The 62,766-nt window shown below is 35.2% G+C and overlaps 2 protein-coding genes and 2 long non-coding RNA genes across 5 annotated transcripts in view; all 4 read right to left on the bottom strand.

The window, feature by feature from the left end:
• Positions 1-15,335: 15,335 nt before the first annotated feature.
• On the bottom strand, positions 15,336-27,628 carry LOC120778841. Its single transcript, XR_005705584.1, has 3 exons — positions 27,226-27,628; positions 17,406-17,768; positions 15,336-15,965 (listed from the first exon to the last, which is right to left on the bottom strand). It is a non-coding gene; the product is annotated as an uncharacterized LOC120778841 (long non-coding RNA).
• Positions 21,810-25,462, bottom strand: LOC120778842. Its single transcript, XR_005705585.1, has 2 exons — positions 25,186-25,462; positions 21,810-22,396 (listed from the first exon to the last, which is right to left on the bottom strand). It is a non-coding gene; the product is annotated as an uncharacterized LOC120778842 (long non-coding RNA).
• A 6,670-nt stretch (positions 27,629-34,298) lies between the features above and the next one.
• LOC120777143 (influenza virus NS1A-binding protein homolog A-like) lies at positions 34,299-36,123 on the bottom strand. The gene is made up of 5 exons (XM_040108289.1): positions 36,049-36,123; positions 35,677-35,975; positions 35,129-35,333; positions 34,586-34,669; positions 34,299-34,511 (listed from the first exon to the last, which is right to left on the bottom strand). Exons 1-5 carry the CDS (start codon positions 36,121-36,123, stop codon positions 34,299-34,301), a joined length of 876 nt encoding a protein of 291 aa, XP_039964223.1.
• A 21,466-nt stretch (positions 36,124-57,589) lies between these two features.
• The window catches only part of LOC120779111 (kelch-like protein 17), a 7,924-nt gene continuing 2,747 nt past the window's right edge, over positions 57,590-62,766 (bottom strand). Inside the window, exons 2-9 of one of the 2 annotated variants that reach the window (XM_040111291.1) lie at positions 60,315-60,417; positions 60,018-60,191; positions 59,595-59,952; positions 59,149-59,520; positions 58,768-59,075; positions 58,235-58,442; positions 57,750-57,833; positions 57,590-57,690 (exon numbers count right to left, since the gene is read on the bottom strand). In XM_040111291.1, the coding sequence (XP_039967225.1) occupies positions 57,643-57,690; positions 57,750-57,833; positions 58,235-58,442; positions 58,768-59,075; positions 59,149-59,520; positions 59,595-59,952; positions 60,018-60,169 (1,530 nt within the window). In that variant the 5' untranslated portion in view covers positions 60,170-60,191; positions 60,315-60,417 and the 3' untranslated portion in view covers positions 57,590-57,642. Of the gene's footprint in view, positions 57,691-57,749; positions 57,834-58,234; positions 58,443-58,767; positions 59,076-59,148; positions 59,521-59,594; positions 59,953-60,017; positions 60,192-60,314; positions 60,569-62,766 lie in introns of those variants that run through there. The other variant, XM_040111290.1, reaches the window with a different exon arrangement.

Raw genomic sequence — 62,766 nt, 5'->3', positions numbered from 1 at the left:
TTAGAGATCGGTGAAGACATGCCTCATTCTGGACGACCTTCGACTTCTTCAACTGATGAAAATATTAAAAGGTGAAGGATAGTGTGCTTGAAAATCATCAGGCAAATGACAGAGAGATGGCAAGAGAGTTCCACATCTCTCGCGAGCCCGCTTGAATAATTTTAGTGGATATTTTGGGTATGAAACGCATTCTTGCTCAACTCGTTCCGACCAAGCTGAATTTTTTTCAAAAAGAGTATCGTAAACGTGTAAAACCATACCGAAAGCGCTCAAAAATCAGGGTGATGTTCATTGTTTCTTTCGACATTCGTGGCTTGCAGCATCAATAAGAAGTTATATTGGCCGTATTGAGGTATCCGTCGAATATGGCCAGAACTGTGCAAAAACAATGCATGGGTTTTACACGATAATAATGGACCATCGCATCGAGCCACAATTCTGACCGAATTGAAAGCGAAAACGGCAATCCATACTATCGATCAACCATCAGTTCTAGCTCCGTGAGATTTATTCTTGTTCCCCAAACCGAAATTGCCGCTCCGTGGAACAAACCAAAATTAACGAATAATTAAATACTTTGCGTTTTACGTAAAATTACATTTTTGTCAAAAGAAAACTTCGGTGGCATTATAAAATATTTATTACGCGCGCAACTAAGTTCTCGTTGTGTTGATTGTGATGATCGCTTTGATAAGTTCAAAACCTTGAATTTACTTATACAGTAGAAAAATGAACTGTGTTTCCACATTACTGGCTTCGTTTATGTGTCATATGCGTTTGGTTGTGTGAATATGCCAATTGTCCTCGTGAAGGAAGGCCAAGAAGCTGCTCATTTGTCGAAACCACTATAGCGTATTGCTGTCATAAAATCTGAACGATCAAAATCAATTTCTTGTATTGAAACTTCTTTATTCGTGAAGGATATTATTTCTTGTTTTATATTTTACAGTAAATTTAATTTTTATTATTCTAAAAAAACTCCCACATATACAAATGACTCAATCACAGCATTTGTCGCCGTTGTGATTTACGAACGCATCCTTATCCGCCACGTTCCATCTTTCACGTTTCAATGAGATTCTGCCGCTCTAATAAAATGTTTGTTTCTCAGTTTTTTGCTTTGAGTTTTGGCGTCACTATTCTTAACACAGGCGCACAAAATGTTGGCACACAGTAGAAATAAACATATCTTAAAGAGTATATGAACATAGTACGAATTTATATTACCAGCATAGATAATATAATATTTTTGTTCGTCAGTTTCTTTGATACAAATTTTAGAAAGGGACCCGCACGTCTCGGCTTTTCTGCATAGACAAGCGACTACACATAACCCCACAAAAATAGTCCAGCGATATTAGATCACACAAGCTGAGTTATAGGACGGCCCACCCTCTATAAATTGACTGGTTGTGTGGCATGTAGGGCGGTCTTATTAAAACCGAAGGTCGAGCACATCAACATCCTCCAATTGAGACACGAAAAAGTGGTTAATCATAGCTCTGTAAATATATGAACCAATTATCCTTTCTTCTCATACAGCACATCAGACAGTTGCTGTTTGGAGATCCAACGGTATCTCAACCATGACTTGTGGATAATGATAACTCCATATGCGACAATACTCTTGTATCGAGATCGTTGGCCAATTTGTATTGTGTTCATTAAATGAATGTGCGACGCGCTTGATGTTTGTTCGTGGCGTCTTCCGCCATTCACTAGAGTAAAGATGGTCTGAAATCGATCCACCGATCGAATTAGCGACTCTATTGGGCGATTGATCGCGATCCATTGACTGGACCATTGTATGAATGGCGAAACAATCTTCATAGTATGTGCCACAGGCCAGTTTTTCAGAGAAATCTCTTCCGTCATCAAACAATTATAATTTTATATTTTGTCACCCGGGTATTTACCATCTCAACACCAATTATTGCCCTGGAACATTTGCACTAAGTTTAATTTAGATACATACATACATCAATTTGTACTCAAAATATCGCATGCGCAAACGAACGGTGGACCGGCAGACCGCTCATTTTAGTATAACATACATAACTCAATATCTATATTAATTAGTTTAGGGCATTTCAAACAACCATTATGTTGTATTACCATAAAAAATGTCATTGTTTAAAAAAATAATACCAAAAATTAGTGCCCTTGTTGTTTTAGATGAGTGTCAAAATGAAAACCAACAAATATTGGGTAAACGAAAAATTCAAAATAAACAGTTTGTGTTCCTTAAATTTTGACAAAAAAAAATTTTCGCGTTGGTGCCGATGCTGTCCTAGTATTTCGCCCTCGTCCCCCTCGTAATAACTTCATTAGCATTAACAACTTTGTCAATTTGATTAATCACTGTCTAATGAACGTCAAAAATCATTAAATTTTATTACACAAATTAAAGCCACAGCTTTTTTCCGAGACTTTGTCACCCAATTCCACACATTTATGAACTTCTGCTTCTTCGTAGAATGTACTCCTGTGTCCTCCTTTCGTCATAGCTACGTCCTTATATTTGAGCTTGCATAATGTATTAATTTATTTACCTACAATTTCTCCGAAGTGACACTTCGGCAAACTGTTTGACACTTACGTAGTCAATTTGGCCGAGCGGAATGCCCGATAAATATTTACGAATCTGTTGAGCTAAGTTATGTACTACATAATAAGAGCTCAAGTGTACACCGACATATACATATGTATTTCAAGATTTATAGCAATTCATGCTTTGTGTGCTGAGAAGGGGATTTAGTTGTTGTTAATATCTACCCCTGCAGTCTTGCTAGGTCAATTTGCAGGCTATGCTGGAACATCTTCATTCAAAGCAACATTGGGGTTCAGTTATTTATCATTAGTCAGCACAATTATGTCGCCAGTATGTCCACTCGAATTTCAAATGTGTTTTAGATGAGCTTAAATGGCCAAAGCTGTGCTGCGGTTAGCTCCTGATTCCTGATGGGAAAGGCAGGCTGACTAACTATATGTAACGTGTGATTCAAGTAGAGGTACTTTCAGGTACCTTTTTTTTTTGATAGATCACGCGTAAGTAGAGTCAAGCTGTCATATTATTTTTGTTCAGTACTGTTTGGCATTTCATCATGGAAATACTTAAGCCTCAACAACGGACACAAATTGTTCAACTTTATTACAAAAATTCACGTTCTGTAAAGAGCATTGACGTTTTATACCTTAAGGTATTTCCTTGGCTTTGATTCTGGCACGTTGAAATAGTATAAAGTGTTAGGTTGAAACCGATATTTTTAATTTTGTCAAAAACTTATTTTCGTTAATTCTATCAATAACCTTTTGCATATTCTTATTACTTATGTCCAAATATTTTCCCTTAAAAAAGCGCTCAAAGATATTCACAAATCTCCAGCAAAATGTACTTTAATAATTATTATTATTCGTGTCACATTTCACAGTTTTTCATTTATGGTTGCAAAAGCTTTGCTACTTCATGTCTGATTCTGGCATTTTATAATTTTCTTTATTTCTTGTATCAAGCACTTCTAATTGAATGCCGCAACTTCGAGTTGGGAGACTTCGCACAAACCCTTCTTTTCGTTCGTCAATAAAATCGTGTTTTGAGCGCTCTATTAGCGAGTTTTCACGTTCTCGAGTAAATATATGTTTAAAGTTGGCTTCAAGCGAAAATCCAGTATTTCTAAAAAGCTACCTTGATCCCCCTGCAGAAATATTTGTAAATTCCGCATTTGTATATATGTATCTCGGCATCGGTTTTTTTTTGCTGTTTTTAGTAGTTTTGGTTGCTGTAAGGATATGGCGCTAGTCCGACGTCTCTGCGGCTGCATATCTAACATTTGTCTGTGCGTTTGCAGCATTTTCAATTGCTTGGCGGCAGCGTCAGTTTGGTTTACCGTCTCCCTTTTGTTACTTGGTAGTTTTATCGCAATTCGCAAAATTCGACAATGGCGTACTCATATAATATGTTGCATGAGAAACTTGCATTTGCAACCGCTTAAATAGCACAAGTATGCTGGTGGTTTGGCAATTTAGGGCATGTGCGAGCTCGAGCTGTATTAAAATATAGAATAGAAGGCAAAGTTGAATTATTTTCAATATATAAATTTAGTTATAGAAATTAATTAACTTGTATTTAAGTTATTTAGTTTTAACATATAATACAATCATTATTATCTATTATCTTTGAGGAAAATAGGGTGAGCCAGAGAATAAATTTTGACATTTTTAGTTAAAATGTGTTCTATATCCTAGCTTAGTTATCGCACTTTATATGCATTTGATTAGTGGCATTGGTTCAATAACGTTCATCTTTGAATTTTTCCTTAATTATTTTCCTACTTGTCGGAGCACATTTTCCAATTTTATTCCATTATCTCAGTTTTTACTCAAGTTGCAGCTTGCACAGACATATGGACGATGGTTGATATCTTAAGAATATTGGTTTGACATTTATGAATAAAATCTCGACTTTGAACTAGCGCACCAACATGTGGTAAAATCGCTCAAAAATAGTGCTATAGTATGTGTGAAGACGCGCCCGAATATATGGAGGAACACTGCTTGGGTGAAAATATTAGTATAAATAACCACTTAAGTCTAGTAGGCGCCAATTATGTGAATCAACCGAACAAAAGCCCTTTGTCTAGCAAATATTAAAAGTGTCTAAATATTCAGTTAAACTCGGTATTCGCAGCGTCAATTAACGCACATTTTTACTAGTAAAAATGTACGAATTTAATACAATGCTTGTGTAAATTCAAAGTAATTGCTTCTAAATGGAAAGCGCAAAATAGATCCAACGTTGAAGCTTAATTTTTTCGTGCTTCAGTTATGCTTTTTGATTTAATGTCGAAGTTTCGATAGACAAACAAATATCAAATGGCGCCTTTGCTGGCCAAAGAGTCAACAGATATGATTTCTAGGTCACCATAAGTGTACTTATAAAAATTTTTAAATGTTTATGTGTGAGTGTCCCTGTGTATGAAAAAGTACCAAGCAGGAAAGAAAAAACAAATAAAAGCTATTGCCATCGTCAATATAAACCGAGCAATACTGAACTAATAAGTACAGAACTGTTTAAGGTTAACGCATAACAAGTTAATAGATCACAGATAGAATTCGCCTCGAAGCAGCCAAACAATACAAAATAAAAATTATAACCTAGTCATTAGCATGACGAGTTGAATCTCCCTGAGTCTCTTTAAGATATTGATTTGAAAGTTTGCATAGTACCTTTTCTCCCCAAGCAACTCCCCATATATCTCTCATACAAACTGAACGATCAGAGACAAGTTCTTGTATTCAACTTTATTATTTAAAGAAAAGGTTTCACTAAATTTAACATGAATGATTGTCTAAGGTAACGACTAAGTCTCCGAAGAAATTATTTAGACCAGAGCACTACTGAGTTCAGGATAGAACGATCTTAGTTTTTGCACTAAAAGATGTTATCCAGCTTAGCAAGCTTTTTATTTACAATGTGGTTAAAAACCGTGTCTGAATAATGTTTCTTTTCCCATTTATACAATTTGGGATTTTTTGATATTTTGCATTAAAATTTCTTTAAAAAATCGATTTTTTATATTACATATGTTGGTAAATTGGCTTTTCGATCCGTGAATTAGTTCCGTCGCAACACGACTTTGAACGGACCTATGTCCTGAGCATTGCCACGCGTTTCCTCGAAACAAGATTTTTCGAATCTGCGGGGCATTCTCGATTTTGAACCATTCAACCAATTATCTTCGCGTTTTGCCCGCCCAAAACAAGACAACATTCTCCGACGCTGTAACCTACAAAATCGCAATATTTTGATCATGAACGATTTTTACAACAGGTAAAGTGGAAAAATCATGCGAAAAAGCGATACTTTATTTTCAAGTGACCGCCATTTTGTTTCTATAACGAATTTTTTCATATTTTTTAGGTTGGGGCGTCTCTACGGAATGTTATCATTAGGATTCATTTGATTTTCTGCTTGTAGGCAATGAATTGCGACCTGTGTCGTGCCCGCAGTTGAGGTCGGTTTTCAAAACACCTTTTGCTGGAGATGAAACCTGAATAAACATATTGCATATTGGTCTGAATGATCTTCTTTGAAAAATTCCTTTAAAATTTATAGGCTGTTAAAATAATACACGTATAATGTTACAAATTGATTCTCAAAATAAGTGTTCCCCATACGACATGGGTGCACTATATGTGTACAGCACAAAATGACATAATACGATCAAAACGTCCTGAAATTTTTCTAACTCTTCAAACAAATCAAATTCCAATTTTTGAAAAGTTTGCAATAACGGTATTATTTTGAAATTTTAAATTTGAATGCTAAGATAAGGGACTTTATACACACTAGCGAATTTGTAACCTAACATAAGTAGTTTATATCAGTAAAAATATTGTTGGTTTTGTCGAATTGACTGACTGTGAGACTTAAAAAGTCTCCATTCGTGGATTGCACAGTCATCGATCTTTCACAAATCTGCACACCAAATGATTTTAACGAATTTCCTAAACGAAAGTGAGCGTGGATTGGACACACCTAACGCCAACATGCAAACGACATCCCAAAAATCCTATATTAAACTGTATGAATATTACTAAGTGCATTATTTTTGAAATGTCAACCAAGAATTCAATTTCACTAACCTCATGAATGAAAATTAATCAACTAACACAAATTCAGTGTCAGTTTTGTTGCTTTTACTTTTATTTAATCCTAATTAATACTAATTGGAAGTGGGCATAAAAATAATTAACCTCCTATGAGCTACCAGTTGCTTCAAATGTTTTTTATCTTCGTACGTTCGCAATTCACTCAATATAGATATGACTTTAGCTGCATTAAGAAGCCGCCATTTCAGGCCTTCCAAATATCCTCTTTTAGCCAAAGCTAGTGTTTGTTTTATTTTTACATCATGTAAATGTTATTTTCTGACCAAGAAGCTGCTCATTTGTCGGAACCACCGATATCGGACAACTAAAGCATATAACTGACAAACAAACTGAACGGTGGCAATGAAGTGCTTGTATGAAAACCATTTGACAGGGTATGTTTATGAAATTTGGCAGAGATTATAAGTTCAGAATAAATGGTTTCGAACACTATTCAAACAAATAGATATCATATAACTAACCGACCGAGCTCAAGGCCCTTGTAAGGAACGCCGTTTTGTTTGTCAAGGGGTTTTCATGAAATTTGGCTTAGGCGAATATCCAAGGCATTGCTATAATTTCCAAATATATTTTTCAGATAAGACCACTATAGTTTGTAAAATAAAGAACACTTTAAAAGGGGAAATGCAATAAAGAAAGCTCCCGTGAAGGGTATTGTTTTATTGAATTTGTTTACTTTATCAACTAGTCACACGGCTGCCTGCTAATCAAGTTATCAGAAGAAAAATTGTAGTTTATACCAGAGTACACATCAAACATCAGAGCAGAGCATTTACTAAACAAGTATAACATGAAATTGAATAATCATCAGCCACAAATATGGTTTGCAATCATTATAACAACATTAATGAATATGATATTTTAACATTGGAGAATGTCTTAATTAATTGCGTTGACTACGTGACTGCTGTCAGTCAGGCTATAAGCGAGAAAGAACCAAAATCTAGAAATGTTAACAATGGCCAACATTGGATCTATGGTTTGAAAAATTTTCTGGAGTATTTATGAAATATTAAAGCTCCAGCATTAACATCTTTCAGCCACTGTTCGTGAAAATCATTTATCTGCTCTTCCTGGAAGAAAGGGACGCTCTTAAATACTTCAAGCCAGGCAAAGCTTCAAGTGAACAATGAATTATGGTGTGTTCATATATGTATACGAAGGTTGAGGTAAAGGATAAAAATAAATTTTAATCACAGAAAGCGAGGTTCACTTTTCACATAGATAAATTTTACAAAACCAAACGAATTCGCTCTATAACAACTATAGAAGAGTCTCTTATTACAAGCTTATACAATGAAAGTGTTAGAATCTGGCTCGATAGCATGTAATTGCTGTGAAGCCAGCCAAGCAATCAAATTTTACTCCTCCAATGGCTATTCACTCACTTAAACATTTCTATTAGGAAATTCGTGCACGTACCAAGTCGCCGTTACAAAACAAATTGACTTTGGAAAGTACTGGAAAGTGACCCAAAAAAATCTACAAAAACGTGCAAATGAATAAGGCAGACACTTTTGGTTTTATTGTGCTTGTGAATTGACGCAGAAAATGCGATTGTGTGGAAGCAAAGTAATTTTGAAATTTAACATATTATACGGAAATGAAATACCTATTAGGAGTTGATAATATTTCGTCCCATTAAAGTTAAATTATACATAAGTATTCTGAAGATTTCTAAGTAATATGGTTATATTAAAGAAAATACTCTGTTCTTAGTAATATTATGTTATTTTAGAGTATTATGAAACCACTCTATTCTTCAGACACTCATTTAGAATTATTTTTAACCGTTTCAAACAACTACCCTTAACTAACACTAATTCAATATTTTCACTCTTATCACCTCCTAGAGGTTAAGGCGTGCCATGTTAACAAAGTTGTTGTGGTGACAAGTACATAAGTGGAGAAATGGAGCAGCAATCCGAACAATACCAATTTATGGTTATGTGCGTAACGGTAAGTCGACGGTATTTGTCCTTTTTATTGAATTTTTGGCTTGGCAAATTTCCACTTCAGAAATTAAGAGAGCTGACACATAACAACTACACTTAACAAGTTTGATTGGCAGAAGTTCATTCCTTGCAGGCCACGATGTGTCAGAAACTTCTACGGTATGTGCATGGCTTAAAGATGCGTAGTGAGTTGTAGGCGAAAGCTGGAGTTATTTTGGAAAAAAATAATACTCACTTTTACTTAGTAGAGCAAGAGTGTTCAACTGCTTCAGAATTACCTACTCTTGAATATGCTATTTATAGTAGTGTAATATAAGAATATAATATCCTTAACTATTAATGTTTACTTACTTACAAATGAAATACTTAGCAAGTTTAGCCCAATTTGGTATTTGTATTAATCAATATAACCTAAAATTTTTGCTAGAAAGTGAGTCAGCCGTCTTTATAAAAAGTAACTTATCTACATTGATACAAACATAACCATGGGATATTTGCATATGTCAGGATATAATTTCAACCAGAAACTTTTGAAATTATAAATTCGATTTGCGTTACATTTGTATCTCTGCATAGAATTGAGTAAGTAATACTCGTATATGCTTCCAATGCAATGAATTATTCCTAGCATGAGAGCAGAAGCGTAAATACTTCAGAGCGTATATAAATTACTCATACGCCCGGCTGTTTCAATTTTATTAGCGAGGTGTAATAGAGGATAACTTTGCTGAATTTTAAATGAAAAACAGAACTTCTTATTTTATTGTAATCGGCTAGAAAATGTGCTATGAAAATAACATAGAGAACAAGAAGAAATCTTACTCCAGTTGCACGAAAGTTATTTTGTTAAAGGTACTACAAATTTAAAGGATTCGATACAAGAATTTGATTTCCATCGGCCATTTTGTATTTCTCTAGTGAATCGACATCAATGCTTCCTGCAATTGAATAGCTTTTTGGGGAGAAAAGGACGTAAGAAAAATCCATATCTCCATATCAAACTGAGCGACTATTACGCATACATATATACAGACAGACAAACGAACGGACATGGCTAAAGCAACCCAGCTTGTCATGTTGATCATTTATATATAGTTATGCAAACGATTATCGGATATTGATAATTCTTACGTACTTTACTCTAACATTTATAGCTTTTGCACGGAAATTATGTTGTCAGATTTTGTACCTCTTGAGTGCAGGTAAAAAAGTTCCTTACTACGTTTACCGTGGGCATATCCTTTACATGTGGGATGTGGGAATTCAAGTTCGTGTTTTATTTTTAACAAAAAGGTTAGTGTAAATATTCAAAAGAAAAAAGCAGTTTATTTTCATTTCATAGTAAACAAATCTACTCAGGTAGAACATTTGTAAATCGTGCAAATTTATTTTCACAATAATGGTTCGCATTGCACCGCTCAGCAGAGTTGGTATTTCAAGCAACCATTGATCAGTTTTGAACAACGTTTACTCTAGTGGATAACGCGCGTCCACAGAGCTGCCGTACATTGCGCATCGAAGACCCGACTAAATCCATTCGTCATCGCGCAAAAATTGTTTGATGTTTCCATCCACTTTGCGAAATAATCTAGATTTGCGGGCTCACAAAAACCAGCACGTGCTCGGATGGAGCCAAACGAGCATTCAGCGCGTCGCACGTTCGGTTCAAGATTACCACCGATGCCGATTTTAACAAGAAAAGTTTATTCAAAGATGAAGCTCACTTTCGCTAATGATAATCGGCAAAGCATTGTTCAGATGCTGTTTCATCTACATCATTGGGTCACTCTTTGATTGGCTCTATGGCCAGAGGGAATCATTGGTATAAATTTCTTCAGAATAAAGCCGACTATAATGTTACAGTCAATGATGAACGCAATAGAGCCATGATTAATGACTAATTCGTAACTGAATTGGATGATGTTGATGTGGACGGCAATGGATTCCAACAAAACGACGCTACGGAGAGATCATTTGGTGAGTTATTATTAATCAACGTTCCAACTGCTAACTCGAGTCAGCTATAGCACGTGCTTTTTTTAAAACATAATAGCAAACATCTACATATACTTTTAATAAAGCGAAATTCTTTACCACCATATTAAATAACATGTATTTTATTTCTTGCTGAAGCCGCGTTTCTAAAAGACTTAATTTTTCAATCAAAAACACATTTTTAAATTACCAAACACCGGGAAACCCTGGCCTCAAGTAATAGTCTGTCGCCAGTTATCAGCTGTAAACTTCACTGCAGCGCTCTCATCTCGGTTAAGCTATCTTGAAATCTAACTCTGATGAACAACGTTTTAGAGGTTGTACTAAGTGCAATTGAGCGTTGCGTTATGCAGTCATAGGACTTTGAAATATTTCGAATGTATCTTTAGAAAGTGTTGTAGAGATCACGGAGCTTTCTTTACATGTGTTTTCGTAATTTTTTAAAATACAATTAATTTTCAAATCAGTCTTTATGGCAACACCACAAGTGAAGAACTTTTTATTAATCATAATTCCATCTTTGTTTCTAAAATTCTTTTACTAACAATTAATGAAATGGCTTTTACTTAATTTGTTAACACAATAACTTAACTTAATAAATTTAATTTGTTTACAAATATTCTTAATAAAACTTAAACAAAATACAAATACTGATCGGTAGTAATTTATCAACATTGATCATCTGGTATGGTATGCTGAACCCTCTCGGTTTTCCCGAACTCAATTCCATCATCTAATTTTTGTAGTTTGGCACAATTTTGTTTTTCACTGTCTTGCGATTCCATTGCTTTTCTTAAAGCTATAACTGTCTGTTTGATTTGCATTCTCTCTGCGGGGCTCATCTCTTTCCAAGCTAGCATATGTGTGACTTTCTTTTTCAAATAATTGCAAAATAACTGCTCCCGGTTGAGGGTAGCTAAATCTTCCAAGCCTCTATCTGCATAGAGATGTTTTTTCGTTTCAGTGATGAACGTATCGGTAACATATAACTTTGATTGGGTCAGACTTAACTTTTGGGCAAATCCTTTGTCACGACTTCTCAATTTATTACGGTGTACAAACAACATGTAGCTCAATGTTGGCGCCTGGTCAATGCCGATAACTTCGTTTGGTGAAAGTGGCAGCACTTTGTTTGAGAACATTTTTAGAACTTACTAAAATGAGGATAGCTAAAGTATAAAGAATAATGCTTTTTAGCAACTGGTTTCAATATTTATGGAAAAGTTGCGAAGGTCAGATCCTTATGTTGTTCAGATTTTCTCAGGTAGACTCACACCTCAAATTACTAAAATGTTAAGATAAACTCGGCGAGTGAAAATAAATCTATTATGTACTTATACATAAATTATCTAAAAGCAACTTCTATACATATAAAATTACTAATATTTGTGATATGAGTTGAGGAAGTTTACTACCTGTACTTAAAAAAAAATTTCAGAAAGTCATTGGTAGTTTTCAAGGATTTCTTTGGTTTTGTGCGTTATTTATTTTTTTTATTATTTCTGCTTAAATTAAGTTGGCCATTGTAATTCGTAATTTGAGCAATTGTAACGAGCAAACAAATTTTTCGACATTATTTTAATTTTTATAATAATGTGAGAAGAATCATAATCCCACATTGAGCTATACGCTATTTTTGCACTTATTGTGGTTAAACATCCGCAGCTTTTCTTACATTAATGAAAATTTAATTCAAAAATTTTGAGTAATTAAATTACAGTGTATTCAAAAAACAAGATTTCCTTTTCTCAAGTGTAGCTTATGATTCTTATACCAGTATTTCCAGATATACCAATGAAAGCGACCTCCAGGTGTGTTGGAGTATCCAAATGAAGCCTTTCATAGACATTAAATTATTTCTTAATATTTTGATGCCAGTACTTTGCTCAACAAAATCGACCATCGTAAAAATCGAAAATTCATCTTTTGGTTGTGTAGAATAACACGTGTAAACTCTTTGACAAACAAACTTTTGGCAAACGTTATAGGCAGTCATACAAACAAAAAAAAAATACCTTTGCTGATACCCAGGAGTTTTAAATTACAATTTTATTTTACCTTTTGAACACGGAAGTATCTAAACCCTTTTTAAACTAACCTTTTTTGGCTTTTGTTAGACTCAAAATGAATAAAAATAGCTTTGTCCTCACTTTCACATGTTATGTGATTCCTTCCATTTCCTGACTTGTCATCTGCGTTTTCAGTTTCTCCATAATGTTCAGATACAAATTTATAACTCGAATTTAGGTACTTTGTGATTTTTTATAGTCCATTTGGGATCTTTCGGAGGGTTCGTTAGAAAGGCTGTTTCAAAACAAAAAACTTCTGCAATATTTTCAACAAGATCATGACATATAAAGGTTGTTTTCGAGAGTTATAAACTTCCTTAGAGACATAACTTCTTCTTCTTCTTAATTGGCGTAGACATCGCTTACGCGATTATAGCCGAGTTAACGACAGCGCGCCAGTCATTTCTTCTTTTCGCTACGTGGCGCCAATTGGATATTCTAAGCGAAGTCAGGTCCTTCTACACTTGGTCCTTCCAACGGAGTGGAGGTCTTCCTCTTCCTCTGCTTCCCCCGGCGGGTACTGCGTCGAATACTTTCAGAGCTGGAGTGTTTTCATCCATCCGGACAACATGACCTAGCCAGCGTAGCCGCTGTCTTTTAATTCGCTGAACTATGTCAATGTCGTCGTATATCTCGTACAGCTCATCGTTCCATCGAATGCGATATTCGCCGTGGCCAATGCGCAAAGGACCATATATCTTTCGCAGAATTTTTCTCTCGAAAACTCGTAACGTCGACTCATGGGCTGCTGTCATCGCCCAAGCCTCTGCACCATATAGCAGGACGGGAATTATGAGCGAATTATAGAGTTTAGCTTTTGTTCGTCGAGAGAGGACTTTACTTTTCTATTGCCTACTCAGTCCGAAGTAGCACCTGTTGGCAAGAGCAATCCTGCGTTGGATTTCCAGGCTGACATTGTTGGTGGTGTTAATGCTGGTTCCTAAATAGACGAAATTATCTACGACTTCAAAAATATGACTGTCAACAGTGACGTGAGAGCCAAGTCGCGATTCCGACGACTGTTTGTTTGATGACAAGAGATATTTCGTTTTGCCCTCGTTCACTGCCAGACTAATTTTCTGTGCTTCCTTGTCCAGCCTGGAGAAAGCAGAACTAACGGCGCGGGGGTTGAGGCCGATGATATCAATATCATCGGCATACGCCAGCAGCTGTACACTCTTATAGAAGATGGTGCCTTCTCTGTTTAGTTCTGCAGCTCGAACTATTTTCTCCAGAAGCAGGTTGAAGAAGTCGCACGATAGGGAGTCGCCTTGTCTGAAACCTCGTTTGGTATCGAACGGCTCGGAGAGGTCCTTCCCGATCCTGACGGAGCTTTTCGTGTTGCTCGACGTCAGTTTACACAGCCGTATTAGTTTTGCGGGGATACCAAATTCAGACATCGCGGCATACAGGCAGCTCCTTTTCGTGCTGTCGAAATCAGCTTTGAAATCGACGAAGAGGTGGTGTGTGTCGATTCTCCTTTCACGGGTCTTTTCCAAGATTTGGCGTATGGTGAATATCTGGTCGGTTGTTGATTTTCCAGGTCTGAAGCCACACTGATAAGGTCCAATCAGTTTGTTGACGGTGGGCTTTAATCTTTCACACAATACGCTCGATAGAACCTTATATGCGATGTTGAGGAGGCTAATCCCACGGTAGTTGGCGCAGATTGTGGGGTCTCCTTTTTTATGGATTGGGCATAGCACACTTAAATTCCAATCGTTGGGCATGCTTTCGTCCGACCATATTTTACAAAGAAGCTGATGCATGCACTTTATCAGTTCTTCGCCGCCGTGTTTGAATAGCTTGGCCGGCAATCCGTCGGCCCCTGCCGCTTTGTTGTTCTTCAGGCGGGCAATTGCTATTCGAACTTCTTCATGGTCAGGTAATGGAACGTCTGCTCTATCGTCATCGATTGGGGAATCGGGTTCTCCTTCTCCTGGTGTTGTGCGTTCACTGCCATTCAGCAGGCTGGAGAAGTGTTCCCTCCATAATTTTTCCTAAGAGGCTTACTAAATATTAAAAGCAATTAATTTAAATGCCTTTATGCGGGCCTAATTGTACAGTACTCTAATTGTCCGACATGTTTGGATGTTGTTTCCTTTTTAATTACTCTTTCACTTGACACTTTAAGCAAAGAACCTGAAAGGGTTTGCCGTACTTATATAAATGTACGGAAGTATTTTCTTTTTATTTTGCATATATTTCAAGTCACAATATTTCCTGTCGAAAGTACTTACACTCATACGTGTAGGGAAATATGCATAGATAAATATATGGTAAATATATGTAGTTGTACGATGAGGCAAGCAGTGGTGTGTAATTGATTTTAATTAAATTTCTTCAAAGAAAGGATTCAGTTTTTAAAAAATTTATAAGAATAACATATGTGTTTAACTTTAAAATTATCTACATTCAATTTACGGAGAAGCTGATTTTTTGTATTTGGAAGCTCCGGGTATAGCCGCGTAAGAGGCGTGAATTGCGTGAATACACAATGTTCGAACACTCCCAAACTAGGTTCTTACTTACTTACTTTCGCTTTCAATTTCAAAGAAAAATAAACAATGTTTATTATTTTATTTCTTTCACCTCACAAATATAATTTTAGGCAAATTTTGTAATTTTATTGACCAATTAAAAACTTTATTTGCTTGTGTAGCTTTCACATTTTAAAGTTGTAAATTTCATAAATTTTTAGCAGTAATCGCTTGTTGTATTTTTAAGTTCATGCAATTTCTGATTACTTTGTGTAAAGTTTACTCATTAGTGTTGGACCATAAAAAAATACTCAATCGTATTCATAACTTTCCAGCGAAATTGATTTTAGTAATTATTCGTGATTCATAAGCTTTGCTATTTTTTATGTTTGACCCTGCCATAACAATATTTTGTTAATTTCGAATTTTAAGTATTCCTCATGGAACACCCCAGTAAATTGATAGACTTCGCTCAGTCACAGTACTTATGCCGTAAACAAATCGCTCACCATTGAGGACCTGTCGGCGAACAGTGGAAGCGTACTTCAAGTGGAAATCCCGTTCCTTGCTGCATAAACGATTTCTATTCAGTTTTGCTTTCTTTTGCTTTTTTGTACTGATTGCTGAAGCACCTCAGTGGCCCCCTCCAACCTCATCTGTAAGAGTGAGTCGGTAGAGTTTTCAATTGCTTGCTAGCAGCGTCAGTTTGCCTTACTGCCTCCTTATGCTACTTGAAGGTTTTTCCGCATTGTCATTGCGCTCGGATACAGGTGACTAGGATTGACAGTTGAGGCCTGGAATAATTAAACAAAAATGTAAAGAAATACAAAATTAAATTTTTACAATTTTCTAAAGTTAATATAGAACCACTAAATACTTGTAATAAATAATCACTCAAACGGCTGCACTTGGAAGGTTACTCAATCTGCCACCAATCGGAATTGCAGTGGAAAGCTCGGAGGTAAAACCAGCTGCGTGATTGGCGGTGTAGGGTGAATTTTCTCACATAACTTAATAGCTTAGCTCGATAGGCGGGGGGTCGGTGGATAACATAGACCTCATATCTTCACACTTTATCCAGAAATGAAATAGCTGATTAGATTTCCAAAAGTGCCACCCGTCATCTTTTTACTCATACGGTCTCGAAAGAACTGCCGGTCTCTTGACAGATAAGAACCTACTAGCATCACCTGCGAGTCCGATAGAGCTAGGTAAGGACAATACATGCAGAAAGTGCAGCGAAGTAAGCAAAAGAAAGACACTGCTATACCAATTTCCTCCACTATCTAAAATTCGACTGAAATATATAGTGTCTTCGCAGTTCAAAGGGTTTGACGAAGTATAAAATTAGATATCAAGTCGCTCTTAAAGTTCGAGGCGTCCAAAAACCGATATACATATATATTTAATTTTTTTCCCAACGACCGGAATCTAAAACAAATAAGACAAATTTTAATCTCAAACATTCAGAGCAAAAAATAATATTTTAAATTTAAATCTCAAACATCTAGGATTAAAACTTGAGAATGTAATAAGAGGCTTTCGTACAAACATCCACGTTTTTCAGCTCGACTTCCAAATAGTTCCAAACAAACTAAGTTCGTTCGTCACTGTTTGCCTAAAGTCAAATGTCCCCCCCATGCAGTATCCCATTTAAAGATAACCGTTGGAAAATTTTGAGTCAAATGCCAACTTACGGCTGTATAGACTATATCGCTTGTAAATACTATGTATGAGAGTTTATATGTGGCGCTCTCACGAGTGGAGAGGAACTGTAGTGTACGTATAAATAATCACTCGCGTGGGCGCCAGCTGTGTGAATCAGCCGCACAAAAGTCTGATACTCTGACTTTAGTTAAAATTTACAGCGCCACAAAACTGCCGTTACACTCTCATGCCTCATGTAGGCGCAGCATTCAGCGATATTTATGCTCATAAATTTTTGCGTATTTACCAAAATAGTTTTGAAAATTGAAAGTAATTTCTTCTGCATGGCAAGAACTAAAATAGAACCCCAGAATTGCGTCATAGCAATAACTGATTCGCTTTTAATTATAAATAACTACGACTTAGTGGCGGACTTTCCTTTGCGGCAAATAACTCAGTAAGTTTTCCAGCCCGTTTGGCGCCCTTTCGGTAGTACTTGATTGACCGTTCTGTATGGTACTCGTATAAAGTTAGCCGAATAATGAAAAAGCTCACATTACGTACATGTGCACTGGGGGTGTACTTACCCGATTTAATCCATTTTAATCACAAGCGTCTTCTCTCCATTTCATTATGATTTCTTAGATATTGACCAAAGTCAGAATCAAACCATGTTGTTTGAAAATCCTTATGTTAAGTATATGACGTCGTTAGGAACCAATGAACCGATTTTTTCTCATTTTTAGCACCAGGACACATTTTTGCAGGAAAAGACTTTCTGTAAGTTTCATTAATACTTTGTGGAGATTAATCGCTATTTTCGGCAAAAAGTCAACAATAGTCACTCAGATCCGCATACTCGGTATCAGGAGCTTGATAATTCATGATCAGCTTTCGAGCATTATGTACTACAAGTAAGTTTATTCCGACTGTCTGACTGTTTGATTTATCTACTTTAAAATGAAGGTGATATATAGATGGATACAAACTTTTGTTATAAGGAAAGTAGGCGTGGTTGTATTCCTATTTAGCTCAGTTTCACACTCTAGCCAATAGCCAATTGTCAAAATAGTGCTACGTACGTACGTAGTTTGTAACATATAAAATATCTTCCAAAAGTGGATGATGCCACGCCCATTGTCCATTTTGGTTCGTATCAAGCTTTTCCCTGCCATTTTTGGGATATTGCATTTCTGTCATATTTATTTAGTGAGCAAATACCTCTCTATAATACAACTCTATACTTTTTTCGACTAGCTCAGGCGAACAAAACTACTACACTATTTAGCAACATGTTGCGAGGGTATAAAAATTAGATTAATATATTCATAAGGCTGATGCCTTTGCAAAAGTCTTAATACTAATCATGTTTTAAATGATCTCACTGTATATACTTATAAATATGTAGTGCCTCAAATAACATTCACAGCTCTAAATACTTTTATGTTTTAAATGGCAAGACATAAAATAAAGTGATATCAAAATCCATATGTGTATAATATGTATGTATGTAAACATATGACACTGGAACTTAAATCTCCACTAAAATATTTATATACCTACATACATATTTAGATTTGCTCAAACATTAGAAGAAATCTTGATTCGAATTTGTTGGCCTTTCTTAAAGTTATGTGGTTGCATCACAATAACCACAGAGTTGGGCAAATGTGGTTTTGGTATTGTCAAATGTGTCGTTAACATTTCAAAGCTAGATTCATTTTGCATTTCGTATTGATGGGTGTCAAGTGTACCATTCATTTTGAAACGTGCCGGGTATAAGTGAGCCAAAATCAACCCTTTCGGTTGTGAAGAATAAGTGTTCATTATACATGTTGCGATAGTTCTGAATAATTTTGAGGTAAAATCTTATCTAAACGCCGCTTAGGCTTAAAAAATTCATTTGATTTTGTTGGCGCTTCACATACCAAAAACTTAACAAGGAATACGGACTGGAAGATGCGGTACAAAAATAATACATACATACGTGTATAAGTATGTTCGCTCGGAGTTGCGGTCACGTGTTTTTGTAATACTCTTTTCTTAAGGGGGTATTCTAGTCTAGAATTTTGAAAAAATGGAAATTTTTTTTTCATAATTCGATAGTTTTGATATTCAAAAATATCTCTCTAAAAGGATTTTTCAAAACTCAAATTATTTTCAAAGTTATAGCCATTTTAGTGACATGGCAACTAGACCGGTTGAGCGAACTCCTTTTTTTGATGCGGTAGCCACAATTCTAATGAGTGGATTTATTTGAAATTTGGCATGAATATTCTTTAAATATATCTCTATCACTAGAAGTAACAAAAAATAAAAATTTGAAATTTATAATATTCAAAAAAAAAAAAAATCAACAAAATTGAAAAATTTGTGAAAAAATCGACCTTTTTTTGAGTAGCCGCCATTTTATGAATTTTTTTTTTTTAGTTTTGCTGCTTCATGATATTGCGACATTCGTACGCATTAAGAATCTGCCATTGTTTTATTTTTCAGATGACGGCAAGGGTAGAAATCATGGCGATGAGGACACGACCTCTTTTTTCCCCCCTTTTCTTCAAGGACGCATAACTCGATGAAAAAAAAAATTTTTTTTTTTTAAATTTATTTTGTGTACTCTTCCAAATTTAGTAAACAAATGATAAAAAAATGGATAATAAAAATATCTAGTGCTTCTTTTTTATTAATTGTTGAAAAAAGCTCGAATTTCGAGCCTCTAGACTAGAATACCCCCTTAAGATTTAACTGCAGAAAACAATGTTTCTTAAATAGTTACTGGCTTAGTTGATTGGAAATTTTTAATAGCTTTTCTCTTTCTTTTTTTAAAGACTTTCTATGAATTCATCTGCTTTCCTCTTCCCTTTTCTGTTTTCATCCGCTTAGTCATTGTTTTGTTATAACATGATATCAATTGAATTTAGTTCCCAGAATTTGACTCAGTATTCAGCTGGTACAAGTGACAGTTCAGTACTTGGAATTCATTCCTCAAATCAGTGGTATGTTCACTTTCGTTAACAATTTTTACAATCTGACGTATATGTTGATTACGGTGTCCGTTATTTCTAAAGTTCATTTTATTCCGCATTCATACAAGTGATCTGTACATTCTGTGTTGCTCATACGACGTGGTGTACTGTATTATGCTCAGTATACATATTGATACTTATCTTTGACTGCGAATAACTTTTAAAGAAACAGTTTTATGGAAGAGATAATTAAAATCTTTTTTATAAAGTCAAACAATTTTGTTTTGGAATATCGTTTTCTCAAATTTGTAGAGTTACTCATTTAATGCAAAGTATCAAAAATCACATGCTTTATACATGAGAAAAGAAACTTATACTGTATAATTCAGACACGGTTTTAATAGAAAATTAAGATATTTTTAAGCTTTATAGGCTCACAAACTGAAGGACTAAAGCGCGTATATACAGACTAACTGTATACATGTTGTTCAGGATCTTAAAATGGAAAATAGCCAACATCCTAATACAGGGTCCGGAAAGTAATAGGACTGACTTTCTTCCACCGCGACTGTTCTTCGGAGCATAGCGCGCCGACTGGATTCGGTAGAGGTCGTTCCTAGCTAACGAGGGAGCGTCTGGTCAGTTATCTCCGAGCACCTGGAGAGTCAAGACAAACATTTTCCCACGACGTGTTTCTGTGAGTGTTGCAAGCTGAAAATGTAGCGTTCGTTAAACCAGAGGCACGCGATTAAGTTCTGTGTGGAACACCTGCGACTTCGGCAAACACCGGCAAAGTGACTCGTGTGCGCCACACCAGGCGAACCGGTCTGCACCAAACGCATATTCTTCAAAGTGCTGTTGTTCAAGCCGCTGGTAATCAGGTACGTGCCTTTCGTACTGCGCTGCGTACCGTGTCGTGAAAACCGGCCTGATGAACGACGGGTTATTCTGCCGTCACCGTTTTTGAAAAAACCAACAAGAAAATACGTTTGAATTTTTCGCCGAAAATTACTTAAATTAAGAAATTCGCGTAACTAATTGGAGATTTTCGTTAGTGAGTGATCAATTCTATTGTAGAAAGCCTCATCGATATTTACGACAAGCGCAAGAAAGTTTAAAAAGACGAAGACAATTACGATGAAGATCAGCATAAGCCAATTTCACGCTTCTCGGAGTGCGACAATCGGGGAAGATCGACGGTAATATAAACGGATAAATGTAGATGAAATAATAGAAGAACTAACTCGAATATGGATAGACACAGGGAATGCCAAAGAGTAGCATGGATGTGATGATCCAAGTCGTATCAGAACGTGCCAAGCCAATGAGCAAATAATTTATGCTAGAACCCATTTGAGGACGTGACAGTATAATCATGGATATGATATTGCCAATAAAACCGAATATGCCGACAATATTCAATACAATGCCACAAACCCTAAACTCTAGACGGGTATTGTCATCCAGATGAAAGACATGAATTTAAAGCATGAAAAAAGTGCGGTACGAATTCGTGCGTCATATTGAGTTCAGTCATCGGTCTGCGATAAGAAGCGAAGAAGAAAATTTCGTAATTTTCCTTACAAAACTTTTATATTTTGCATACAAGTAAAGCTTGAAAATATCACAAAACACTGGCTTTAACCTAAAGTACAGCATTCAATCAATAACGTCCTTAAAATTGTTGCAGCCAATTTATATAATTCTACACTTATTTTTATATATTTACCAAAAAAAATTGCAACGTTCTTTATATGCTTATAAAGCTGTATCTTTGGAGCTTTTAAAATTATTTATAGCAATTTTACATTTGTAAAAGTTTTTATTTTATTTTTTGGTTTTTTATTTAACTTTTTAGTACTTTTAGTCAAGCTTTTTTATAACATACTCTTTATTTGCTTTTAATTATTAATCAACGTCAAATATTCAGTTTTTTATTTCTATCAGTAATCTCTTGCCTAACCCTCTTTTTACTTCATGTTAAGCCTTTTCCGAAAAGTATGAGTCATTAAAAAGCATTCAAAGTATCCACAACTCTCCAGCGAAATATATTTAAATAATCACTTGTGAGCAAATATAACATTTTGTATCAATTCGCTGAATAATAAATGTTTATTATTTATATTCGCAAAAGCTTTGCTATTTCATGTTTGACTCTGGCATTTCAAAATTTTCTTCATTTCTAGTAGCAAGCACACCTCACTGAATCCTACAATTGCGAGTTGGTAGTTCTGATACAGCTCTCTTTGCGCCAAAAAATTCCGGTTTGAACGCTCCATTAGTTGTATATACATACACATGTAAGTATGTATTTCCTCAGTTTAGTTTCAGCTTTCGTTGCCTTTTATAGTTTTAGTTGCTCCAAGGATATGACTCTAGTTAACGGCCCTTCGCGTTCATATCTCTCACTTGTCTCTGTGCCTGCAGCGTTTTCAATTGCTTGGCAGCAGCGTCAGTTTGGTTTACCGTATCCCTTTTATGACTTGATAGCTTTTCTCCATTTCGTAAAGCTTGTCGCCACGGTCATTCAGTCAAATGATATGTATGTTGACAAGGAAACTTGCAGTTGCAACTACTTAAATATCACAAGTATGCTGGTGTGTAAGCACGAGCTGCAACAAAAATATAATAAAATTCAAAGTTAAATTATGTGCAATTTTTAAACTCTCGCAACAAAGTTGCTAAGGAGAGTATAATAGTTTTGTTCACATTACGGTTGTTTGTAAGTCCTAAAACTAAAAGAGAGAGTAGAGTTGAAATCCGGATATCTGTCTGTCCGTCCGTCCGTCCGTCCGTGCAAACTGTAACTTGAGTAAAAATTGAGATATCATGATGAAACTTGGTACACGTATTTCTTGGCTCCATAAGAAGGTTAAGTTCGAAGATGGGCAAAATCGGTCTACTGCCACGCCCACAAAATGGCGGAAACCGAAAACCTATAAAGTGTCATAACTAAGCCATAAATAAAGATATTAAAGTGAAATTTGGCACAAAGGATCGCATTAGGGAGGGGCATATTTGGACGTAATTTTTTTGGAAAAGTGGGCGTGGCCCCGCCCCCTACTAAGCTTTTTGTACATATCTCGAAAACGCCTATAGCTATGTCAACCAAACTCTATAGAGTCGTTTCCTTCAGATATTTCCATATACAGTTCAAAAATGGAAGAAATCGGATAATAACCACGCCCACCTCACATATAAAGGTTATGTTGAAAATCAATAAAAGTGCGTTAACCGACTAACAAAAAACGTCAGAAACACTAAATTTTACGGAAGAAATGGCAGAAGGAAGCTGCACCCAGGTTTTTTTTTTTAAATTTAAAATGGGCGTTGCGTCGCCCACTTATGGACCAAAAATCATATCTCAGATACTACTCGACGGATTTCAATGAAATTCGGTATGTAATATTTTCTTAACACCGTGATAACATGTGTGAAATTGGTTCACAACCACGCCTTCTTCCAATATAACGCTATTTTGAATTCCATCTGATGCCTTCTCTGTATAATACATATCGTCACCTGAAATGCAAAATAACGTATCATCAAAAAATTCGAAATTGAGTGTCGTATTGATTACGCTTCACTACTTCAAATTACATACATTATATTACATATGTTCAACGTTTTCAGGTTCTGCGGTCAGATATAAACCAGTTTTAACCAATATTAAAATTTTGTTTCACTCATGTCCCATTTTATTTCATGTTTCATTCATGCAACTGTAAATTTCCGAAAATGTTGTTACGTTATTTTGCATTTCAGGTGACGATATATACATTAGGACCCAATGATGATAGCGGAATAAAACTTTACACAAATACGGTATTTGAAAAATATGTAAATGACGGATAATGAAATCTCGATTATCACTTTATCATGTGAGAGTATAAAATGTTCGGTGACACCCGAACTTAGCCCTTCCTTACTTGTTAAATTTAATATAGAAAAATTGAAGTAACAAAATTCTTAGTAATATAGTTTTTAGTATGACGCACACATATAAAGACAAGCGCAAGTTCGAGAATCTGTATTAGATACATGAGGTCCAGTTGAATCATTGACGCGATTTTTATTCATTTTTGACACTAGAGCACAGAACTAGGAGAAACAAAATATTTGGTTCCGTTGGAACTTAATTTTCTGAATTATTCCTATTATTTTTCGTGCAAATGCTTTTTGCTGAAAGCCTCTGGTTTACCGTGTCTGCCTCACGCTTGCACATTTGTGTTGACATCATATCTGTTGAAAAATTTATGAATCAAATGCCGGTTTTGAACTTGCCTACAGATATATGATAACATCGTTAATAAGTAAGTGCAGTAGTAACTATGTATGTGGGAGGACGCCCCCGAGTATGTGAAGGAACTCTAATATTCATGGAAGCATTAGTTTAAATAACCACTTAAATCGAGTGGGCGCCAGTTGTGTGAACCAGTCACACAAAAGGTTTACGCTTTGTTGTTTGTATAGCCATAATTTAAAGTGCCGTAAACTCAGAATGCCTCGTATGGGCGCAGCATCGTTTTTGACATTTTTTTGCATGTAATTGTGCTCGAATACGAGTTTAACCCAATTGTTTGGTAAATTCACAGTAATTGGTTCTAAATTAAAAGAACAACAAAATAAGTAACCGTAAAGAGTATTCGCGCTTTACTTTTACTTATAAATAACGACGGTTTGGTGTCGGACTTTTTATTGCAATCAATTACTAAAAAGTTGCCCAGCCTTATTGGCGCCACAAAGACCAAATGACACAATTTCCGGCAGCTAATGGTCACCAATGAGTCAACAGACGTGACTTCACGCAAATTGTTATATGTGTATATGTGAGTGCCTCTGTGTGTATAAATGTACTCAGCAGGAAACGATTTCTTCCGGAATGTTCTTTTTGAAGGAGAAAATATATATCTGTAAATGGCGGATTTCATTTCTAATAATAATTGCCAAAAAGTTAAAATAATCTGAAAGTTTAAAGTGATATACATAAATAATTATAATATATATGTATATATATATTTATGAAAATAAGGAAATTAAGGGATAAATAAAATATCGTAGCTATTGCTGTGGAGCAAAGTGTTGGAGAAGATCCGATTGACTCCATCTACCATGCATGCACTCTATGGAAGATTTTGTGGAAGGATCTTAGTTTGAAAAAAAAGTTGTCGCATTTGCAGTATAGTTACAATACAACCTGTACCATCCGCAGCAAGTTCTTATATGAACAACTTTTTAATTTGATGCCATGCAACTGATCAATTAACCCATACACTGACCGCCATATTTGGCTAGAATATCATTATACAGTTTTATTTTATATGGGAGATGGGTTAATTTTTGGTTCTTTATACAATTTCTATGTTAAAATAACTATATCCGGTATTGTAACCTCACTGACCTTTGCTAAGCTATACTTGTTGCCCATTCGCTTGACAATTAGACATCTCGCTGATAGCATTGGAATATCATTTGGCTCCGCCCAGATGAATTGTCTTAGGGACATGCAGGATATCCAAAATCGTTTCCAAGAAAACGGAAGGAAAATACGCATGCCTTTTACTCACATGGCTATGCAGGAAGTGCAGAGAAGTGCGCATAAGATAGACACTAGAACACCTCTTCTGCTTTTCTTCGGCTTTGTAACTGCCATTACAAAGGAACTCAACGTCTGTGTATGGCATGACAGCCACTTACTGTAGTCTAACTTAACCTACATTGTTGAGAAAAGGTTTTGACTGTCATCCACCTGTACGTACGGCTTGGAACCCATCACATAAAAGATATACCACGATGAAAAATTACCCAAGGCCTTAGTTGAGGAAGCCCGTTTATAATGACGAGCTGGTACCAACGCCTCTCAAGTGCAATGGATGGGATGTGTGAGGAGAATTTGTTTTGAAGAGTTGTTTCTGCAATAGTTTTTTACGTAAACTTTTAAAGTATAGTCTCCAATCTTTCAGGATTTGAACTCTTTGAAATTGTTTACAAATTTAATTTCATTGAGCTCTATAGATCGTTTTTTCCCATTGTAGGATGTAATCTGCATTCCAAATATTAGTATTTGGATTGTAGAACTCGAAGCTATATATTTTCCTCTGCATAATGTGGCTATTGTAATTGAAATCAAGTGGCAGATCAAGCATAAGAAGAATGTAAAAAATCTCAAACTTGTGGAATTTCGGCTTTATTTCTTTAAGAATGAACTCTTAGTCATGCGATGTGCTAAATATGATCGTATGATATCACTATGCTGCTTCCGTAAGTTAGATAAATAAGCTGATTTCTCGTAAGGTCACGAATAATCTCACTTGGACTGCTAGAGGTGTTTCCGCTGTGATACTCAGAACTTTTAGATAATGTAGAGATAATGATTTTGGTGTGAGAAACGAAGAACCATCAAAAAAGTTTGATGACGTCGAACTGCAAACAATATTGGATAAAGCTGATGACAATCATGTTAAATATTGCACAACAAAACTATTTTCGATCGTTTGAAAGATTTGGAAAAAATCCAAAGGTGTGAAAACGCATTCCAAAGTAAACAGTAGTCTTTGAATCCTCCTGGTGGCGCCATCTATATGGCGACTGGTGCGGTAGAATCTGTTATCTTTATCGATTGTCCAGTGTTTCATGACATTACATCGATTGGAAGTGAAGTTATTGCGTTTTAAATGTCAGTATGATTGTATTATCGGTGCGAAAACGAGCTTCAAACAAAGAGCCAACATTAAATTTTGTTTTAAAATTGGTAAAACTTTTACCGAAACTTTTAAATTGATGAAACAAGTTTATGGTGATGATTGCCTATCCCGTAGCAGAGTGCACGAGAGGTTTCAACGTTTTCAAAGTGGTCGTGAGGACATAAATGACGATCAACATGTGGGCCCATCAAAATCCGTGATCACCGGAAATTCCATCGAAAATGTGAGTCATCAAAAATCACCGAAAACATCATTGAAATTCATGGAAATGGATCTGAATATCTCCAAAATATCGATTTATCGCATTTTGACCGAACATTTGGACTTAGGAAAGGTATATGTACGGTTTGTTCCGCACAAATTAACTGATGACCAAAAATTGCTCAAAATCCAGCATTCGAAGGACATCAATAAAGAGGGACATATATTTGACCAAAAATCATATTTTAGCTATTAATGAATAATATCATGATCACAGCTGCACTTGTGTTTGCAAATATGCATAAGCACTTTCGAAATGACAGCATAAACATAAACTAATAATACCAATTTGCACATACATTTTCAAATACCTAAGCAGAAAGCCAAAAAACTGAAGTGTAGATTTAAATACATCCAAATTTACTTGAACACAAGCTTCCTTAATCTATTTACGAGCAAACAACCGCTCAACATCTTTACAACAATATCAAAATCACAACACATTAATCATAACACCAAACAAAACTAATGAGTACCGTTGACTTAGGAGCAGATTAATTGCCATAGTTGGTCACCAACATGGTCTTTTCTCATTTAACACGAAATTTATATAAACACTCATTACAACAAACACTAACGAGGCCCGCTTACGGCGGTGCACCACATATCTCAATTTCGTTTTATTTTTACGATTTTCTCTTATATACGAGTATGTACCAAATGTCACAGCGCTATAAAACCACAGGCAATGCGAGCAATAAAACACGAATCACCGAAATATAATTAATTTATTTGTAGCCTTTCGCACATTACGACTTGCACACCGGTTCGTTGACGCTTTTCCGTTTCGTTTTGACTTTTTGCGCCTTTTTTCGATTTTCGAATATAACGTTGCGTCCGAATTCGCTTTTCACATAATTCGCAAACGAACTGACACTGTCAGAGGTTGGAAGCCAACTGCTGACATTTATAAATTCGAAGATCCTTAACCGCCGGCATTTAGCTACGAATGTGTGTGGTTTTTCGAACATCGTTGGAACAAAGCGCAAACGCAATGGGGGTTTCATGGGAAGATACAAATTAAGCGAAAGTGTGAGCGTGTTTTCCAAGCATCTCGCATTTGAATATAGGATTTTTGTTTATGAATGAAAAAATATGCAACGGACACGTTTGTGATAGAGAACATAAAACAGAAATAAAAACCAAGAAAATAAAATGTGGAATTCGTTTATATTTCATAATAAAACATTTGAAACATACAAAAACTATTTTTCAAAAAACACATGGAAAACTTTAATGATGAGTTCTAAATCATCAAAAACTTAACGTCACCTTTTTATCGTATTTCAAAATTGTTTTTATTACGAGATTCTTACGCGATTTATTCGTGTTGCTCTTGAGTGGCATTTCATGGTTAGTAACATTTTCATTGAGTTAAACTCGAAATGTTTTGACTCTTCTTGCTCGTTTTCTCTCGCTCTCTCACTGAATTACTTGAATAGCGCTCACTTGTTTTGAAATTTCATTCATGCTTTCAAACATTCATTTGCATTGCCTTAATTATGAATACTCCGAATGTTTATGCTCATACTTAGAGTACTTATTATCGATAAACATTACTATGTTATAAATAATCATTATCGTACTTTCTAGTGTAAACATTAGTTAATTAAGTCCCAAGTTTGGTTGGAAATAATTTTTACTACCAAATATACATTCGAGTACCTCACAAATAATTATCTTAACAAAAACTCTTTTTTGAAAAGAAGATACAAGTAATTTGTTCTGCTCGACAAAATACGGGAACCTCAAAGAATATGAAGAATTGAGTCAATATTATTGATAGGACCACCTCTTCGCATAGTTAAAAACCCATTGCAATATCACCATTAGGAAAAACATATCCTAAGCTTTGTAAGAAAAGTCTAGTCCAGCATTAGGAAGATAGTTTTGTTGATATTTAGTCGGAATGATCTGATCAAATGATTCTCAAACATTTAGAAAGGTTTGAGAATGAACTCAAATAGGTTTAAAATACACACTCAATAAACTAATAAATCCACGATTACCAATCTTAGTGGAAATATTTACATATGATAAACGTTTTCTGCAATACCTGACATAGTGGAAAAAGAAGTCAAATGATAATAACCGTGCTGTATCAGCCATAGTGAAGCAATTAAGCAGACATCTGTCGCTAAAAATAAGAAAATATAGTATATATGTAGTGAGTTCCGAATTTTCTCTAGCCATTATATTTTTAATTCAATGTGTGTCGACAGTATAATTCTCATTACATAATGACTCTTAAATAATGTGTGTTAAATCTTAACAGAATTAAAGGAGACTGATTCGATAATCTGTTTCTTTTTCTATATCAAACATGGTCAATATCGATCCATCACTAATATGAATTTTTTGTAAGTTCGGCTGATTTGGATTTTAATACCATTTCGAGTATAAAACTTTATACTAAATAAGTAAGAAAAGGCTAAGTTCAGTTGTAACCGAACTTTATAACCCGTTTTTCAATAAGAGCCTAAGTCTTTTTGAATAAAACAAAAACGGTTTGGATATTAATGAAATTCTTTATTCTTGTGAAAGTACATTCGATGTCATTATGTATGGAACTCGGATTTATTTCGCATGGCCACCACGGCGACGCTTGCAGAACTCCATACGCTAAACCCAATTATCGACGGTTTTCAAGCACAAATCGGCCCTGCTGCAATTTTACGTTTAGTTTGTAATTTCATAAGGAACAGAATTACTCTAATGTTTGCTGGCTGCGTCCAGTATTCAGTTGACATAATCGCTCAGTTTTAGTGCGGTAGTTTCAGCAAACATCTTTCGATTTTGGACCACTTTTACTCTAATGCATAATGCACATACGTATAGAAGAATACCGGAACGGGTGCAACAAATGGACAATCGGAAAGATCTTGGTTTACGGGCTAACAAAGTCCAACTCATGCAAGTATTGAAGGCGATCGATCGTCTGGCCAATGACTTGTTCGTTTCCAAATGGATTGCCATACAGACAACGAAGCAATCAATTTATTGATGGAATTTTTTATCAAAGTGAAAAAATTGGGATTCGAATGAAATTTGTTCAAGCCAGCCACGGAGGTCATTCGCCCTTCAAAACATAATGCCAAACCCTTATGTTTATAGTTAAGCTAAATTCTTTTCCATAACAAATAAATTGTTAGTATTAATAATAGTATATTCTAAAAAACCCCTGCACAAAATTCTACACTCTCACGCTCAGAAAAAAAATTGCTGAAGATATTGGGTCTGGATAGTAAAAAAGCCAAAACATTAGAAAACACATCAGAAATCGTTGATTTCACAGTACCTTCGTTGTTTGGCTTGGTAGCCCTTCGAATAAGGAAAAAAGTATACGCAAGTTCATAAAAAGCGTACTGAACTAAATTTAAACTGGCACTTAAAGCGTATTGGCAATCAAAAAATGGCAACACCGAAACTGGAGAGGATATTTGTGGGATTCAGTGAAGAAAAAGAGAGGAAATTCTGAGAAAACCACGGGTCAGTGGTCAACAGTGCAAATTTAGCGGATTTATTTTATTATGGCAAAGCCAAAATTTCCACCTTTTTCCAAAAGGGCGGTGTACAAGTTTCGTATGTACATTCTTTACTCGTTTTCATTTTATTGTATGAAATATTAACCGTTTCATTTTGCAAGATCGATTTTCAGATCTTTTTCATTGAATCGCTGGCGGCGCAGCCTTTATAATTAATTTATTCGGACGGATGAACTGATGAAAATAACTGACGAAAGGCATAAAAGTAAAACGAAAAGGAGAAAAGGTTATTTTTTAGTAAAAAACCTTTTTGTTTAGCTAAGCGTTTTTAAGACAACACAGAAACAGCGGGTGTTTGCTTGCATAGCACTAGAAATTAATCTAAGATTTGTGACTACACAGTAGTTATGGCAAGTTAAAGCAATGTTAATTCTAGTATTTAATCGAAGGAATAAGCAAAATAAATTTTTTTGGCAAAATGGCGATTTCTAAAAATAAATCGATTTTTGACACATATTTCGCCTTTAAATCTATATACGTAAATAAAAATGAATCGTGAAAATGTATGTACGCTCATAACTCAATAACGCCTGGACCAATTTTGCCAATTCTTAAATGTTCGTTGAAGTTCAAAGATGGTTTTTACGGCGAGTTTCCGGAAACCCCTAAAAAAAGCCTTTTTCTTTTTGAATAATTTCCGAATGTTTTTATTTGTTAGTAACACTAAAAGACCGGTTGAACCAATCTTGAAATTGAAAGGTTGTTTGTTGTGGATCGGGAAAGGTTTAGAATACCTTATACTTTTAATGAGGAGAAGTCGGATAATTGGACAATTCCAAAAAGTAACATTTTCCATTCACATTTTTTTTCAATTTTTGTTTGTTTTGTTTTTCAATATTTTGATTTGTAAATTATTTGAATTGTTCAATTGCGGTCGCTTGTTTTTTTATTCCGGCTATCCAAAGGAAAAATTATTGAAAATTATTCAGTGAAAACTTTCACTGCTTCACACAATGTGATCAATTGAATATTGAAATTTGTTACGAAGCCACGAAGAGGTGGCGCTAATATTGGTCGGCGTTCTTTTTGCCATCAACGTATGGCAGCCCAAAGAAAGGCAAGAAGTGCTCCCAAAATGCGAATTATGGATCGCGGTCAATCGGCTAGCGATCGTAACGATATCACAGCACGACTTATTAAACAATAGCTGCGATGTTTGATGGTCTTTATCTTAAAGCAACCTATGGTATATACGGATGGTGCTGTTAGATGCTGAATGTATTCTGTTGAGTAGCAAAAAAGAGGTTTGCCGCACGCACACATTCTTCTTTCGATGCGGATGGGGCTTACACTAGATCAAATTAATGAAATCATTTCAGCGGAATTTCCTGATTCAGAGATAGATCCAGAATTATGCGAAGTGGTGAAAACCAATATGGTTCATGGACCTTGCGAACCTTACAATCCCACTTTGGCTTGCATGCTTGACAATAAATGCACGAAACACTACTCATGTGCTTTTCTTTCGGAAACGGAAATGGGAAATGATGGATATTCACTGTATCGGCGTCGCTCACCACACGAAAATGACAGAACATTTAGCATTTAGAGGCGTGAATATCGACGTTAACAACACATCGAAGTTGACAACATATGGTCGTACCATATTCGCCACTTTTGTCTAATTCACATTCAAAACTCATGTCAATGTTGAATATTGCAGATTGGTGAAATCGATCAAATACGTTTGCAAGTACGTCACCAAAGAAAGCAACATTGCGGTTATTGGCCTTGAACGATATAAGATCAGCAGTATCAAATGGGTCAATATGTGAACTGCAATAAAGCGCTTTGTAGGATATTTACTTTTGCAATTCATGAAAGTTTTCCGACTGTTGTGCGTCTCGCGTTTCAGCTTCATTTAAGTCATTGTGAATGGTACAGTGTGTGCAACTTTTTGAGAAGCATGCCAGCAGTAGCATTTGCTGGAACATGATAATCACTGGAAACAGACGAAGGACAATGTGATAGTTACTTCGCATGCCACTGAAATTCGCATACTTTTCGCGAAGATCAATTCGACATATCCGCCTTCAAATTCGCGTTAATTATGGGATACAAAAAATGACATTGCCGACGACATTTTATATTGTATTCGCTAAGAATTGGAAAATTTCGGTTGATACTTCCAGTGGTTTGATATCAATTTCACCTCCCTTTTGTCAATTCACTTCAACGGAAGATGAATTCATCACGAATGTTTATCCGAACATTGGTCAAATTATCGTAACTACAATTGCTTGCGTGCACGCGCAATTTTAGCTGCCAAAAATACCGTTGTTATTGACTTAAACTGGAAGATTCAAAGTCAAATAACGGGAGGTTTGCGCTCATATAAATCGATCGATCGTCTTGGCAAGGAGGACGAAACCGTAAATTATCCAGTGGAATTTCCAAATTCTTTGGAGAGGCTTGGTATGCCCTGGCATCATTTGCGTCTCAAAGTTGGATCTGTCATTATTATGTTTCGCAATCATCATGCGCCGAAACTGTGTAATGGAACCCGAACCCGTTGGAAACCCATCTTCTATGTATATTTACGTAACAGAACAGAAATCAAAAAATTATGTTTATTAAGCTGCGCTACGTTAAAAAAAATGCAGAAAAGTCGAAAATAAATCATTTTCGACACAATACAATTTCAACTTTTTTCCATTTCAAAACACATAATTTCACGCAGGACAATGGCAGCGGGGTCAGCTAGTATTTAATATTTTCTTTCAAAAATTTTTTTGTGTACTCTTAAAACATGTATAAATATACCCTCAAATTTTTAAAACGATTGTTTGACTTCTTCTTAATTGGCGTAGACACCGCTTAAGCTTATCTCCGAATTAACAACCGCGCGCCAGTCGTTTCTTCTTCTCGCTACGTGGCGCCAATTAGATATTCCAGGTGAAGCCAGGTCCTTCTCCACTTGGTCCTTCCAACGGAATGGAGGTCTTCCTCTTCCTCTGCTTCCCCGGCGGGTACTGCGTCGAATACTTTTAGAGCTGGAGTGTTTTCATCCATCCGGACAACATGACCTATGTCAATGTCGTCGTATATCTCGTACAGCTCGTCGTTCAATCGAATGCGATATTCGCCGTGGCCAATGCGCATAGGACTATAAATCTTTCGCAAAACTTTTCTCTCGAAAACTCGCAACGTCCAAGACTCTGCACCATATAGCAGGACGGGAATTATGCGTGACTTATAGAGTTTGGTTTTTGTTTGTCGAGAGAGGACTTTGCTTCTCAATTGCCTACTCAGTCCGAAGTAGCACCTGGCAAGAGGCAAGAGCAATCCTGCGTTGGATTTCCAGGCTGACATTGTTGGTGTCAACAGTGAAGATCCACTGCCCCACTGCACTCGTTCACTGCCAGACCCATTTGTTTTGCTTCCTTGTCCGATTGATTGACTAGTTTTTTTTTTGATCCCCAAAAATGTCTTTTTTTACGCTGTCACGCTAGGTGTGCCCCTTAAAAAACACCATGCCAAGTTTCATCAAAACATCTCAATTTTTACTCAAGTTACAGTTTGCACGGACGGACAGACAGACATTCAACCTCGTCATCCTCATCATTTATATGTATATTCAACTCTTTATCTATCTCGCTTGGTTTTAGGTGATACGTACAACCGTTAGGTAAACAAAACTATAATACTATGTTCTTGTGAATATTCAGGGTTACGCTGAGCTCTGAGCTGCATTCCATTCTACATAAAAATCTAAAACTATTTCGATTACGTTATCTTCATTTAATGTTATGTTTTTCACCTTTCTATTACTTTCGCAACAGTGATTGTTATAAGAGCACTCTTAATTTTTGTGTCCATCACCACGCTCTTAAGAGAGCTCTCTTGCCCCTTACATATTTTTCGTAAATTCAAGTTAAGTGCGTTTAGGACCATTCGTTGCTTCCAAAAAATTATTTTTGTATAACATTAGTGATTTTTTATATTATATTTATTAGATAATAATAAAAGAATTTGTTAAATCGAAAAACCGAACAATTATTTATTCACATCGACGACAGTAAGGATTCAGGTACAACAAAGCAGTTACGCACTATACTTTCGGGTAATGAGCAACTTTCTACCCAACAGGAATTTTCTTCATCAAAGACTGATACACATGACTTGTCGGCAGATTTAGACTTGCCACCAAGAGCCCATAGTTTATTGTCCAGCGATACGCAACTCATCCAACCAGGACCAACTTCCAAAAAGCAAATCTGCGAAAAGTTTTCAAAAATATTCAGTTTGACCTCAAGCGATTGGCGAAAATCAACTTAATATATCTATGTACCTGTGACCATGTGTCTAGCTGAGGATCGTAACGCTCAGCACCTCTACGGCTTAAAACATAAATGCGACCTTTATGTGCAGCTACCTGAAATATAAAAAGTAGCGATAAACGTTGTATTTAATTTTAATGGAGTTAAGAGGGCGACTACATAAATCAGTGACTATTTTCAATAAGACAATTTCGTTAATTTCTGTGGAAACGAAGTTACTTTTGCTGGTTTTGAAAACTTTAGGGAAGGCTGCAACGGAGAAATCAAATGGAATCTCTTATTATAGCGGCCGCACGTATTTCACAAATAAATTTGAAAAATCTAGACAGAATACGAATTCCGAATACGTTCCATCTTTAGTAAACGAAATCCAAAGAGGCGAATGTTATTATATAAACACTGAAGTAAAGTTGTCATATACCGCTGTTGTAGTTGTTTTAACGGATTTATCTCATATACATCATATACCGTTCTTCGACTCTTCCTCATTCTACCAAATCATGACTTGATGAACGTTCTACTAATGTTAATAATTATATTTTAATCTAACTTACACAAGGTAAACTGTGACATTTTGTCATATCCGCGCAAGAAGTCCAAGTATTCGAATCCGGATTGTAGCATTCGACGGATTTTAAACCTCCATTGTTATTATAACCGCCCATTGCGTAAATTTTACCATTTAATGTTGCTGCACCTGCGTTATTTCGTCCAACAATTAAGCTGGTCACAAACACCCAACCATCGGAAGTCGTATATCTGGAAGCAATGAAAACAGAATGCATATCTATAAACTGAAGCGTCAAAATTGATATTTCGTCACGTTGCATAGTCTATTAAACAAACTTATAATTAATTTAATTAAGTCGTTGACAATCTCAAAGTGTTAGAGTTTTCTAAAGTCAGATTCAATCAGACCATAACATTTCACTGAATTCCCTCCTTCTTTCATGGCGAAGTACCTTATTTTGTTTATTATCCATACTACCCTAACACATTTAGTCTAAAGTGCTTTCACCGTTAAGCTTAAAGTTAACCTTTAGTTGTTAAAGCTCACAATCGCCATCGTTAGATAATTCGTTACAGATTTATATATATTCAACTTTCCACCGACGACAAATCCTTATTACCATCACAACCACCAATCGCGTAGATTTTATCATCTAATTCGACAACGCAGTGCCGACTTCTTGCTTTACTCATGGCGGGCAAATTTTGCCATGTCTTATTTCGTATATTCCAGCTGCGGACGACGTTAAGTGTGGCACTTTCCCAACCGCCAATAAATAATAAATGATCATCCTTTAAAATAGTTCTATATAGTTCGTAATCGATTTTTATACTCGCATATTCCTCCCACTTATCCTCAGCTTTGTTATACTGCAGCAGTTTGGGATTCAGCTATTCCAAAAATATTGTAAGTACATTAATGTAAGATTCTCATTTTTGAATATAAGCCATAGTGTGCGTTTACCTCCGAGCAAAGCGCTAGAATTGTTTTCTCAACACAATTTGCAGCACTGACACCACGTGGTTTTGTAAATCGCATATTTATCAATGGCCGTGCTGTAGGCACTCCGATCCACGATAACGCCTTGGAGACCAGTAGCTCACATCCAGGTAACGGCTGTATATAAACTCAACAAAGATTTATCATTCCTTACCTCTGGTGGGGGGAATTCAAACAGTCTTTCGCCAAGTGAGGAATCTTTCATTCTGATTTTATTTTTAAATTTGGAAACCTTATATACTATTTTTCAAAATATCCTAAATAACTAAATATATGTGTATGTTGACTACTGTTTGAACCTATGTTGTGTGACCTTGGGTTTGTTTTAATGTGCGCACATTTACAAACAGTTGCTAAAATGTATTCTAAGAACCCGTGGGTTATCATATGCAAACATCTTATCCTTAGTAATGTTTGTGTTATTGTCTGTTGAATGCTATTTTTTTGCATGACAATGCATTTTAAGTATGTGTCTGTGTCTGTATAGGTGTATGTAGGTTCAATATATTTGAACATACCCTGCCAACCACGGCTACCCGCTTGTGACAAATATTCCAATACAACTACACATTTTTTCTCTTTACACTAACACCAACGCACATTTTTGGGTTATTTTTTGTTTACCTAAATGCGACGAAAAAAAGTTGTATGTACATATGTATTTTATGCGTTTAAAGCGGCCTGCACAATCCAATATAATATGTGAAAACAAATGTTTGTTTTATATTTTAAATAATCAGATAATATTATTCTTTTATTTCAGATATTATTATGATTTTTATTTAATTTATCTTTGCTTTCAGAGTAAATTCTATTCGCATTTAATATATTTTATTTTTTCACATAATATTAATCTTTTCTTTCAGATATTACTATCATTTTAGACAATTAATATTTCTTTTTCTTTTAGATATTGCAAATTCAATATAATTATTATTTATTTTCAGGTATTAATAACCTTTATTTTGTTTCAATCTTTGTTTAGATATTTGTCTTTTATTTTCAGGTATCAATAATAATATATTTTTTTAAATTAAATACATTTTTATTTATATAAACTGTTATAAATTTTTTGTAAACATATAAAAAATAAAATAAAATAAAAATTTTAAAAATAAAAATTTAGTTTGAAATTTTAAGAAATTTTAAAAGTAGGAATGAGAAAATGCAACCCTGCATCAGCCGTCGATTGGGGATATTAGAGCAGGACAGATGTACTTTTTTCTATGACACTGCTGAATGAGCGAGTTAAGGAATGTATTCCTTATAATAGTAACAAACATCAAAACAACCTTTTGTTTCAGTAAACAGAATACAGAAACAACCTTGAGTTCGAACAATTGAAATGCACTATCACTACAACAAACAAGTATCAAAACAACATTGAGTTTGAATAGCACAACAACCTTATCTTAAAACAAAGCAAATGTATCTAAGCAAACAATATAATATATTATATTTATATATGCACATGTTTTTACATGTATGAGTGCCCATAATTAATTTCGAGAGAAAATATTGTGACTTGAGAAATATGTAAATTAAAAAGGAAACGCTTCCGCATATTTATATAAGTACAGCAAGCCCGCTCAACATCTTTGCTTAAAGTGTCAAGTGAAGGAGTAATTAAACAGGAAACAACACCCAAAAATGTCGGACAGTTATAGTATTGAATAATTAGGCTACCCATAAAGGCATTTAAATTAATTGCTTTTAATGTTTAGCAAGCCACTTAGGAAAGGCGTGAAACGTTTTGGCCTTTGAGTCAGATGGTTGCTCGCCCTTGCACATACACATGAGGGAGATGTTCATTGAGACCAGTATCTTTCTATGTTATATGTAATGATTGAATGTACTTATTATGGGTGATCCATTTCGAGGTTCCCTACTCTTTGAAAGAAAAAACTCAGAAGCTTCAAATTTAATGGGGATTGTTTGTTAAAATTCGAAAGAACATTCTTTGGCATTTAGTTTTTGAATATTATTTCTTTCAAATGTTAGCCACGTCTAGGTCTCAGATGGTCCATCAGTTGAGTACAATTTTCGGTTACTCGTTCGAGCATATCGACTGACGAATGACACGGGTGATATTTTGTTTCAAGACTTGATTGTAAGCGGGATTGTCTTAAGACTTAAAAGTCTTAACAGTTTGATATCAAATGATCTTGGAGGCCAACAGATATTATTCGGTATTATTTTCAATTCAAAGCTTACTTTATACAAATTTTGTTTGTCTTATCGAATCATTGTTTTATTCAAACTTGACAAAAAGAGAATCAACAGCTAAATGCAATATAGCCCAATAAAAAATAGAATCGACGTGTCCTCGGCATAATTGTGATGACACGTTTCAAATAAGTTGTTATCAGTTATGCTTTGAATGAAAGACATTAGCCGGAATTCCTCTCTGGTTGACCAAGCAAAATACTAAGTGTACAGTAGTACATATTAACAAGAACTAAATACTTGTCATAGCAATCATCAATATGCTACAATTTTGTAGATATGTATTTGAAAGTATGTACATACTTGATATACATACCATATGGATTGTGGCCTAGTTGATACATAAATACTAATAATAGGTTTAGCCGGCTTATCCGGCTCATCCAGATTAGCTCTGTGTTGTGTTGTCAACTTAGATATTCACTCTTCTAAATTAAATGCTGAATGTTCTGCCATTGTTATCTGGTGAGCGATGCCGATAAAGTGGATATCCATCATTTCCAGTTTGTGTTTCCGAAAGAAAAGCATCTGGATAGTGTTTCGTACATTTATTGTCAGACATACAAACCGAAGTGTATTGTGATGTCCGTAAGGTACATGAACCATATTGGTGGTTTCGTATAATTCTGCTTCTATCTCTGGATCAGGAATTTCCGCAAAAAATTATTTCATCCATTTGATTTGGTGTAACCACCATCCACCATCCAAAGAATAATATACAAACCTCTCTTTTGCCACTCAACAGAGTACATCCAGCATCTAACAGCACCACATATACGTTGCTTTAAGATAAAGTTTACAAAACATCGCAACTGTTGTTTGAAAAGTTGTCCTCTGACATCGTGACGATCGCTTGCTGAATCAAAATGATGAAATTACGAATTACCAAATTGACCGGTACGTCAGTTCCAATGAAGCTGTCTGGCGTATTTTCAGTTTCCCAATTCATGAACGGGATCCAGCAGTTATCCAATTAGCTGTCCACCTTGAAAACGGCCAGCGCGTATATTTCACGAACGATACAGTGCTTGATCGTGCTATAAATCCACCAAAAACTACGCTGACCGAATTTTTTGAACTGTGCAATCCTGCGGATGCTTTTGGTGCCTTCGCACAAACACTTCTTTACTCTGAAGTTCCACGGTATTTTACATGGGCTCAAAAAAGAAAATGGATACCCCGCAAGCAAGGGACACCAGTTGACGCGCACCCCGGTTTATTTAAATCAAATACTTTGGGTCGTGTATATACAGTCAATCTAAGGCAGACTGAGTGCTTTTACCTGCCACTATTGTTGGTTAATGTCACCGGGCCATTGTCATTTCAAGATATACGTAAGGTAGATGGACAACAGTATCCTACGTATAAAGATGCATGCCAACGCTCTAGGCTTGCTAGAAGACGACAATCATTGGGACAGTACGCTTGCTGAAGCAACATTAAACTGCACAGGATCACAAATTCGTCTACTATTTGCTATAGTACTGTCTACATGTTTCCCGGCCCGAGCACAAATGTTGAGGGATAATCACAAAGATTCAATGACTGATGATATATTGTATCGACATCGTACAAGGTGCAATGATCTAACGATATCATTGCTATTGCGAATTTGCCAATCAGTCATTTCGGTATGAGCTCACCGAATCGAAGTGCATCTTATTTACTCAACAGATATCAATCGTGAACTACAGTACGATACTGTAGAAATGACGAACAAAAAATTTTTTACGACCGCATCATGCTGGCAGTTTCGGCAGGACAAGGAGGATTTTTTTTTTTTGGATGCACCAGGTGGAACTGGCAAAACATTCCTTATTTCGTTACTTCTGGCCGAGATACGATCCAAAAATGACATCGCATTGGCCGTTGCATCTTCTGGCATTGCAGCAACTTTATTAGATGGAGGCAGAAAAGCTCATTCAGCATTTAAGCTGCCGTTGAACATTCAAAATAATCCAGATGCAGTGTGCAACATAAAAAAACAATCGTCTATGGCCATAGTGCTGAAACAATGTAAAATTATTGTTTGGGATGAATGCACTATGGCACACAAACATTCGCTTGAGGCATTAGATAGGACATTAAAGGATATAAAAAACAATGATAAACTATTTGGCGGCACTTTGTTACTCCTTTCTGGTGATTTTAGACAAACACTTCCCGTTATTCCACGTTCAACGTACGCTGATGAAATTAATGCTTGCTTAAAATCATGGCGACTATGACGTAATGTTGAAAAAGTACAACTGACGGTGAACATGTGCTTCAGGATCCATCCGCCGAAAATTTCTCTAAACAACTGTTAGATATTGGTGATGGGAAAGTTGATGTACGTGAAAATACTGGATGCATCAAATTACAGACGGACTTCTGCACAATCATCGACTCGCAAAATACTCTCATCGATCACATATTTCCCGACGAACACACACAATATGCAAATCGTAAGTGCCTGGCAGAAAGAGCGATTTTGGCAGCTAAAAATGTGGACGTCAATGGGTTAAATTTAAAGATTCAACAGTTGTTGCCTGGGGACTTGGTGTCATACAAATCTATCGATGCAGTTTGCGATACCAACGAGACTGTGAATTATCTAATTGAGTTTTTAAATTCATTGGATTTTCCAGGCATGCCACCAAATCATTGACAATTGAAGGTTGGATTTCCGATTATTCTGCTTCGCAATTTAAACCCACCACGGCTGTGTAATGGCACACGGTTAGTCATTAAAAAATTAATGAAAAACGTCATTGAAGCCATCATCTTGAATGGCAAGTTTCAAGGCGAAAATGTGTTGCTGCCACGAATCGCTACGATTACTACAGATGTGCCAATTAAATTCAAACGCACTCAATTCCCCATTAGATTGGCATTCGCTATGACGATCAATAAGTCACAAGGCCAGACATTGTCTGTATGTGGCTTAGATTTGGAAACACCATGCTTTTCCCACGGATAACTATATGTGGCATGTTCTCGCGTGGGAAAACCCTCCAGTGTGTTTGTGTTGGATAAAGACGGGCTAACCAAGAATATTGTACACTCTATTGCACTGAGAGATAAATTTTTTTTTTCAATTGCCATAATTGATAGGATAATATGAATAATTATTTTTGATATTTAGAAAGCTATCAAAAATTGTAATTTAAAATATATTCGTTACTTTAATAAGGATTAATTTATTAACTTAAATAAAGCATACTTTAATTGTTTATAATGCTTTCGATTATAAGTACATCCCAGCACACTTAGTAGTAGATAGTTATTTTTATTGAACTAAAAAAATGTTTCCTAGAATTAATATACATGGCAAAACAACGTTTGCCGGGTTAGCTAGTTTCATAATAAAACATTTGAAACATACAAAAACTATTTTTCAAAAAACACATGGAAAACTTTAATGATGAGTTCTAAATCATCAAAAACTTAACGTCACCTTTTTATCGTATTTCAAAATTGTTTTTATTACGAGATTCTTACGAGATTTATTCGTGTTGCTTTTGAGTGGCATTTCATGGTTAGTAATATTTTCACTGAGTTAAACTCGAAATGTTTTGACTCTTCTTGCTCGTTTTCTCTCGCTCTCTCACTGAATTACTTGAATAGCGCTCACTTGTTTTGAAATTTCATTCATGCTTTCAAACATTCATTTGCATTGCCTTAATTATGAATACTCCGAATGTTTATGCTCATACTTAGAGTACTTATTATCGATAAACATTACTATGTTATAAATAATCATTATCGTACTTTCTAGTGTAAACATTAGTTAATTAAGTCCCAAGTTTGGTTGGAAATAATTTTTACTACCAAATATACATTCGTGTACCTCTCAAATAATTATTTTAACAAAAACTCTTTTTTGAAAAGAAGATACAAGTAATTTGTTCTGCTCGACAAAATACGGGAACCTCAAAGAATATGAAGAATTGTGTCAATATTATTGATAGGACCACCTCTTCGCATAGTTAAAAACCCATTGCAATATCACCATTGGGAAAAACATATCCTAAGCTTTGTAAAAAAAAGTCTAGTCCAGCATTAGGAAGATAGTCTTGTTGATACTTAGTCGGAATAATCTGATCAAATGATTCTGAAACATTTAGAAAGGTTTGAGAATGACCTCAAATAGGTTTAAAATACACACTCAATAAACTAATAAATCCACGATTACCAATCTTAGTGGAAATATTTACATATGATAAACGTTTTCTGCAATTGCCCGCGATCCATAATTTCATTCGTATGTCATCGCATCCTAGGAGTGCTCGGTCATGTGCCATGGGCTGTCAATATACATACTTATGTTGATGCCAAAACGAACGCGACCTCTTCGTGGCATCGTAACAAATTTCAATCTGTAATTGAGCACTTTGTGTGAAACACACATAACGTTTTCACGGAATAAATTTCAATAATTTTTTTTTGAATAACCGGAATAAAGAAAGCAAACGACAAATTTGACAATTGAAAAACAAAAGGAAAAAAGTTGAAAAAAAAATATTTGTATGAAAAAAAGTTATTTTTTTGGAATTGTCCAACTTACCGACTTTTCCTCACAAAAAGCATACGGTTTTTTATTTCTAAACTTTCCTCGATCCACAGCGAACAACCTCTGAAAATTTCATCAAGATTGGTTCAGCTGGTCTCGAGCATTAGCGTTACTAACAGCATTCATTCGTTTGTATGGGAAAAAGAAAAGGGCTCGTTTTAAGGGTTCTCCAGCAATTATTCGAATTTTTTTCGCAATAAAACCCATCCTTGAGCCTCAACAAACATTTTAAAAAAAGAATTGCCAAAATTGGTCCAGACGTTTTTGAGTTTGCGCCAACATTTAACATCATGTTCGTTTTTATTTCCTTTTTAAAATCGTATTTGAAAATTTATTTTCTTCATAATTTTTTTTCGGAAAATTTTCCAGAATTTTCTTAAGTATTCTCCTTGTTTGGGCGGAGACCTGTCCAAACTGGTGGTAATCACCGAAATCGTTCTCCAGTTATAAGCGTAGTAACCAACGTCACTTTCTTTTATATATATAGATAGTATAGCTTTGGTGCAACTGGTAATTTTTACAAACGAACTCGGACGTTTCAATTTTTGTCCTAAAACAAAACATTAAACATAAAAAATATCTTAACTTTCAATTAAAACCGTGGCTGAATTATATATCTTTTCCCATGTGATTTTTTTTATCTTTTGCTTTAAGTGAGTAACTTTACAACTTTGAGGTAATGCTATTCTAATACAAAATTTTTCACTTTATAAAAAAGATATTTATAAATAATTCCATAAAAAAGTTCCTTTAAATGTTGCATGCAGAGTAAGTTTCACATTAATGTACTGAGCATTCAGACACTACACCATGTCGTATGAGCAACACAGAATGCATAAATCACTTGTATGAATGCGAAAATAGTTTAGAAGGAAAAGGGAAAGCTTTCCAGACTTTCCAATCACACTAAGACAGTTCTTCACTTGAAAACTATACAAGAAAGTTTGTTTTCTACAAGAAAACCTTAAGAAAAGAGTAATACACAAACGCGTGTCCCCGACTCCGAGCGAACATAGACATGTACTTTGTGTTCAATTCGTATGGTTGTGATATGTAAAGCGCCTAGCTTCTATTTATTGCTAACAAAAAATAACAAAAGTTTTCATTAATTTTCATTCCAACTCAAAACATAACTATGAAGTTAAACGGTTCTTAGATAAGACCTTGTGTGAACATTATTTATTTTTATCGAAACATGTGTAGAAGGTGAATGTTACACTTGACAACCATTAATTTGATCTTTTTATTTGCATTATTTTTATGGTCACAATGCGAATTGAACAGAGCTATTGAAATACAAACGACACATTCGACAATAACAAAACCACATATTTAGTTATAACCCTGTGGTTATTATGGTGCGAAATGTAACCACACGACTTTCAGAAATATCCACTATTTTGTCTGAAGGTTTTTTCTAATGCGTGAGCAGATGCACATATATGTATATGTGTGTATATAGATACCCTGAACAGGGTATATTAAGTTTGTCACGAAGTTTGTAACACCTAGAAGGAATTGTCGGAGACCCTATAAAGTATATATATAAATGATCAGTATGTCGAGCTGAGTCGATTTAGCCATGTCCGTCTGTCTGTCTGTCCGTCTGTCTGTATATATACGAACTAGTCCCTCAGCTTTTAAGATATCGTTTTGAAATTTTGCAAACGTCATTTTATCTTCAAGAAGCTGCTCATTTGTCGGAACTGCCGATATCGGACCACTATAACATATAGCTGCCATACAAACTGAACGATCGGAATCAAATGCTTGTATGGAAAACTTTCACATTTGACAATATATATTCACGAAATTTGGTATATGTTATTTTCTAAGGTAACAATGTAATCTCCGAAGAAATTGTTCAGATCGGTTAACTATAGCATATAGCTGCCATACAAACTGAACGATCGGAATAAAGTTCTTGTATGGACCACTTTCACATTTGACAAGATATATTCACGAAATTTGGTATATATTATTTCCTAAAGCAACAATGTAATCTCCGAAGAAATTGATCAGAGCGGTTGACTATAGCATATAGCTTCCATAGAAACTGAACACATAGTTACTAACAGAAATGCACCTGTGAAGGGTATTTAGGGGGTGCAACCGAAGTTAACGTTTTTTCTTGTTTAGTTTAGATTTAAGTTTCAGTGCCATTTGTTTACATTCATGTCATACACATATGGATTGTGATGGAACTTTATTTTATGTCTTGTCATTTAAATAATAAGGGTTTTCAGAGCTGTGAAGGTGATCTGAATAATTTCTTCACAATTTTAGCATGCAAATATTCTCTCTGAGAGTTTTGCCTGAAATTTTCCGTCACCTTGCTACTATTCTATTTAAGCGAGGCTCATACATACTGGTATTATAATACAAAATTTTCCTCTATTCAGAAAGGTCTTAAAGTTTTTTTTCTTCAAAACATTCCTTTCAAAATTTTACGCAGTTAAAGTTATGCATTAAAAGTTCTGTATGCATATGGTACACCATGTTGTATGAGTAACGCAGAGTGTTAAATCACTTGTGTGAATGCTCGGTACATTCGACAATTAACTTGGGAAATAACGAACATAATATTTTTCATACATCAAATTACTGTCACATACTCATTGGCCACTTAGGAGACTCTTCTTTGTAGTACTATATGTTCTGCATTACCCCCTAGCAGTCTTCAGCAGAGATTGTTACAACTACACAGCTGTCAATAATTTCATAGTGGTACAATAGGCAACAAAAGTTATCCTCAGCTATTCCAAGTAATTGCTGATTGTCAATTACGAACTCATACCTTCAAACACATACTTAGTATATATCCGGTGTCGTGGCTATATGAAGTTAACATTTCAAGCTGCCTCTATAGATGCATATAAACATACACACACGGAACTGTATATACAATGTTACAGTTTTTCGAAGTGTATTTGGATTCACCGTTTTGTTTGAGTTTTACTTTTGGCTTAAATGACAGGTTTTGTTTGCTAAAAAACAAACCGGATGTGTAACCGGGAAATATTAAAGAAACATAATTGCTAGCAATTATTGCATAATTAAAGTAAATTGCCTCATTTGCATTTCTAAAAATTCACTATAATTATCATTTGTGTTTTGTGAAGAGAGTGGAACTAGTTTCTGCTTGTTGGTATATATATTTTAAATTCATTTAATATTTGTATGAATATATATTTAAGAGCTCGTTTTTATACCTATAAGAATTATTAGTTTAATTTGTAATGACTTAAACAGTGATGGACTAAATAAGTAACTAAGTTTGATGTGGTCAATTTTATTTAAGCACTTCAACCAAACCAGTATCACACGAATATAACAATAACAGGAACAAATTTTCTTCAGAGTTGAGGTAGAAAATTAAAAAAATCAGTGGCTAGAAAATTAGTATCGAAAAGTGAAATAGATATATAATAGAAGAAAACCCAAAAAAGCAAGAATCCCACAAACCAGATATTTCCTTGCTTTTTTCTGGCACTTATTTTCAACTTTCTGCAACTAACACTTGAAAATAATACAATAGTTTTTCGTTACACAAATCGAGCAAAAAAATTTCTATACCAAATTCATACATACGCTTATAATATGTCCTTTCCATATTCCATCATAGATAAAGATAGGAATTCCGAGAAGTGAAAACTTCAAAGTAAATAAATAGCTTTAAAGTAACTGAATATTAATATGAAAATTACTGCTTTCGATTTCCGCCACTTGAAGGCATCACTAGGAGAAGGTAGAGAAAGAGGTTTGTCGCCTTCATTATGCGGTGTACATTTGGAATAGAAAATTGTTTTAAGTCGATTTTTGGAAATAATTTCCTTTGTTCACTCACTACAAGCAGCCGAAAAATCTGCGTTTCAAGTTTTCATTCATACAGAGAAAGAGAAGAAAGCGAAGTGTAAAAAAAGTTAAATTTACATCACTCTTTAATAGCACGACTCATGAACAGTAAGGAAAATGGCGTCTACACCGAAAATGGCAAATAAATCGAAGGAAAAATAAAATCAAAAGAAAATTTATTCTTCATGCGATTTAAATATTTTACTCGGTATTGACGCGAAACCCTTGAATGCACAAAAATGGCAAAATTTGTGTAGCCAATATACAGTGAATGAGAAAGTTCCCAACCTCTTGTGAACCGCTTCCTCGACAACCGCTTTAATAATGCATATTTTTTTTCTTCACTTGAATAAGCAAATGAAAAATAAATATGTCGAAAAATCAGTATGAATATTTTAACTTTTTTGGTATGGTAAAAGCCGTTAAGGAAAATTTTACAATTTTACATCGGCTTAGCACCTGCAAATACCTTCGACTGTCGAACAATGTCAAATGGTTTTCGCTTAGAACACTTTGGCTCAATTAAGTAAAATTGTGCCTATAGCCTTCTTGAAGTAGTCAACAACTATAGACGTAATCGGGTGAACAGTATAATTCTGTGCGTTGAAGCAACAAATAAACCGTGGATAGCCTACAGAAAAGCATGAAGTCGATAGCATCGGCGGAGGCATGCGCATAAACAGCGTTGAATAGTACTGTAACGTGGTCTCCCGGTTGGACTTGTTATACGCAGTGATCAAACAGGTCTGAGGCCTATCTTGGCCAGCTTATTTGCCGATAACCCGTAGGCTCATGCACAAAACATATCGAGAATGGACTAGGTGCGGTGAGAAATTACTGGAAGACCTAGTTAATTCCTAGATTATGCAGACGCTACTAACTTGCAATTTGTAGGAAATACCATAGGGTGCGAACCCTCGGGTATGCTTACGAAACACAAAATACTTTGCGCACTCAATGGTTTTAAACCGTTAAAGTCCTCTGGTACGCACGGTATTTCTCAAGCCATGATGCATCAACAATGCTGGTACCATACCTGACGACAATATATGAAAGATTTTTAAGATGCCTACATTAGAGAAAAGACTCCATCGGCTAACCCATCGAAAGCTTACGCGCCTATACGAAGGGTAGATACAATGAGACTGCAGTTCACTCGTTAACCTAAGTAGAGAGAGAGCTCTAACGCATAAGGACTACGCCCTAGACGTTTTCAACTACGTAGAACATTGGTCTATGCGTTTTTTACCCGGTTTGTAGTTTATTCACCAACGTCATCTAAAGTTTCATGTTTTGTACAAAAAATACGGATTTTAACTCTGTCGATTAATTTTATTTTTCCCAAATAGCTAACATGTGATTTTTTCTGCTATTTTGTACTGTGTTTGTAAATCTACAAGAGCGATTTAAAAATTAAATTGAGGAAAATTGCTCACTCTACCAAAAAGGTCTATTAAAAGTTATACAGATTTAAAATTATGCATCAAATGACCAACCATACAAGTGATTTATGCGAGTATATTCTGTGTTGATCATACGACATGGTGTACCGTGTATATATGTACATAAATATAGTAGTTTAAATACAAAATCCAATTTAGTGCAAAGCTATTTATCGAGGTGTGCACGAAAGCACACAAATTAATACATAACCTAGGAGGTAGGTGAATATTTATTTGTAAGCCGACTCAGTTAAAAATGATGAAATGAAATGAATGAAATTGGCAACCGGTGCAGACACGGCATCGTTCTACGGAGGATGAATAAATCAAGAAATTAGTGCAAAAGGGTGGCAAAGTTTCGGCAAACAAGTTGTTAATCTGTGAAATTACGCGTATAACTTTTTTAATTGTTTAGTGATAATCCCATTTTCTTGAGCTAAAAAAAGCTGTACGCTCTAATGAAATAATTACAAGAGCGACGGTAGTGAAATGCCGAGAAGACAGCGGGCTGCAAAATATGAAATGTTGAAGGAAGCTCCAATTTTTATCTGAAGTCTAGATACATCAACCTCGTGTGTGAAACTTTATCGTTTGGTCAACATTTGCTGTTTTGTCTTTTGGCACTCAGTTAAAACAACAAAGTCACTAAATAATTGTTATTTATTTATTTGACAATACTTTATGGTGTAAAAATAACTTGACATGGATATAAAACATTAAAGTGTTTTTTTTTTTCGTACTTTGCTTTGCCGAATTGTGAAAATGACAAATGCGACAACCAACAAACAAACAAACAAACAAAAAAGTTCACTTCATTAATGTAGAATCATAAGTTATTCTTTCGAAAGATTAAAAGGTTTTTTGATACCTCAGAATCTTTTGTAAAATTTCGTCGTAGTAAAAATAAACAGCCACGTAGAACATTTACAAATCAACGGGTTCACTCACAAATATTCAGGTACAGTAGTTGACGTAGATTGAAGAATTAGAGGCAGGACAAAGACCCCACTTGATCTTGAACATAATCCCTATATAATGGAGAATTTTAAAATAGCAAGACTTTGTAAATATTAATTTATTCTTCAAAATCTTTGTCGCCTCCTCAAAATACCTCCCATGGCCCCAATATACTTTTGTCTACGTTTATGCCAATCCTCGAAGCAAGTCTTAAAGTCAATTTCCATAATTGCCTTTAATGCACGTAGCGATTGACGTTTATTGACTTCACTTGACTTTGAACGGTTTCGCCGGAGTCGTTGTTTGAGTTTGCTGAATATTGGTTGAAAATTTGGCGACGACGCATTATCCTGGTGCAAAAAATAACAAGAGTTGTCTGTCCATAATTCCGGCCTCTTTTTATGAATATCTTTCCGCAAATGCCGCTTAATACTCAAATAGTGCTCCTTGTTGTCAGTTTGGCAGGTCGGTAAGAATTCGGAGTGCACCACACTTCGACAATCGAAGAAAACTGTCAACGTAATCATAATTTCTGACCTTCCTTAACGTATTTTGTTTTGACATCGGCGCACCTTTGCCACGATATTCGGCCGATTGATCGCCAGTAGAAATAGGCTTCATGACATTATGGTAGTCGGAAAGCATTGTTTCACAGACGTTAACACAACAATGTTTTACGAAAAAATTTAATGATTTTGAAACCATTCGTGCTTTAACTTTTCTTAAGCCCAACTGATCTTTCAAAATAGTTTTCACTTTTCCTTTTCCCAAAAATACAATTAAGATCTTATTCCTATGTAATTATTCTTTCAGAAATATTTTCTGAAAAAATACTGCGTGAGTTTTTATACTGGATTGAGGAAAATTGAGATAATGCATTTTACTGCATTAATATAATTGATATTAGTCTATTCGACACAGAATAATTCTTTAAATATGGCATGATCTTTTTGTGAGTGTACCCTGTTGGTCTTTAAATAATTGAAATGTCATCTTAATAGCTGGCATAGGTATAGGATTGCTGGCTGATGTAAGATTTCAATTAAATCTTAGGTAAAAGTTCTTTACAAACGGATAACGTTATTTCAATGAAACATAACAAAAACGCGAATATGAATGAAAAGCGATAATATCAACTTCGAAATGCCCCTAACAAAGGGTGTGTCGGAAAATTCTAAGATTACGATACCTTTCTAAGTAAAAACGGCGGCCACACTAACTTTTATTTAAAGATCGTATGTAAGACTGACACGTAATTTTTCTTAACGGAATCGCTAGTAGCTTTGCGCTTCTCACATCGGAATTGGACTGAAATGGATCTCCATTGGCATCTTCCGTTCTAGCACTCTACCCATATTCTCATACACCCCAAATGTTCGTTTAATCCCCACATTTCGCGAATAATAATTATCGCGGCTCTGATTACTTGTAAACAGTTCACAATTCCGTCGAATTTAAAGTGAAGTTTTGACCTAAAATTTTTCACACAGTTCTAATCTTTGTGAGGTTGTATAATGTTCGGCTGAACATGAGTTTAGTCTTTCCTTACTTAGATTCATATTAATTAGCATCAAAGTAAGGCTGTCGTAAGTCAAGTGTAATTCAATTAAAATTAAAATTAATTAATTCAATTAAATTAATACCAATTACAAACGAATAAATTTAATAAACCGTTCCAAGTAATTAAACTCCAGTTCCAGATATTATTGATTGTAAGGAATTCAACTCCATCAAAATTTCTATTTTATAAAATATGTCATAATTATTGAGTCAATTTTTGAGACAATTCTGTCGAATTTGTGGTATAATTGACATATATTTTTTGTTCGTTTATCATTAGGTCATTTATATTAAGGTAATTACCAACAAAAAATATATACTTATAATAACGATAGTAAAGTACACACATATCTGCATTTAATCCTATAAATTTGAATATTTGAGCCGATTGACCAACATGTTTCGTGCATGCAATAAAAATATCAACACAGAGATGACTTTATTTAACTTCTGGCTATTCAGCAAACTTAAAAGGACACTCCAAGGACACTAATTGAGAATATAAAAGCTGAATGGAAGAACGCTCTGATTGCCATCACGACGGAGGATTTTTCCAAGTGCTATGATGACTAGAAAATTCGTGGGCATAAGTGTATTGCAGCGGGAGGGGATTTGAAGGCAATGAAATGGACAAAATTCACCTTTCAAATTGACCACAGTTGTATAAATGAGTAGTATTATAAGTGAAGTCGATTTAGTATTTTTTGAGATATCGATCTGAAGTCTTGCACACATCCTTCTCTGCTGCTTATTGGTCGGAATCGCTGATAACAGACTATAGAAACTGATCGTTCAAAATCCATACATTGTATGGAAAACTATTTTGTTTGCTGAGATATCTTAACGAAATTTGTCAAGGGTATAATCTTCGAAGAAAATGTTAAGATCGGATCGTCTAAAATTCCGATTTATATATACCTATTATCCAATTTTCTAAACGGCTCCTATGAGATCATTTTACATATATTATTTAGAATACAAAATTAAAAACTCCTGGCATTTTTATTTATCGCACTTTTAGTAATTTTCAATATAAGTTTTACATGGGAGTGGACTTTGTTATAATCTGATTGCTAGTGTATACAGGGATACCCTAAGGCCTTCTTCTCACTTGCCCATGCCCACTTTTGAAACATTTCAATGCCCTTCTCTACCGCGATTTCGTGTAACGCATCAAAGTTTTACATGTTTATGTGAAACTTAGTTATGCCTCTATATAGGTACGACAAGAATTGGTATTCTTTGCGCACTGTAATGATCCGACTCCGGCTATCAGCAATATGAATACTATTTTCAAGATTGAACAAGCTATATCTCAATTTTTACTGAAGTAATCACTTGCACTGAGAAGGATAGACTGTTATCTGAAATTCAAGTGAGCTTGTCATTCAGCTCATTTAGATACATCTAATTCTGAATATGTCTCGATTAGTGTTAGGTCTTACAAAGATGAACAAAACTAATGTACTTTGTGTAAAATTTAGCGAAAGTATAAAAACCGACTGGTTTGCTGTTAAAAATTTCATTCAAATTATGTTAGTATACCTTCTAACATGTGATATCAACAGAAAATATATTTTTATCCATAACTTTGCATCTTGTTTCAAATTAAGTAAATACTTACACAACATAGAAATCCTCTATTATACATTGCTGATATAATTGAAACAACCGTGCGTATGAGTAACATTTTGTTTATACTCGAATTATTCGGTTTGAAGTAATTGCACATCTACAAGAGAATGTGAAACAAAATTTTATTTTAAATTCTCTTACGATCTCTGCATCAACACCTAGGTTAGGAATAATTCAAATGCAATTGTGTTTGAGAGCATATATGTGTAACACTTATTCGTAAATGATTGTATGCACTGATACATAAGCAACTCGATTCGATTTTATGATTTCAAAGGTTTCTAGTTTAAATTATTTTCTGACATTATTTTTATCAAACACACATATCTATGCAAATATTCCTTGGTGAAATTTATTTTCTTGGTAGGATACTTTTTATTGAGAACAAGCAATAGATTTTCTTAAGATATTCCTAGATCGGATGCAACATATTTTATGGTGTTGATATTTATTTTGGTAAAGTTGCCAAGTATTGCAATTGCGAGTAAGTGAAAATGAATAGTCAGAGGCATTTTTTCTAATACATTTGCACTATTTTTTATTGCGTATCCAAGGGTATGTAATTATGAAGCTTTTGAACACCCCCACTTAAATAAATAATGAGAAAATAAATCAAATTTATTCAGAAATAACTGCAGGGCCTCCAACCCACTTTGCATACTTCGCTTAAAGCCATGTAAATTCAATAAGGGCTTTCTGACACAGCAATAAACTGGCAGCAACGCATATTAAGTGAAATTGCTGTGTGTCAGCTATCTCCGTCTCTGAAATTGAAAATTTTCAAAATGCGTTTGCTTACTCCTCACGATATCACGGAATAGCAACGCAAGTCGAAACTCTTAAAACTACTTTAGTATTGTTTTACTGAAATAATATAATCGTAAAGGAAGTTGTCGTCGCACGTAGTATGTAGATCCGCTTATTATATGCTTATTATAGACATATCGCCCTAAATCAAATGAAAAGTACTTTTGTAAGCATTGACCCAATTAAATTCAATATTTAAGGATTATTAATAAATAGAATTGAAAAATGGCCTAAGAAATACCTTACGTTCCCTTCTGCATTTTAAATAAGTCAGAACTTTAGAAAATACAACATACTATATTTCATGAAGACTCTGAAATATATGCTGTTCTAATTATATTAAAATAATATCACTCTAAATAGTATGTTTTCTTTATTTTAGGGAAGTTACGTCGAAACTGCTTCAGTACTGTTGTACCTGTAACTAAATTGCCCGAGATAGTATCGCTTCTTAATCTAGTTCCATAAAATGTGTTCTTTTTTCTCACATTTGCCTTGCTTACTTACAATCGCATTTTCTGCTTCAATTCACAAACAAAATAACACCCCAAGTGACTGCTTTATCCATTTGCCCGCTTCTATAAATTTTTTGGTCAATTTTCGGTAGCTTCACATTCATCTGTTAATTTGTTTTGTAACGGTGACTTCGTAAGTGCGAGAATTTCCTAATAGAAAAGTTTATGTGAGTGAACAGTGATTGAAAGAGGTGAATCTTTTATACTTGGCTGCCGAGGAATTATACACTAAACTGTGAATGTTGAAGAGCACTTTTAATTTTTGTGTCTACCACCACGCTCTTAAGAGAGCTGTTCCTCTCTTGCTCTCTTACATATTTTTCGTAAAATTAAAGATATAACATGCTCTTATAGATCAAGTACAAATATACATATCTATCCATTTTATTTATTACACCAGTAGTCGCCAAACTTGTGGGGGGGTGTGTGAAATTAGGGAAGACGAAGAGCGTCCAGGGCGACCATCAACCTCAACCGACGAAGCTCACGTTCAACAAATCAAAGATTTGGTATTGAAAAACCGTCGATTAACAATTATAAACCTTGCTGATGAAGTTGGCATATCGAAAGGCTCAGCCAATACCAATTTGAAGGATGTTTTGGGCCTCAAGCTCAATCTCGACTGGTACCGAAAATATTGAATTTTTTGGAAAAAAAGCTTCGCGTTGAAGTGTGTGAAACGATGCTTTCCGACTACCAGGTTGTCATGAAACGCTTTATAACTGGCGATGAGACTTGGATCTATGCTTATGATCCTGAAACAACCGATCAATCGAGCGAATATCGTGCCAAAAGAGAGCCGAGACCAAAAAAATCGCGCAAGTCGCTCAAAAATCAAGGTCATGTTGACTGTTTTCTTCGATTATCATGGTGTTGTGCATTATGAATGCCTTCCAACCGGTCAAACAGTCAACAAGGAATATTAATTGAACGTTATGCGTCAATTGCGTAACGCTATCCGCCTAAAAAGGCCGGAATTGTGGAAAGACAATTCTTGGTTTTTACACCACGATAATGCACCATCCCATACTGCCCTCGTAATTCGTGATCATTTCGCCAAAAACTCAACCCATATCGTTCCGCAACCACCGTATTCACCTGATCTGGCGCCGTGTGACTTCTGGCTGTTCACCAAGCTCAAAAGACCGCTCCGGAACACCGTTTTTATACGATAGAGGAGATTCAAGCCGCAGCGAAGACGGAACTGAAGGCCATGCCGGAAAGTGACTGCAACCAGTGTTTCGAAGATTGGAAAATCCGTCGGCATAAGTGGATTACTTTGAAGGGGATGAAATTGATTTGGAAGAATAAATAATGCACTTTCAAAATAAATACAATGTCACCTTATTTTTTGGGCACAGTAGTATATGCTCGCAGAGATATCGAATTAATGGGGCATTCGATAGTCGCAAGCGGCATCATGTCTACATATATGTTTTTTGTGGTTCTTGGTGTCAACTGACGCTAGGTGGTGTCAACAGGTGCTAGGTTCGATATCTCTGCGGGCATATACATATGTCTCATACTGTACAATTGGTACTATTGAGTATAAAAACACTCAACGCATGGTGACGTTTAATTTAAATCCGTTTATCTCGCCAAAAACGCCTCAACTTGACTGTCCAATAGAATCACGCTATACCCAGCTGAGCGGAATCATCTATATTAAGTTGCCCAAGTTACCCATTTCATTTTCGTACTTTTCTGTGAAGCCAAGAAAATGACGGAAAAACTCGATGTTGAGGAAGCAAAACCGAGAACATGTGGTCGACAAACGAAACGCGAAAATTACGACGTGAAAACTTGCGAAGATTACTACAGGGTCTCTGTCTACATACCTCTGCTGGATACCATCAAAGAAGATTTGGAAGCTCGTTTTTCACAAGAAGTTTTGGATGGTTACCAATTGAGTGTGTTGCTCCCAGAAAAACCAAGTCTTTCAGGGGTGTTGTGAAATCCAAGACAGAATTGCTTAGCTGTCAGAATTGCAAACCAATTCTGATTTTCAATGGTGTCACAGAATCTGATTGGATTTTCGTCTTTTCGAACATACGCAAAACCAATATTCGAACCAGGTGTTTACTAATGTGACAAAACTTGCAAATGAATACATTTGGAAGCAATCTCTTTAAAGTTTTTAATAAGTTCCGAATTAAAGGAAGATTTTAAGAGATAACATTTAGTGAATGAATAAAGACGCATTTGGGTGTTAAGTTACGTTTATTACGTTTTGTAAATCTTCTTTAAAGGAGAAAACTGCTTTAGAATCTTCAAACAAATTGAATTTTTTTCGCTTAAATCTCTTTAAAATGTATGAGCAGAAAGCGAATACTTTGACGCGTGATTTCTCGGTGTTTCATTTTTACGATTTTTGGGGCAAAGTTTATTATCTTTGGCATTAAATTACATATCTTCTATTTAAACTAAAAAAAAACTAAGAAAAGTGAAGTTTGAATATATGTTTAAACAACATAAAGTAACATTTTTTTGGCCACTTTTTTTTCAAATTTTATAAATTTTTTAGAATTTTACAATTGTTTTTGAAATTTTCCTAGTTTAACTTGAACATAAGTTATTAACAAATCTCTTCTAAGGCAGAATATCAAAGAATTCGTATCCAAACAATTTTCGGATGATGTTTAAATATATATCTATAAACCCTAGAAATTTCGCTTTAATCAAATATCGATTTTTTAAGCTTCTAAAGCAGGCTCCCCCCTTAAATATCCGCATTTTTTTCAAAACTCAATAATTAAAACTTTACGTGTTTTATTCTTATGTTTTCTCCTATAGAAATAAAGATAAATTAATTTGTAACAATTAAATAACTTGATTTCTTAACTTGCATTTCAAATCAGTGTGCGATTATCTTGTTGCTTTGTTTCTGACAGCAAAACCGATAAAATTGGTTTCCGTGACACCCAAAACCGATACAAATTCTGTTTCGAATATCAAAGCAATAATGTCTGAATTCATGACACCTACTGCCTTTTTTGATCGGTTTCAATTCTGATTCCGACAACTATCAGATTCCACAACACCCCTGTTTTAAAAGAAAACGAAATCGATGATCTAATCGGGTGCTTGATAGAAAGATTCGGGAATCTTCTGGATGATGAAAAAAGCGTACAAAAATTGAAATTCAAAGGTGAATTAAGCTATTGGCAATGTCACTAGCAGCAGCAACAAAAAATTGAAGGCTACGAAATTCCAACTTCTGCACTGGAAACATTAAGAAAATGTGATGTCAACATATTCCTAACAATCCTCACTTATCTCCGAGTATTCTGTACACTTCCCGTAACAAACGCGAGCTCTGAACGTTCTTTCTCTTATCTTCGCTGCATCAAAACATGGCTTAGGACGACCATGCTTCAAGAAAGACTAGTTGGATTAGCGTTGCTTCATAACCACGCATCATGACATCGAAATCACCGCCGAAGAAGTCATCGAAAGATTCGCAAACCTTGGCAGTCATCGTTTTGCGTTATGAAACACGCAATGTAAAAGGATTTTTCTGTTTGAATATTTAATAAAATGAGACACAATGTAATGCATGGTTGACTTTTCGATTATAACGCCTTTGTTTACCTAAAAATTGGTATTGATAATTTTTGTTTAATAATTTGTACTGTATTTTTCTCGCAATAATAAGTTTGAAACCCAAATCGAAGGATAAATTCAATTTTCCCCCCCCCAAGAATCGTCTCTGGATCCGCCACTGATATTTGTAAGACAATAGTGAAACTTTATATTAGTTTTATAAGATAATTTATTTTAAAAGAATTTTTTAAATCGAAAAACGGAACAATAATTACATTATTTATTCACATCGGCGACAGCAAGGATTCAGGCACAACAAAACAGTTACGCACTTCACTTTCGGGTAATGAGCACCTTTCTACCCAACAGGAATTTTCTTCATCAAAGACTGATACACATGTCTTGTTAGCAGAGTTAGACTTGCCACCAATAGTCCACAGTTTATTGTCTAGCGATACGCAAGTCATCCAACCAAGACCAACTTCCAAAGAGCAAATCTGCGAAATGTTTTCTAGAATATTCAGTTTGACATCAAGCGTTTGGCGAAAATCAACTCAATATAGTATGTACCTGTGACCATGTGTCTTGCCGAGGATCGTAATGTTCAGCACCGTTATGGCTTAAAACATAAATGTGACCTTTATGTGCTGCTACCTGTAATATAAAAAGTAGCAATAAACGTTTTGTTTAGTTTTAATTGAGTTAAGAGGGCGACTAAATAAATCACTGACAATTTTCAATTAGACAATTTCGGTCATTTTTATTGAAGCGGAGTTACTTTTGCTGGTTTTGAAAACTTTAGTGAAGGCTGCAACGGAGAAATCAAATTGAATCTCTTATTATAGCGGCTGTACGTATTTCACAAATAAATTTTAATACTCTAGACAGAATACGAATTCCGATGACGTACATCTGTCTATAGTAAAAGAAATGTTAATATTTAAACACTTAAGTAAAAGCGTCATATACCGCTTTTCGACTCTTCCTCAGTCTACCAAATCATGACTTGATGAACGTTCTACTAATATTAAAAATTATAATTTAATCTAACTTACACCAGGTGAACTGTGACATGTTTTCATATCCGCGCAAGGAGTCCAATTATTCGAATCCGAATTGTAGCATTCGACGGATTTTAATTCCCGCCAATTGCCATTATAACCGCCCATTACGTAAATTTTATTACTTAATGTCACTGCACTTGCGTCATATCGGTCAACAATCAATCCGTTCACGAACTCCCAACCATCGGAAGTAGTATATCTGGAAATAAACAAAAGCAATGAAAACAGAATGCATATCTATAAACTGCAGCGTCAAACGTGACATTTCGCCAGTCTGTTAAAAAACGCTTAGAATTATTCTAAAAAAGTCGTTGACAATGTCAAAGTGTCTAAAGTCAGAAGTCAGAAGTCACTGAATTCCCTGCTTCTTTCATGGCGAAGTACCCTATTTTGTTTATTATCCATACTACCCTAACACATCTAGTCTGAAGTTCTTTCACCGTTAAGCTTAAAGTCAACCTTTAATCGTTAAAGCTCACAATTGTTATCGTTAGGTAATTCGTTACAGATTTAGATATATTCACCTTTCCACCGACGACAAATCATTATAACCATCATAACCACCAATCGCGTAGATTTTATCATCTAATTCGACAACGCAGTGAGACGTTCTTGCTTGGATCATGCTGGGTAAATTCTGCCATGTCTTATTTCGAATATTCCAGCTGCGGACGACTTTATGTGTGACACGATTTTTATAACCGCCAATAAATAATAAATTATCATCCTTTAAAATAGTTCTATACCCTGCGTAATCCAATTTTATACTCGCATATTCTTGCCACTTATCCTCAGTTTTGCTATATTGTAGAAACTTGGGATTCATTCCAAGCTATTTCAAAAATATTGTAAGTACATTAATTTAAGATAACCATTTTTGAATATAAGCCACAGTGTGCGTTTACCTCTGAGCAAAGCGCTAGGATTGTTTTCTCATTACAATTTGTAGCACTGACACCACGTGGTTCTGTAAATCGCATATTTATCATTGGCCGTACTGTAGGCTCTCTGATCCACGATAACGCCTTGAAGGCCAGCAGCTCACATCCAGGTAACGGCTGTATGTGTGTCATCAGAAAGTCCACATTGAATTGGGTAAGCCGGAGACAAGCTATTAAAAGTGGCAGTTGCTCTTGACGCGCAGGAACATTGTAATTGTACCAGCGTTGTATGGCATCGAAGGCATCTTCTTCACGGGTTATATTCAAATTGTCAGATACCAGAATACGTTGCAATTTTTCTACATCAAAATTCAAAAACTCATCGCTTCGGCTGATCTAGTATTATTAGAAAGATTTTAAATTACAAAAGTATCGTTATTGTGAGACATTACGTGTATATTTAGATTCACCTCCATGAAGTTCTGCGTCTCGTATTCGATGATTTTCTGTCTAAGAACTTCACATTGTGTTTCACGCTCCAGCGTATAAGCACCCTGTAAAGTGTATTCGTCGATATGTGTCATGATGTAGTCTACACTACTGCTTATTGCATCGTCCAATTGCAAAACGATTGCCGCATTTAGCATGGCAGCGACATTGTTAACGGTAATCAGGGCCTGTCCAGTGTAACAAAAGGTTATTAGACGCTCAAAAATATCGCTATCGATATCATTTATCTCGACGACTGGATTAGTGCCTTGATTGTCATTGAAAAGGTTCTCGAAGTAAGGGCTCGCTGCTGCGAGTATCAAACGATGCGCGGGTACACTGAAAAAAAATATAAATATTAATCTGTATAGTTTTATGTAAGCTGAGAACAAAGTAATACTTACAAAGCTGTTGGGTTTGAAACTTTAAATGTCACATCGATCAGAGACTGTTCGTCGTAGAAACTACATATTTTCGTCATTAATTTCTCTATAAATCGATTCTGCTCACTGGAATTTCTCTGAAGCGCAAGTGTTTGGGAAGAACTCGTGGCCATTGCTAGTTACTTAACTTTCCTTCTGTAATAAAATTACAATATTGATTAAAATATTTTAAAGAAGTAAATGCATCTGGAAGTTTTCTTCAAAATTAATTGTCTAGTGTACACTAAATCTGCGTCCGATCAGTGACTGTCTTCTTACCTTGACAACTTTGGTGGGCGATGGAACTCTGTGTCTGGTAATAAACTAACCGCAGTTCTTTATTTGTTGTTATCGCAGCTTTTAATCAAACGTTCCTGTACTTCTAAGGGTGGAAAGTAAAAAAAAGTTGTCTTAGTAATCTTAAAATCTCTCGCTCTGGTATTTAGTTACGCTTTATATGAGACCTCTGTGAAGTGCCATACTTGAAATAGCCTTTCTCCAACCTACACCCAAAATCATTCTTTATTAGTTTTTCGCGTAGAATTCGTTTTCTATATTGGCGACCTCTGGCCGCGTTTCAAAAATTAATAATCCTGATCGATCCAACACAGGGGTGTTCATAGTTCTTTTGCGAGCCGAAATGAGTGCGAATGAATTATAAACACCCTGGCCAGGGTTATTTTTTTAAAGCGTGCCCGAAGCAGTTTTCAAAATAATTGCTTTTCGGATAAAACGCACTATAAATCCGGATATGTATCTCAATGTTTAGTGCAATTAAGTAAGTTAAATATATAGTCTCTCTCAGTTAAAAAGATGCAGCAACGAAGTAAGACAGCGCTTAGCAATAAGAAAATGTTATTAATTTATTGATTCATTTAATATACATAAGTACATACATATGTATGTAAACTTAAAAAAAAAAACGCAGAAATTATTTATTCTTTACAATCTTTAAGTAAAAACATGCTCGTATACCGAAATGTAAGCTCACAGACGAATAAACAGAATTCGGCAACGTAACATGGTAGAGGACATGTAGTGGTGTGGAAGGCTAAGTTCGGGTGTCACCGAACATTTTATACTCTCGCATGATAAAGTGATAATCGAGATTTCATTATCCGTCATTTACATATTTTTCAAATACCGTATTTTTATTCCGCTATCATCATTGGTTCCTAATGTACATATATACTCGTATTATACAGAAAAGCCATCAGATGGAATTCAAAATAGCGTTATATTGGAAGAAGGCGTGGTTGTGAACCGATTTCACCCATATTTCGTACACGTCATCAGGGTGTTAAGAAAATAATATACATATACCGAATTTCATTGAAATCGGTCAAGTAGTTCCTGAGAAAATTTTTGGTCCATAAGTGGGCGACGCCACGTCTATTTTCAATTTTTAAAAAAAGCCTGTGTGCAGCTTCCTTCTGCCATTTCTTCTGTAAAATTTAGTGTTTCTGACGTTTTTTGTTAGTCGGTTAACGCACTTTTAGTGATTTTCAACATAACCTTTATATGGGAGGTGGGCGTGGTTATTATCCGATTTCTTCGATTTTTGAACTGTATATAGAAATGCCTAAAGGAAACGACTCTATAGAGTTAGGTTGACACAGCTATAGTAGTTTCCGAGATATGTATAAAAAACTTAGTAGGGGGCGGGGCAACGCCCACTTTTTCAAACAAATATGCCCCTCCCTAATGCAATTCTTTGTTACAGCTTGCACGGACGGACGGACAGACGGACGGACGGACAGACGGACGGACGAACAGACAGACATCCGGATTTCAACTCTACTCGTCACCCTGATCACTTTGGTATATATAACCCTAGGCACGATTCCGATTAATGGGGCATGTGCGGATAGGGGAGCGTCTCCAGAGAAGAAATATCTAAAAATAATATAAAAATAACTTTTATTTTTTAAAATATTCACGATTAACATTTCAAAAATTTGCACTAATAACACATGGTATTTCTCTATGTTTCACTAAATTTTTCGACATTTTTCACTCTGTATATTTAAATATACAATCTAAATATTGAAATAAGTTCACATTTCACTTTTATTTTGCTATATTTTACCTAAATTTATTTATTTAAAAATCACTTAGCACACTCATCGTTGAAAAGGTCAGATTGTTTACAATTATGAGGAAAACGAGCCTTGCCACATCTTAAACAGCAAATATGTAGGATTTTTAACAATTTTTCTTTGTTTGTTTTTTCGCGTGATTCTTTTTTCTATATTAACTATAAAAAAAACTTTCTATATACATACAGTGGCTCCAAGCCAAAGTCGGACACCGTAGGAAAAATTGTTGCTTCCTAAAAATATTTAAACCAAAGCAGTTAGAAAAAAAGGTAAAATATTTTTTCAATTACTTATTTATTTCAGTTCCAAAAAATAAAAACAAAACATATAAATTAATTCAGTATTATAAAATATTCTACTAAAACATCAAATAAGAGCAAATTCAATGCACAAGCCAAACTCGGACAGTAGCAACAATCTTCTAAATAAATGCAACTCTGTCAAAGAATTGCAACCAACTTCAAGTAGAGTGTTTGGCTGACTAACGGGAATTCCCTGATAGTTTTTTTAATATAAATATAGTTGGAATTACGATTTGTGATTTGAAAATGTCTAGGCAAAGAGGCCAAACCAGTATTGAATTTAGAAAGTTGGTTATTAAGCATTCCAACGATGGAAAATCCGTGCGTGAA

Source organism: Bactrocera tryoni, chromosome 5 (genome assembly GCF_016617805.1).
Source record: "Bactrocera tryoni isolate S06 chromosome 5, CSIRO_BtryS06_freeze2, whole genome shotgun sequence".
In the NCBI taxonomy this organism is placed as follows: domain Eukaryota; kingdom Metazoa; phylum Arthropoda; class Insecta; order Diptera; family Tephritidae; genus Bactrocera; species Bactrocera tryoni.
This window is presented reverse-complemented; position numbering and strand designations above follow the sequence as displayed.

What these genes read in the sequence shown, in the direction of transcription:
- LOC120777143 (XM_040108289.1), bottom strand. Translation starts at nt 36,123, where the DNA reads ATGCGATTTACAAAACCACGTGGTGTCAGTGCTGCAAATTGTGTTGAG. An exon ending in AATGTCACAGTTTACCTTGT is followed by an intron (nt 34,670 to 35,128) that starts GTAAGTTAGATT and finishes TTTATATTTCAG; the next exon opens with GTAGCTGCACATAAAGGTCG. An exon ending in AGCTAGACACATGGTCACAG is followed by an intron (nt 34,512 to 34,585) that starts GTACATAGATAT and finishes AACTTTTCGCAG; the next exon opens with ATTTGCTTTTTGGAAGTTGG.